The 72,089-nt window shown below is 36.3% G+C and overlaps 1 protein-coding gene across 2 annotated transcripts; it reads right to left on the reverse strand.

Annotated features, from left to right (window-relative positions):
- Positions 1–8,066: 8,066 nt before the first annotated feature.
- On the reverse strand, positions 8,067–56,636 carry LOC131048818 (UPF0235 protein At5g63440). Of its 2 annotated transcripts, none has more exons than XM_057982891.2 (7): positions 56,387–56,636; positions 54,056–54,170; positions 49,245–49,398; positions 19,438–19,534; positions 9,050–9,138; positions 8,890–8,958; positions 8,067–8,702 (listed from the first exon to the last, which is right to left on the reverse strand). In XM_057982891.2, the coding sequence occupies exons 1-7, from the start codon at positions 56,499–56,501 to the stop codon at positions 8,652–8,654; spliced, it is 690 nt and encodes a 229-aa protein (XP_057838874.1). In that variant the 5' UTR covers positions 56,502–56,636; the 3' UTR covers positions 8,067–8,651. The 2 variants fall into 2 exon arrangements, with proteins under 2 accessions (XP_057838874.1, XP_057838873.1); XM_057982890.2 differs by having other exon boundaries at positions 8,067–8,683; positions 56,387–56,635.
- Between the last annotated feature and the right edge of the window lie 15,453 nt (positions 56,637–72,089).

Consider the following 72,089-nt stretch of genomic DNA (forward strand, 5'->3'; position numbering starts at 1 on the left):
AAAATTGTGCCCTATTCATAGAGGATGTTGATTCTAAACTCGCAGAACACGAACACATAGGTCGTGGGTTTTTTTTTTAAACACCAAAAAAAGCGAGCCAATAAAAAATGTGATCTTGGAAATCGCAAAAAAAATTGTGTGCTAAAACAAAACCTGGCTGCAATCAGAAGAGAGCAAAAATTTGTCGGAAAACAGAGAAATGCATTGCAAAACCCTAGGTCGTTGGCAAAAATATACAAATCGTGAAGAAATCAAACACAAAACCACAAATAGACACGAAAAAAATTGTGGCAACACTGTCACGGATGAAGACAAAAGTTCTGCGGACAGGGTCACACAAGTTTGGACGAGGTCGTGTGGGAAGACGAACTTTGATCCTCATGAAAAAAAGAAAAAAAATAAGTGATCTACAAAACGCAGGAAGACCCATGCTAGTTACCCTTGACTAGAAAATTCGTCTTTAAAAAAAAACTTTAAAATTCCTTTCGAAATTTTAGAAAAACAAATTTCACTTTGTTGGCTCTGATGCCATGTTTTGGTAATTTCATAATTTATTAAATGAATGAAGATGTACATATAGCAATTAAAAAGACGATGTTTCTCTTATTAAACAATCGTAAATTGAAGAAAAGAGAAACTATCTAATACGTACAATAAATTACATTTTTTACCATTAACTAAATAATTATTAAGATATTATTCCAATATAGATTGTGTTCACACTTGTAAAGAAGCCATTTGTCTTAAGAGATTGTGTTCAAATATTGGAATAAAACAAAGTGCAATGATAGTTTATTGTGACAGTCAGAGTCTGATTTGTCTAGCTAAGAACCCAACTTTTCATGTCAAGACCAAGCACATTGATATTCTATATCATTTTGTCAGAGATATGGTTGAAAATGGCATGGTGAAGCTGGTTAAGGTATAGATTTTGATGAATGTTGTAGATTTTTTTAACTAAGGCTATGTGTACAAAGAATTCTAAATTGTGTTCAAAGTTTGAGTCTCATTGCCCCTATCAATTAAATATGGTGTAGATACTTTCTTTTCTCTTGCAAGGTGTTTGACAAGTGGGAGAATGTTAAGAAAATGATGTCTCAACCTGACATTTATATAATGTTACTATTTATAGTAAGTTTACATTTAAATACGAATTGTTCCAAAATTTTCTCCAAAACTATGGATTGGCTAAATAAGCAATGTTGATAAGTTTTTGTTGCAAGATCAAGTCTAAATTTGAAGATATTAAAGTTTTTATTTTTGAAGATTGTGAATGAAAGTTTCAAAGTCACTTTTGAAGGCCTTAGAGGCTTTGAATTAGCTTTAAAGTGGTTGTAGCCGACAAAATGGGTTATAGCTTGATACAACATTTCACTAACTTGTTGGCTCTTAAAATGATTTGTCAATCAAACACCTAATTCAATAGTTATGTCCTCCACAAGTTAGGTCCCTAAGAAATATAAAAAAGTGTTGGACACATGAATGAACTGTAAAAGGGTGTTGCACATGTTGATGTGTGTTTTGACACATCATGGGGCATCTTAGATCAAAGATAAATTGGGCACCACTTTTTAGGTGGTTTTTAGCTCTTGCTTTTGTAATACCATTTGACGGTTTCATGTATCGTATCTCCTATATATTAGGTATGTAAAATGGAAGTTGTGTGTATGAGTCTTATAGCTATTGAGTTACCTCTAGATTTGTGGTTGATGATACTTCTACGAGAAGCTTTCTCTGCAAGTCTATTGTATTATGTTGTTGATTTTTTAATAATATATTGGACAACTTTTTGAGAGTGATTTTTCTCTCAAAAACATTTTTCCCACATGAATCATTGTGTTATGATATGGATGTTATTTGTGTTATTTTTGTAACTAATGTAAATATCTATAAAAAAAAATTGCATTACCCTCATCTCAAGATTAGTGTAAGAAATTGTTTTGCGACCTTAACTTCCTTATAGTCAACACAAAAGGAAATCGAAGCAAGTATACAATCAACTCTGAATAAGAATATATGAACAAGGAGAACATGTCGCTCTCCTCGAGTGTAATGAGGATCCTCTCTTAGAATGTTAAGGGTTGAAATGCCCCTAAGAAAAGACAAATAATAAAGCGTCAAATTGACAATTGTGGTTCTAAAATTGTCGTCCTGCAAGAAACAAAAATTTTGAAGGAGAAAAGAAAGGATATTTTTATAATTGGCAAAACTAGAAAAAAACTTCTTCTCATATTTTAGATGCTTTAGGAGGATTGGCTATTCTTTGGAATAGTACCAAGGTTTCGATAGTGTAGAGACTTGAAATTGTCCCAATGCTTGCAACGCAACATTTTAGTAGCTTTCCTCTTAATTAATTAAATAGTCTTAATTATTTAATTAAACTAATGGAATTCTTCTATTTCAAACTCAAAAATCAAATTTCACTCCTTATAATTAAATAATTAATTTTTAATTATTCTTAACATTCTTGTAAACATTAATTAAATAATTTTTATCATTTGATTAACTTTTTTTTCGATCTTATAATTAAATAATAATTTACATTATTTGATTAAATTCATCACTTATCTCCTACACACATTAATTAAGTAATTTTTATTATTTAATTGATTCCTTTCTATTAATTCCCTACAATTAAATAGTTATCTCAATTATTTAATTAACTACTTATGCTTCCACAATTAAATACATTCTTTAATTTATTAAGTTACCATCACATGTCGAAATTAAACTCCTCTAAAATAAATAAAATATTCATTTTATTTATTCTATCTATGCACATTTTTAAATAATTTTAATTATTTAAATAGATAATTGCGTCCTCTTAACTGTCACTCACTCCAAGTTCCACTCAATCACTTTTTCTAACTACGTCAATCACTCCAGTTCTCTCATCAATTCTCTTAACAAATGAATTAATTCTCCTAACAAATCAATCAAGTCAGTTAACTAATCAATCAATTCCAATCACAGAAGCAATTAACTCTCAATCAATCTCTTTTGTCAATTCTCAACCATCAAACACCAAACTTTCTCAAATTGACTAAAAGCAAAATGAGGACAACCTTACATTGAAAGATGGAGAGATTGATTAACATGAGAATATTGATCAAGTTGAGCAAGTAAGAACATGTATTCCAAGGCAAAGAAAACTTTGAAGAAGACATGTTTTCAAATGAATTAGAAGCATTTTGTTTAAACGTAGATACCAATAGCACCTCCAAAATTAGAAAATCATGAGCAACATGAACAAGACGAGAAAGCAACATTGTTTCCATCAAATGAATCAAATCATTCCAATTAGCAAGGTGACAAAACAACAATCCTCGAGCAAGAGACCAATCATGGTTTGAGCTTTACCTTGTGTCATATTCAACATCTAGCCAAGATAGGAGCCAATAAAGTGCCACAAGTCATGCTTACACCCAAGCATGAAGTTGCAACTAAAGAGGAAGTTGAATATGAATTTGCAACTAAAGAAGAGTGCATAAGTGCATAAGTGAGTGTGTTTTCTTTCCTTAGAAGGCATTGCAATAGTCAGTTAAACATTTGTTATTTCTTTATTTCTTTTGGTTGCACATGAATATGACAAGTATCGCAAATTGAAGAGAAAAGGCAACTATTTCAAAGAATCAATCAATGGTTTTGTTTAAACAATTCTTTCACTTGGCTAGTGTAGACTAGGATAGTTTTCTTCAAGTTAATAAGTGTTTTTGCATAATTATTTAAGTTGTTTTTTCTTCCAAGTGTTAATGCACAATTTGCTTTTACATTAGGGAATTGCAATTTTTGGCTTGTTTTAGTATTTGATTTTCTATTTTTAGGTATTAACAGTTGTTGTCAAGTGCCTCTTTTAAGTTTGTTTTAGATCTTTCTTTTGACTCATATGCTTAGTGGATGCTCAAGGCTACTAGTCTTAGATGTTTAGCAAGCAAGCATCTTATAGAGGTCATCAAAGATGTTAATATTTTTACCTTGCCTTACTCCAAATAACCATAGAGAAGTCTTATGGAGAGTAAAATTTCTTCGAGATGAAGGGTTAGCGAGTTAGCGGGTGCAGAAGGTTTTGGCATTATGGAGAATGGAGATTTGGTTGATGGCAATGACTAGGGTTTTGGGCTTGGCGAGGAGTGGTTCCCAAATGACTACCGACTCCCTAGGGAGAAGGCAGAATTGGCGTCTCACTCGACCTGTGGCACTGAATGCCCTATAATCTTGGATGCAGCTCGTGCTCCTGTGGATGATGACTTTGAAGACTCCCATTGATTCCAGTTGTCACCTCTCTAGTTTCTTTGTTTCCTAGTTATTGTTTTTTTGTTTAGAAGCCTCTGTTATCTACTTCCAGCGGTTGTAGACTGGTGTTTTGTACTTGTCCAACCTCCACTGTTGGTTTTTTGTATAGGAATAGAGCTATGGTAAGGGCTTTTCTCCCTGATTCTTTTCCCCCTAGCGCTCTCACTGAACCAGGCCTTATATTCTCCTATTTTGATTAATACAAGGGTGTTGCCCCTCTGCAACTATTTACTTATTAAAAAAAAAAAACCATAGAGAAGTCTTACAGAGTTTTATAAGGTTAAAATTTTAAGTAAAAATCAAAATGGAGCCTTGGGTACTAATAAAGCAAAAAACGAAAATTAAATAAGATTTTTTTTTGTTTCCCACTAAGTCCTAATGTAAAAGGGGGAAAAAGTATTAACTTTATCTGCTTTAGAAAGTTTCAAACTCTATGCACATTCAATGAGAGAGTTCAGAGTTTGTTGGTTGTTGCAATAAAGAATCCTCCATTTTTTATATTAGAAAAAGCAATTATTGCTCTAGCTTGGAATGTTGTAGAAGCAACTAGATAGCAAGGCATCACATAGTAAAGGGGGCAAAAAGGTAAGACGTGTTTTAGAAGTAACAAGAAAATATGACAGCACATTGTAGAAGCAACAGAAAGGTAGAGAATGTTTCAAAAGGCGAAAAAGCAAGGAAGCTATTAAAAATAAAAAAGAGAGATACCTAGATTATTTATTTCAAACAATTCTTACTTTTTTTGGACTTAGTATGATAAATCTTTGAGAGTTTTTTTTTCAATTTCAAGGATTATAACTCTCAAGTAGTTATTTTTAGTGTATATTGTGCATTTTATCTGAAGAAGCAATTCTTTCTAGTTTCACCATGTATCATACCTCAAAATATGAGCTCTTTTTAATTGAAAATTTAGCCATGTAACTCAACAACTTAGTCTTTTGAGAAACATTGTAAAAACAAACTTGTACTCAATGTTCTTGTACCTTTTGATCAATAAAGATAATATGTTTTAGCTTCTCATTGCTATTTAGTGTGCAATTATCTCAAAATAGTTGAGTAATCTTGTGTTTATTCATTATGTAGAAAATATGTACTTTCACAAGTCATGTCTTGTTTAAAATGCTAAAGGTAAATTTTAAGTTGAGTACATTTCCAACTCTTTATAAACATTATCCTAGATTAACTAAATTTGGTTATGAAATACTTATACAAAGACATGAAATTTTGAGTTGAGTATATTGTAGTTTAAGAAGTTCATCATATTGTGTGCATTTTAAGCAAGCACAAGTCACAATTATTTTGCATCACCTTATTAAGATTTAGGTCTTATTTCCATGCCATTTTCTTTCCTTTTACTTAGAAAACAACAATATTTTAAATCAATTTAGGTGAAGTACCAAAGAAAACAACCCTCTCTAGAGATTGATTTCTAGTTATCAATGCCAACACTTTGAGAGATCTTCCCATGTTTCACTAGATAACTAAGTTTGGTGCTTACCAAGGGTGCAAATCCAAGTGACAACAATCCCTCAATTCTTAAAGGTGTGTGTTCAAGGTATATGAAAAATTGCTTGGAATATAATGTTTAGAAAATGAAATAGTGTGTTCAAGGTATATGAAAAATTGCTTGGAATATAATGTTTAGAAAATGAAATAGGATAATTCTTGAAAAGGTAAAAGCTATAGACTTATTCCCCATCATAAAACTATGAAATGAATCTAATAAAAAATTTAACAAATTGTTTTTGTAAGAATATTTATCCCATTTTTGTTAAAAAGAGAGAACACATCCCTAAGATGCTCATGAAGGAACAAGCCATACAATGGGTTGAATAATTAAGTAGTAAAACATGGACCTATATTGGCTCGTCCTAACTATTATTCGTCATTCCACTATTTCCCTTTCATTCTTTCACATTGTAGTTGTAATGATTTTATTAAAAAATTGATGATGGTTCCAAGCAACCGATAGCATTCTATACTAATCTTTGTTAAAATACAATGGTCAAATATTATATTATGAAAAAACAAGCTTATAGTCTAATAAAAAATATAAAAATTTGTAATCCACATCTAACTAGGGATAAAATTATGGAATATTGCCTACATTAAGGCATAAAGGATTTTTTCTTCACGAGGAAGCCTTTGATAAAAGATAGATGTGGATCAAAATAAAATGAAGATTCAAGCTACAAACCTAATTAGAAGGAAAGGGGTTTTCCAATTTATGAATGAATAAAAAGAAAATTATACATGCTAAGAATAAAGATGACAATTATGCATCAATTTCTTTTGCATTGAAAAAGGAAATTTTTATACCACCTACTAAACATGTCTATCCAACTTTAGACATGAATAAAGTGGACATTCTAACATGTTTAAAATAGTATTTTGGTTAAGGATTAATTAATGTGAAACAAATCATTCAAGGGAGTAGTGTGTTAATGTAATAAATTCCTAGACAGTATGTGGCCGCTATTTTATGGTCTAGTACCCAGAGATTTTTAGAGTGGGGTAATCTCTATTTAGAGATGTAGCCAAAATGGTCAAGAAATATGATGCTTGCAAGATATTTAATGGGAAGTTTAAATTTATTGGGAACCTACACTATAGGAAAGTATAGAGGGTCCATTCCAATAATAAAAAAATATATATCATTAGAAAACTGTCTTAAAGAACTAGCAATAAAATATATATCATTAGAAAACTGTCTTAAAGAACTAGCAATGGTTTTAGATGAATAATAGTGAAAAACAAATAGGTTGAATCATTTAGATGAATAATAGTAAAAAACAAATAGGTTGAATCATTTAGATGAATAATAGCAAAAAACAAACACTGCTAATATTATTATAGTTTTCTTGTTTAATAACACCATTATTAGGTTTAGACCCATAATCAAAGAAAATGAATTCATGAACATGTGAAAAAAAAATATGGGATGCATACAAACAATCAATTGCGTTTCGTGAATGTGATTTCGACAAAGCTATTAGCACGGATTCCACTATGCAAAAAGCTGTGCAGAACTATACCAACATAACTTTTTTTGCCCGCTAACGTACTTATTCCCTCAACCTATTATTCTTTATTAACCAATTGGAACTAAAGAAACTCTAGAAAATAAGCTATCGCTGTTTCTCATATGTTAACTGGTCAACGTTACCAGGAGCAAATAAGCACTTCTGCGAGTGGTTGGGCAGTTGCCAATACTGGTGCCTGTAAATAATCTAAATCTCCCACCGTTCATAATGCATAGAGCTAAAGAATGGGAAAAGACACTTGTAGGAGGGATTTGTTTGGTATGACTTAATCCAAATGGAACTTGTTTCTCTACTTTTGAAAGCATCTCCTTGGAAAAATGCTACATTAACCAGGTTAAATTTCTAATAAAGAAGCACCAATTGCAACATGAACTACAACCACAGTACAAATAACCATACGTGAATCACTAGAAATGACAAAGCATGCAAACCTATTTCACAATGACTCAAAGAAAAAGCACCTTCACCTCCTGTGACCATTTTTTTTATTAATCATCAAAACCTAACCTTCAGAATAATCTATGCAAATGACCGCTAACACTAGATATTTGAATGCTTTCTAATATACATATCTATCCCCGAACTTCAAAAAGTCTATAAAGTTATATATGCTTAATAATGCACAACATAATGAATTTCAGGTTAATTTCTTCCCATAGAGAGGATATGGGAATTGTTAAATATACCTAAAATTAGTGCAAACTAAGTCATTGTTTAATAAAACATATATTTGAATACACAAAAGAGTAAACTAGGGAAATTTTATAAATTGTTAATAAATGTAACTTAGAAACTAAATATTTATGGAATTCCATATATAATTATAAAATTTCCTTTCGTACTCTTAATTCTTGCCCTGACTAAGGATAGGATGTTGGGATCGTGATGAGCATTGTACATGCTACATTTAAACGCCACATATCTTTTCTAAAATTGCCTCTCGTGTTACTGCAACTTGAGTTGACAACCTTCCATTCACCAGGCAGCTAACTTGCAGCCAAATCATTTGCGGTTGAGTTTAATGAGAAGTCATGCGGGATACTCCTGATATTGCAAAACTGAAGCTCCTTTGTAAAGAGGGCAATAATTGAAAAAAAACTTCCACCATGCACATCCAAATGATCCATCTCATATAAAGCTGGATGAGCATTTTTTGCAGAGGAGACTAATTAAAAATGTAGTGCATAGTTTTGTGGTTAACAAAATATTGATAGGCACAATAAGAAGTCATAAAATAAGTAATGAAGTGAGATGCAAAACAAATTCAAATGAAATACAATAACTTCCTATGGTTGCACGGCAAGTAAAAGCTTTTCATACACTTCCCGAGCAGATAAATCTTCCACCTGATTGAGACATCGCGTGCTCCAACCATAACACAAGATAGGAAAGAGAAATAGAGATGAAGCATCAGATTTTGACTCAGGATGTAAGATGAAGACCATATAAAACAAGGATGAGATAAGAAAACAAAATAGAACCATCAAATCATAGAAACCATATACAGTAAAGTTCAAGCAAGACAGCCGATGTCTTTCATTTCAAGTCTTACCACCAACAGCTTTGACTTGTTGTTCCATCCCCTTTGTAAGGTCATCTGCGTTAATCTCAAACCCAATACCTGTACCATATCACATTAACATCAAGCCAACAGTTGCAACTGATTTGCTCAAAAAAAAAATCAGATAAATCATAAATGTGAAATGACATACTTTGCCCATGTATTCTAACAGCTCATTGTTAGCTTCCCCACGAGCTGCAGGTGCTGCTACTGTCACGCGAACATCGTCCGCATTTACTCCTGCCAACAAAGCCATGACCAGATGAATAATAGTTATTTTACAGTGTTACATTCTAAAATCCTTACCATATCAGATCTAGCGGCATGAATTGCTTAAACTCGAAGATGTAGAATACTTGAGATGTTGCCAGGTTTGGGTGATACGTTGGCACTAGCAGGCTAAGAAAGTCACTTTTCCAATCCAGGTTTACCAACTTAAGTGTGGGAAAATCGGATGTAAATACAAAAAAGATGGGAACACAAAAGGAACAGAAGAAAAGCAGAAGTATTATGATAACATACACAAAAAGATAAATAAAACAATAAATCAAGAACCTTCTAAATGCATTTCTCAAATTTAGAACTTTTAGGCAATTCTTCAAGATTAAAATTCTATTGCAAGCCAAATTCAGATGTGATGGATCATAATTCAAGAACTCGGTGAGCTACTCAACATCTCTTGGATACTCGCAAGTCATTAAGATCCAGCAAGGCACTTGCCATAAATCTCGCTGATGAGTTTTAGCCAAGTACTCACCTGGTAATTCACCTGAAAACTCACAAGTACTTGGAAGTCCATACCAAAAACTACCATATATCAATTGCATCAAACAAGCAAAACTGCAATATATGCAAACCTGGAACAGACTTGGCAGCAGTACTAAAAATTACATACGATCAGAAATAAGGTGTTTAAGTGTGAAAATTTGGTCTATTGGAAAAGGGGACATTTCTTTTTCTTACATCAAAAGGGGACATCCCCGAGGCGTCCCCCGTCCCTAGGACATCCTGGAAACAGGGATGCCTGAAAAAACCCCAAGGATGATCGCCAGGTAACCTTATACTACATGGAAAGTGCGCCCTTATTATATTTAGCCTACATTGCAAGTTTGGGTTCGAGAACCCAGTTTGCTAGTTTGGCAAAATTTGAAAATGGGTTTTAGATTTGTTAGTACAAAAACAATGTAAAAATTAAATATATATATATGTGCGTGTGTGTGTGTGTGCAGCCTAAGCATGAATTAAGATTAGAATATCACATAGCGTCATTTAAACAACAAAACCACCATAAACTTGTAATCATACTATCATAGCATTATATACTTCAAGTTCAATATCAAAATGATAATATCAAATTCAAGTTTCATTATTTCAACAATTGGAACTTTTAACTTTTAAGTTTTAATGATCAAATGGATTCTCTAAATCATCAACATCATCATCATCATTGACATTAGATGAACCGCAAGCAATGCCAATGCCAATGCCACTTGCACTTGCACTAATACTGTTCTCACTTTTCGAGTCCTCAAATACAACACGCTGAGAAGTGGAAGCATCCAAGTTAGTATGCTCTGGCTCTATATCCCACATCTTCGTCTCCCCTTGCATGTAGTCATGTTGCTTGTGTGAAAGGAGATACAAGTTGGAATGCACATGTACTAAGTTCTCCGCTCTTTTTGATTGCAATCTAGTGTTCTTTACTGAGTGGATGAAAAAATATGTGCTCCGATTTCTTTCTAATGCATATGAGCTAGTGATCTATGAAGACAACGTAAACAATTAAAGTTATACATTTATAATTTTATTAATAGAATTTTCAATTTATAAAATATACATATATATATATATATAAATAAAACTTTAAATACTAAAAAATAAATGTTCATTAATTGTTCAACTTGTGATAAAGTTTTGATTGTTATTAAAATAATGTAATGTTTCTTTAATGGAAATCTGAGTTGCTTTAAGAAGTTTCCTTTTCTATCTTCAGTTCACGATTGTTTCATTCAAAAACATCATCTTTGTAAATCTATTTAAGGAGCCTTTGTCTCCTTTATTCAATACATCGATTTACCATAACATGGTATCAGAATGGGTCGATGGGGTTTCATAAAATTTGGTGAATTTTTTAAACAAAAAATTGTAGCCTCTTAAGACTTCTCTGGAATTTTTATAGAAATTTATTTTTCGATTTTTTATGAGAATAAAAATCGTTGGAGGCTTTGTTGAAATCGTTGGAGAATTTGTGTGTTTCTATGAGCAAATTTGCAGGTGTTTTTCTCCTGTTTTTTGTCGAGGGTTTTACGGACCTGTCAACATTTTTTGTTTGTGTTTTTGAGAGTTTGTGGGTTTTCCGTGATCGTAGGAGCTCATGGGTTTTTTATGCGAATCCTGTAGAGTTTGTGGTTCTTCTCCAAATCACGGCATCTTCTCTTTATGCCAACGCGCGATATTTTTTTCACGTTTGTTGACCTCTACACACGATCTATGTTCGTGCCATTTTTTTAGGCTCTCTCAGCCCGTGGTCAGCCCTAGTTCTTCTGCCCAGCCCACACGGCTTTGTGTTCACGTCTCTATTGATGGGATTTTGTTATGCACTTTGTCTAAGTAGACCTGCAACCTTGACTTCCATGGTCATGATTTTTGTTTTCCTGAGCCGACATTTTCAGAATCTGCGCAACCCTTTGCTTGAGCAGTTCTACAATTTGTGGGCGTTTTGTAATCTGGCATCAAGAGTTTTCTGATTTTTTTGCCAGGGAAAAAAATCATTGGACAAGTTCCATAATTTTTTCCATAAAAAATTATTTTTGGGTTTTGTACGATTTTTTGTCCACAAAAATCATTTTGTACAAGGGTTTTACCATTTTTTTCTCAAAACCAAAGTTTTATATTTTATGCCAACTACTTGCTGATGTTTCAGTGTGTGGGTTTTGATCGATTTTTCTCCTCAAAAATTGTGTCTAGTTTTTTTAAAAATCGTTTGTGGGTTTTTTTTCTCCCTTAACAATAAGCTTTTATATTTTTTTCCTGAAAAAAATACTGTTTCGTGGGTGATCTCTGCATCACATCAAGGGTTTGGCAATTTTTTCCACAAAAATCATGGTTTGTTGTAGTTTGTTTTGGGTTGCACCTAGAGTTGTTAGGGTGAACATCTGCAACAGTGGTTTCTTGCAATCTGTTTTTAAGTTGCTAGAGCGAACAGTGCTCAAAGCTCAGTGCTCATCTGCAAAAGCTTTTGCAGTTTTTGCTAAAATCGTGTTTGTAGCTCTTTGGAGGGTTTGCCAATTTTTCCTCAAAATCGTGGTTTCAATTTAACTAGCTATTCTCAATATCTCTAGCTATAGGGAGGGACAATTTTGTTTCCCAACATCAGGTTGGAAGGATTTTGGTACTCTTGATCATTAACATTCTGCAAATCCAAGGAGGGTCTCAGTAGCAGTAGAGTAATCTGAAGAGAAGGGGCAGCCTTCTTTGTGTTTGTGATCAAAAGACAATCAGTTTTTGTCCCTTGCCCCTATCCCTTGTTCTTGCCCCTCGTCCCTTTGTCCCTTCCATGGTCATCTTACTTGCTTTAGGAAGTTTCCTTTTCTATCTTCAGTTCACAATTGTTTCATTTAGAAACATCGTCTTTGTAAATCTATTTAAGGAGCCTTTGTCTCCTTTGTTTAATATATCGATTTACCATAACAATTGTGAGGGTCTATAGGTTTTGGAAGTACTGGCCATGGAAGTACCACTAGCTATGAGCATCCTTCTTATACCAAGCATAGAGAGCCTCAACACTTTGACCATTTGCATGCACAAAATCTATGAACTTATTTGTAATTAAATCTCGCACATCATCTTCAAGGAAGACTCTAAGCAATGTTACCTTGGTACCCTTTAGACACTTCAAAATCTCTGTATGGGGCAAGCATTCCTAGCATATCAAGGTATTGATTGATTGTTGTAATTTGGAGTCAATGCATTGGCAAGAAGATGTAATGGAGTGGTCATCTTGTTCCACCTTTTTTCAACAATTGCATGCAACTGTTTGAAGAAAGTCTCCTCAGGGTCTTGCTCTTTTGCACTTATGATGCATTTCATCTTCTCAAGCATTGAGTCAATGCCATCATGCACCTCTCCAATGCAAGACCTATCCATGTCAATATAGGAATCATGCTCATGATAGGTTCTGTGAAACTAAGGAGATACTCCACACGATCCTGTTAATGTTTTAGCAACATAGAAATCTGAAACAAAATACACAAAATTTGTCCTGGGAAAACCCTCCACTGCAGGGTGAAAAACCCAGCCCACTCAAAAATGAACTTTATTATATCTCTGAAAATGAATACAACTGTTGATAGTTTCAGATTACTATCAATCTCAATAAGATAAGTTTGATTCTCCACAAATCAATCTTGACAATGAAGTCAAATGATATATCTCTAATACATTCTATAAACCTTCATAAGTCTGAAAATTCAGAACACAGAAAACATATAATATATCTGATCTGACAGACTACATACACAATATTCTCAACTTGCTACAGACAAACGAGAGAAGCCAGCAATATATCTCTATCCATCTGCCGAAGAAGAAGAGCAATGAATATAAAGAATCGGAATTGCAAGTGAAGAGACACCAAGAAGGAAGAAGAAAAGACACCAACAGTTACATCTTCACCAACAGCTATATGGACATGAAGAGTCACCGACAGCCACAACTACACCGTCAACCACATAGAAATGAAGAGTCACCGGCAGAGAAGTTAAGAGACTCCATGGTGGAGAGGAAGAGTCACCGACAGGAAAGTGAAGAGACTCCACGGTGGAGAGGAGTTAGATATTATCTTAGATCTCTATCGCAGCTATAAATCTTCAACAGATCCCACCATGAGTCATCTAATATCCTTTGCTTAATTTTTGAGTCATCTAATATTACAAAGTGCCTCTTGAACTTTCACAAGTTGTCTCAAGACAATTGTGTTAGAGGCGAAATGGGTCTTTGCAACCTATAATAGAAATTAAAACCAGAATTATTTAAAATTAAAGACAAAACTTTAAAGAAGAATACACATTACAAAATCAAATTATGAAAATCAAAAAATTAAAAAATGTAAAATTTTATACTACTTCACTTACCTTCAATAGCTCTAATTTTAAAAATGATCTAAAAAATTCCTTGAGACATGTGGCGGTTGGTGATGAACATCTGGATGTCCTCAGCCTCTACATACACCTCTTTGATCCACTCAATTTTATTTCCACTCTTTTGTAGCATAAGAATTAGTGAGTGGACAACACAAGGTGTCCAAAAGATATGTTGATATCGTTCCTGAACCAACAAACCAGCAGCTCAACAATTCTTTGCATTGTCCATTATGACATGAATAGCATTGGGGGGTCCCACTATCTCAATGGCAAAGATGAGAATATCAACAAGCAATTGTCCATCTTTTACCTGCCCCTCACAATCCACAGCGTTCAAAAACATTGCCCCTTTAGGGGACATTGCTATAACATTGATTAGGGGGCGATTTCTTAAATTGTTTCACCCATCTAAAACAATGGAACACCTATCTCAATTCATGAATCCCTTATTGGCTTCAATGCATCTTCAACCCCCTTGACCTCTTTTCCAACAAGGTTCCACGTACCTTCTCATAACGCGGGCCCTTATACCCTCTTGGAGCTTCATTAACACTTTTCAACATCTTTTACCAATATGGGGAACGAACAAAATGGAAAGCCAACCCATTTGCATATATACATCTTGCTACATCTTGGTCAGTAATGTCTCGACTTTGAACTCTCATTTTGAAATGCACTTTCCAAAGGTCCCTTTGATCTTTTGCGTACAATGGATTCTTCACTTTCAACATCAGCCATAGTAAAAAAATGGGCGGTCTTCTACCACAATATCGGAATTCGATGAGCGTTGCATTCCCTTTGTCTTGTGATATAGGTACATCATTTTTTCCAAGAGAACTTTTGATACCTCTTCCTGGTATTCCATACGAATGGCCTTTCACCCGAAAATATGAACAAGAACGTTGTACATAACATTCCCTGCATTTTCAAAGGAATCCCCCACCTCCTAGAAGCAATTGTATAATATCAACGTTCCATAAAGGAGAATTTGAATCCGTTTTGTATTTTTGTTGTTCATGTGTGGAGCTAGAGCTAGTTGCCATTGTAGTTCCTATGGCAAGAAATTTTATGAACACATTCAAAACGAGAAAAAAAAATAAAGGAAAAAGATAGAGGAAAACAAAAATGGAGGAAAAGAAAATGAAAAATATCTTACCTCTTACAGTCAATGGAAGTTTGTAAATGTTTAGGAATGATAGTGCAACACTTGATTAAGCTTCAATCTCCGATCTTCAACTCTCTACTTGATGCAACAAGCAAAAATATAAGGCAGCCTATAGGAATGAAATTGTTCTTTGCAACTGAAATGAGCAAAAATGATGTTTTTGGTGTTTAAGTGTTTTGGAGGCAGCTTTTAGGGTTTGGGTCAGTCATAAGGTGAATTGGACCTCAAAATTAAGAAATTGCAAATATTTTTGTCCCATGCTAGGAACCCGGGTTCACCTAGGGTCAAACCGGTGCAGTTTGTGGTGGCCCCTAGTCAAAACAGGAGGTGTACTGGAACCAAATCCGAACCGGGTCCTAGATCCGACACCCCTGCCAACTTAAACTGTAACATTTAGCACAAGAAGATCATGTTAAGTATCATGGCCGTGGTTTGCTATATTAATTTCAAGTTGTTTGCTGTCACAATTTTTTCTCTCCAATTTCCTGGAAAGTGGTTGATGCAATGCAGTAAAATCGTGAAAAAATGCTAATGAAGTCACCACGCAAAACGCAACCATCAATTTTATGCATGAAAACCCTCCAGGGTTCTACCCTAATCAGATTTTTTTCTTCGTGATGTGCCATGTAAACTCTAAAGTTACTGGTTTATTTTGAGATTGGCACACATTTTCAAAAATCTGATATTATGACTCTATTTAGGACTCCATTTTACAAATTAGCCATAATTAGAAGTTAATTTATCTGTTGTATTGATGAAAATAAAATCACATAAAAAATTCTAATTTTCAGTGTTTTAGATTTTTATTTTAAACAAATGTGCATATGTGAAAAAAAAACAATTTAAAAAGTAAAATAAATGCATTTTGGTCAAACTCAGCCCAAATTCCTTGAAAGATGACAAAATTCTCCCTGGGTTCATCTAGGTTCGGCAGGGCAGAACCCATAGGCTGTGGGCAAGACCCTAGCTGAACCCACAAAGGACCACACCAATACCAAAACCCAGTAAGAACTGGACCAGGACCCGCGGGGTGCAAGGAAAGACTTGGTAACATAGGTATGATACTTCATCATTGATCAATACCAAATACCAAATGCCAAAATGGTAGTGATAAAATAAATATTAAATGCCAATTGATAGTTAAATATGTAATATTTATGTTTATCAATTGGCATTTAATAGCAATAATTTTAGTTGTCTAAGTTCTTGATTCTGGTTACCACTCCTAGAACCCCTCATTGTAATCAAATTTCTTACATGACAAGAGGTCCCACTAACTAGTGGGGGTTTGGGAGTGGAGACCCTAATGGGTTTTGAGGGGCAGCAATGATAAGCTGCACAAGGTGTTAGATGTGAGAAAAAACCACTTTGTATTGGGCAAAATGATGCTTTCAGTGACATTTTAGGGTTTTTGGAAGCAAAAAATAAATAAAAAATGTATGTTTTTGTTATTTTTTGGTGCTCAAAGCCTTTGGGTACGCCTAGGTACGTTCGGGTACATACCTAGGTGTACCCCCGAGCTAACCCATACCCAGTACAAGTGTATTGGAATATTGTAATGTTTCTTTAATGTTCATCTTAGTCATCTCAGTCATCTTTAACTAGTTTCTAATTTAGTCTCTATTTCATTTAGAACCTTCATGTGTGTAATCTCTTTATAAGAGCTTTCTTCATTAATGTTAATTCATACGATTACCATAACATGGTATCAGAGCAGGTTGATGGGGTTCTTTAAGATTTGGCAAATTTTTTAATAAAAATTCGTAAGCAATTCTCCTTGGAATTTTTTCCAAAAAAATTTTAATCAATTTTTGTGAAAAAAACGACACTGCAAATTTGAAGGTTTTGGTCTAAGGCGGATTTTGGTGTCTGAAATTTTCGAGGGTTTTTTTGGCATCATATTTTTCCCTTCAATTGCGTCGGTTTATGTCGACGCTTTCTTTGTTCGACACGTCTTTGTTTCATGGAGTTTTTTTGTGATGCAACTCTCTTCTGCCATCTTCAGTACCTGCGCGATGGATCTGCTTTTTGCCTTCTCGTGCGACGATGAAAGGGTTTGCATTTTTTTTGTGTCGCACGACTGTATTTTTTACATCTCACGACGGGCTTTTCTTTTCTCCTGCGACGGCCCTCTATGATTTTCAGTGTGTCGCAATTCCATAGTTGGCTTTTTCTGGGCATATTTTTCCGTTGCTTTTGGTGTTTTTTTCGCACGTGTCTGGTGGTTTTTGGTGATGGCTTTGCATCTTTTCTGCAACAGCTTCAAGTTCTGTGTTCCCACGATGGCTTGCAGGTCAAGAAGGGACTGCAATCCGGTGATCTGGTGTGTTTTAAATCGCGACGGGAACGTGTTTTCTGCAACTCTCGACTTAGGGTTTCTACCTTTGACCTAAGGTTTTTTGCTTTCGTGGCTCTAATATTTGGGCATGTTTTGGATAGCAATGCCTAGGTTCTTAGATTTATGGGTTTTTAATAATTTTTTGTGCTTAAAAAATTATTTTGTGGGTTTTATTAATTTTTTCCACATTATTTTTTTGGGTTTTTGCCATAAAAATTTGACGGGTTTTAGTAAATTTTTCCCCTTAAAAATTTCTTATGGATTTTAATAATTTTTTCCCTTAAAAAATTTCTAGGAGGGTTTTAATAATTGTTATTCTTAAAAAATTATGTTGGATTTTACCGTTTTTCCTCAAAAATGAAGTTTTATATTTTGATCTGTGTCTCGAATTCTGTGTCTTGGGTTTTGATTGATTTTTCACCTCAAAAGTCATGTCGGATTTTGATCGATTTTTCTCCTCAAAAATAATGTCTGGTCATTTGTAATTCGCGATGTTTGCGTGGGATTCTGGGTTTTGCTTGATTTTTCCCTCAAAAATCATGGGTGCAAATGTTTCATCTTAGGGTTTTTACTGTTTTTTCTGAAAAAAAAACGATGCTTTGTAAACTTTAGTTTCTAAGTTTGGCGATTTTTTCCTCAAAAATCTTGCCTTCTTGCAATCTGTTTTGGGGCATCATGCTCATCTACAAAAGTTTGTGGACGATTTGTGTTCTCCAGAAGTTCTCCAAATTCTGGAAGGGTCAGTGGCAGGCTCATCTCAATGACAGGGTTAGTGGTAGGCTCATGTCGCAAAACATTCTGAGAAGAAGGGGGCAGCCTTCTCTATTTTTCTCTGGGTAGTTAGACCGATGACCATTAAGGGAGGGTATTGGAATATTGTAATATTTCTTTAATGGTCATCTTAGTCATCTTAGTTATCTTAGTCGTCTTTAGCTAGTTTCTAATTTAGTTTTTCTGTTTCATTTAGAAACTTCATGTGTGTAATCTCTTTATAAGAGTTTTCTTCATTTATGTTAATTCATACAATTATCATAACAGGGTGTGGGACACCTTAACGGTGTACCCCGTAACATAGGTTATTATCTAGTTCAGCATGGAAAACGTTGTTTGATTGTACCTATGGATTAAAAAGGTGAGCATCGAGCTAGTTTTCTGAAAATCTATTTTTTGCAATGGTTCATCTTGATTCTTGAGGATGCATGATGAATTGCCATATAAAAAAGAAAAATTGTATAGCAAGTAACGGAAGTGAAACAAGAAAAAATACAACTAGGGTCAAACTTGTAATATAAAACAAAAATCCACCAAGAGGATGAGACCTAAGCAAATGTGGGTCCAGCAATGCCAAAATGACATTATGACTAAACAAAATGCAAGACAAAATTCTCAAATGCATGCTGCACCTGTTCAAAAAAATATTTGTGGTAGCTTAAACACACAAATTTATCAATGCCTTAAAACATTCGGTAAAAATTTTGTAATTCCTCATTAAATACTCAATAAAAAGTTGTTTCATGTTAGTTCTGCAATTGTGTAGCATCTATAGTTTGAGATTATAAACAACAACCATTATTCATGGAGCTTTTGCATATCACAAAAGTGACCATAGAAATCAACTGCCAGATGTAGATCAACAGACAGTAATAAAGGAGTGTCTAGAGCAGCGTTCAGCATTGCTTGCCTTGCTAGGAAATAATATAAGAACTAAAGACATTTATAGGAAAAATATGTAATAAACCGAACATTATCCATTGTAGTATTGAGAGTATATGGCATCTAGTGTATTATTTTTATGTTAGTAATATACAGTACCTACTGTCTTTTTAATGGAATTACAAATGCTAGGTCATGATTAAGAATAACTTAGACCAAACATCAAAGATATAAAGCTTTACTTGTAATTGCCGAGCGTTGTGCACGATCTTCAACTTCTATTGCCACTTGAACAAGTCCACCTTCTAATTGCGAGATGCAAGGTGGCACAGGGGCATCCTGCAATAAATAAAACCATAGGCATAAATGTGTATTTATGAAAGACATTCTTATAACCAATAATAAAAATATTAGCAATGTTAGAACAGAAAAATTATAAATAATATTTAGTATATTACAGGCAATTCCATCAATTTGTTAAGAAAAAAACACCAGTATTAACATAGATGAGTTTTACAGAGTCATATCAATTATCCAGCCTAATTCTGCAAAAATGTGGTCGCCAATCTTCCAAAAAGTAGAAAAAAAATAAGGCAAATGCTAAGGATGTCAAGCCAGTTTATAGAAAATAGTTGTTATAAAGAGACCATATGCCTACTTATGGACAACAGTCAAATCAAATAACTATGTATCTGCTAGCTTCAATCAACACTGGAACTATCTTTTAATTAAACTTGCCAAAATAACCTCTAATAAAAATCTCTAATTCTTCATCTTTTAACTTGAGAATCCTTTTATAGAAATGCCCACTACTGTGGAAACAATGCATTGGCATTCAATGTGTAAGCGTTTGGCCAAAGCCTTAACTTCTGTTGATTCAAGTTGAGATGATTTAGTGCAAAACTTGCTGTCAGTTGCAGCTCCTAAAGACATGATATGATGATAGATATCCTATGAACAACTCTCTGATGCTGGTGATTCTTGCGAACCTTGCCAGCAACATCAGTGCTAGATTTGTTTTGATTATTATAGATGACTACAGTAGGATATTGTGTGCCTATATCTTGAAAAATGAAAATTGAGTTCAAAGAAATTTAGAACTTGTCAAATAGTTATATATTGTGCAATTCAACCACTTAGAACAGATAATGGAGCATGAATATGTTGGTAGAGGCTTTTTTTTTTTTGTAGAAGCAATATATTTTATATATAATATAATAAAGAGTTTACATAAAATGTAAGCCAAAATTGGGCCGATAGTCGTCAAAAACCGCCCACATCCTGCAACTACCACCCACTAGTCAATTAACGACACCCCTTACAGACACCACCTGAGACCCAAAGCCGAAGCACCATTATACTAACCATCAATAATTTGCAAAAAAAACCCTCCCCCCAAACGCCAAAACACCATGACCACAGAACGTGTCGACATCAAAACCATCCCAGCCCTAAACCATATACATCAAAACAAAAGCCCCTGTACACGGACTGTGTAAACCCATAACATCATCGCCAAACAGGGGAATATCAAAAAACTGCCCTGTATTTGTCACATACCACGCCCACTTCCCTCAAGCTGTCCGCCAAGCCTTCTTATGTGTCATTATCACATTGCCACCTCGGGACCTCCGCACCCGCATGGAGCACCTTCGACACCAAAGTTTGCCTCCTCGTCCGTTAACGCCACCGCACACGCCCTCTAAGCCTCCTTGTTCCGAACGAAAGTCTTGATTGTGTCCCATCCAATGAGAGCCTCCGCCCTCCTCTCGTCCTTGTCACACTCTGGTGGCCACCACATGAACGGAATGGGCTCATACCCATTCTCAGCCCGCAAATTTTCAAGGCCCTCACTCATATCAAAGCCCTCCCCAGGCACTAGCCATTCCAGAATAGAGTCCAATCCCTCCAACCAGTCCTCAAGAATTGAGTTCATAACCCATTTAATGGTGTCAATGGGCTCACCCAAGTCTAAACCACAGGCAATTACCATGCATACAATATCCATATTAGTCTTATACCTATGCTTAAGCTGCATAAAGATATCACATACCAAAATCTCCACCCCCTAAATAAACTCTGCATCCCCAAATAGAAACAACCACCGAGTCGTTACCTTCCCATGGAAGGCAACCTGCAAGCGAGAGGTGATGAGAGTGAAATTCGCCTCCATCCTTCACTCCACCTCAAAGATCACTGTCGCACTCAACGGCAAATGCTACCACCCAGCATCTTTGGCTTCCTTATAACGCCACCTCGCACATTCCCCGTCCCATCACTCTAACTCCCTTGCCATACCATTAATAGTCGCATGCTTCAAAGGACAACGTCACTTATTATCCGGCTATGCAATCTCTCTGAAATCCTCGAATCGTACCTCTCCCACTTCAGTGAATGATGACGCCCATTTGGATAGTACATCCGCCTCATGATTGCCCATTCGTTTGGCGTGGCTCACCTCATAGCTTGGTAAGGCCTCCAACTCAACTTTGATGGCCGCAATATACTTTTGCAAATGCCATGCCTAGATTTCACCACTAACAATGGCATTAACAATAATCATTGAATCTCCTTCCAAATGGATAGTTTGCAATCCTAATTGTTTCCCCAATTTGATCCTGAAGAGAGCTGCTTCTGCTTCCACCACATTATTTGTTCCATCTTCAATTCTTTTTCCTCCAATTGCCACAATGTTACCCTCCCAATCCCTCACCACACACCCAATACCTAAGGGTCCAAGGTTCCCTTTCGAAGCCTCGTTGAAAATAATTTTATACCATCCCTCCCTTGGTCTTTTCCACTTCACCTCCTTTTGAGATTCCTCTCCCGAATGCACTCGGGCCTGCACCTTTACAAGCCATGTTGGTAGAGGCTTTTGATGTTGGAGTTAGAAAATCAAGGAAATAATAATTAGGCAAACATATGATTCATTTCAAAATCTTACCTCTAAAACTTTTGTCTAGACGTATAAGTTGTTTTGCATATCTTTTGAAAAAAACTCAACTAAAATACTCAAAATGTTATACCAGAAAAAACATGATGTGATGGAAAGTCCACAGTAAAGCATTTCAGAACATTTGGTTGTTTTTCTAATGCACGTATTGTCATTGAAGAAAGACAAACTACACAGAAAATGTGTTCCATACATGTTTGTGGGATACTATGAGCACTCAAAATCCTATGGTCATAGTTCAAAAAGAGTCGACTGTGCCTAAAGCTCAATATCTCTCTCATCCTTTGCCATTTTTTTTTTCCATAGACAAAGTAGTGATGACGATGACTCTTGTGACATATGAGAGGTTTTAGATGGGTTCACATGAGCCACTGATAAGATGTATCCAGAGGAGTAGGCTTCAATACTTCGCACATAATTCCTTGAACTTTGCAAATCTTCATGGCCCAACATTGAGTAAACCACAGGCGAGGTTGGATAGAGCTATATTAGCTCAAACTGACCCTATTGGATGATGGACATGCCACGAGAGAGATACATCACAATTGAAGTTGCTTGGCACACACCTCCTTGCACAAGTTGTCAATTCCTCTACTATAGAGAGGAATTGGTCCACATATGGCTTTATCCACTCCATCAAGAGGAATAGACTTACCTCTAAACGAGAAGAGAAGCTAGTGGTTGTGCATAGTGTTCTTTGACTTCAGTATTGGCAGACTACAAAGTATTGGTAGAGTTCAACTTTATGGTGGGATGTTGATCCCCAAGACGTCACCCCGATTGATGAGGAGACACCAAGGGGAATGGTTGGGATTCCATTGGATGAGGTGGACAATGACAGTGGCAATGACTCTGAAGAGGACTCTGATTTTGATGTAGTGTTGGGAGATGCATATTAGGGGCATCAGTACTTTGTTTTTTTGTATTTTCGTATAGTAATTGAAAATAAGACCATATGGCAGTAGTGTAACCTTTGGGCATTTTGTATGTTATTTTTTTATATCACATGCATATTGACAATGAATTATGAATTATGAATGCATATTTAGTATTGACAAGGAATTTTGAACACAAATGTTATATGTTAAGATTCTATAATGTATATATGCATGCTTTACCCATGTTTTCATATGATAATTTTAAATTTCCCTATATATTTTTAATTTTCTCTATATTTTATATAGTTGTCCCCTTTGCCTCCCCTAGCCATCTCCAAAATTGGCTTGAAAAATTGTGTCTCAAAAACACGTCCCCCCGTCCTGGAAACTCGAGGTAACCATGGTATTATGCCAATTGCATGTAGTGGGGCCCAACTACCACTTTCAAGGAAGAGTTGAGAGTTGATGAAATTCTATTTGTCTTTTGGGGATCCTCCACTAGCTGTTAAGGAATTAGAGACCAAAGCTAAACTAGGTTCCATTATTACCTAAGTTTTCTTTATATTTAAAATATTTCTTTCAATCAATATGCCTTGAATACTATGTTATCAATATTCTTTCAATAAAAGAAGATATAAATTAGTATGCATTTGTTTTTAAAATTGCATTAAAAAATAAAAAATAAAAAGATTCAAACAATTGGAAAAACCAAAAGAAAATTATCAAGCAAAAGTTTTTGGAAAATTTTAAAAGGGAATATTTCATCTACAACATCTCGCAATCAATGTATTATTGCAAGTAAGTTTTATAGTTTTTTAATCTAAAATAGAAAGACAAAATTTATCAACTTTGAAGTTCCATATTTTATTTTGAATTTTTTAACTCTAGCTCTCTTTGTCTTGATGGATTGCTAGTTTGTTTGCATCTAAGCAAAATTGCAGCACATACTCCTCCATCCACTAAGTAAAGGCCCTATGCTCCCTAAGTTTCAGGAATGGGGACAGCAAGGGATGATAGGATGTGTTTCCAATATAGGGGTACGTTTTGGAACGACTATAAAAATAGGGAAATATTTAAAAATATAAGAAATTTTAAATATTCCTATCATAACATTGATAAATCATTTATCATAGACATTATAGAAGCTTAATACATAACATTAGAATTGAATTTAGATTTCACATGAGAATTGACAAACAAATTAACAAACTTTAAATGCTTTCATTGTCAATGTGCATACATATTATATAAGAATTATAAAAAGATGCCCAAAGTCTGCAAATTTCAACTATAAAATGACAAACATAGCAAATATATGGTTGTCCCTAATCTACATTGCCAGATGCAACTAGCAGGTTTAAAACGTAAAAAATACGGGAGTAAAAAGGGTAAATTAAAAGATGCCAAAATACTCATTAAAACCATAAGAAAAGGTCCTAGCACAACTTAAGAATCCAAACCATATTCACATTATCCATACATGGAAATGGTACAACAAACCAAAAGTACAAATGGAATTCAATTATACAAGTTTAAAACGTAAAAAATACGGGAGTAAAAAGGGTAAATTAAAAGATGCCAAAATACTCATTAAAACACGAGGAAAAAATTGCAAATGCTAAAAGGGCTTTATAGACAAAACCATGGGCTGACTAAAAAAATGGTGTTTTATTGAACTACACACTTAAAAACAGATTTATTTCACTTACCCATTTCTAAAACATGTTTTCTTCAATTGCCATTGGTTAATTCACTATTTGACCTACATTCACACAATTTCAACCAGTTTTTTGAATAAGCAAGCATGGAAAGTTTGAACCATGTGGATTTGGTGCCAATTAAGTATTAAGTATGGTTATATGCATTTTTTGGCATTTTCTATTACTATGTTTACAACCATGGAAAATTGATGACCTTAGGAAGACAAGTGAATGAATGTCATTCATGACAAGCTATGGGGCAAGATTTGCTACATGCCAATTGATATCTCATTCCCTGCAATGTCCCCACTTTGAAATAGAATTTAATAATAAATAATAATAATAAATTTAAATATTAAAAATTAAATAAAAAATATAACAGAATATAATTAAATGTAATTAATTAAAATTTAATTAAGTTAATGAATGGTCAAAAGACATGGAAGGAAAAGTTGTGTCTCCCTCAACAATGAGATATAAAAGGGAGAAGAGAACCTCATTTGGGAGGGGGGTAATTTGGAAATCAGAAGTGCAGATCTGATTTAAATAAGAAGTTCAGATCTGATTTTGAAAGGTTGTGTCCCTTCCAAAGGGCAGAAATAATGAAGAGTTGCACTCTTTTAAAGGGTGCTAATGGTGAAAGCATGTGTCTCTTGCCAAAGGGCATACATGATGAAGTGGTGTGAACTGTGACCTCTCCCTCACATTGGAAGATATAAAGGAAAGGAATCAAAAGCATATAGGGAGAACACAGTCAATCAGATCAGATCAGAACTGTTACTAAGTTACAGACAGTAACATCCTTGTTCTTGGTGGTATGCATGGGGATGCGCTTAATATGTATGCTTAATATATGAAGCCTGATAATGTTTTTATGCAGAATTTAATAGTAATATTAATATAGAGTTTACGGGTCTGGAGAAATCAGAATCAAAGCTTTGAAGTCTGCTCATGTCAACATAATAATACTAGGGGAAAGGGCATCTTTCTGGTAAGGACTTTCTGAGCAATAATATTACATATATATACTTATATAACTGGTTGTACATAACAAAATTGGTGAATATTTGAGATAGATATTAAAATTTTGTATATTAATATTCTGAATATATGTGTATATAAGTCTGGTTTTGGCATAATACTGAACATCCTGAGAAGTAGGGGGAACTGCTGTATAAGGCACCCTACATGATTATATTAGGTAGGGGAACTGCTGTATAAGGCACCCTACATGATCATATTAAGTAGGGGAACTGTTACATAAGATACCCTACGTGATCATAACAAGTAGGGGAACTGTTACATAAGACACCCTACATGACCTTAATGAGTAGGAGAACTATTGTATAGGACACATGTTGTGACCTTTTCACACATCGCCCTATTGCAAATGGGGACCCTCCCTTTTTCCTACTTTCTAGTGTTTTTGTTAGGGTTTTTTTGACCTTCCGGCATCAGTATTGCCAAGTTTGTCAGTTTTGAATGGTCCGAGTTTTGAAGTCGTGAGTCAGTTTGTGCAAACCATGGTCAGAACAGAGTCTGCACACCGTCAAAGTCCCTAGAAAGGCCAAAGGACGAAGATTGCAATTGATTTGAGCTAATTTGGACAACTTTCTATTTTTGGAAAGTTTGCTTTTTTTGCTTTTTCCTATTTTTTAGGAAGTTTCATTTTTGGCACTTTAAGCATGATCCCCAAAATGGCTATTTTTAGAAAAAAAAATTCCTATTTTTTTAGGGATGCTTTCTTTTTCTATTTTTGGAAAGGGGATCTAGGGTTTGCACTATTGGCACTGAGATGCACTGAAAACAATCATCAAATTCCTTCAAAATTCAAGTTTTATCCGGAAAAGCTAAATTCCTAAATTTTAGGGATCATGAAATTCAAGGGATGATTGAAGTATGGTTTTCAAATTTCAAGGCAATCCGAGGAGTATTGTTCAAGTTTTGAAGATTTGAAGTTTTGATCTCATGGTGCGTGGATTTCTTGAAGTCCGCCATCCTTGGTTCTTGAAATTCATGAAGTCCGCCTTGGAGATGATAGCAATGGATCATGAAGTTAATGAACTCCGCCCTCACCATGGTGCAAGGAAGTGATAAAGTCCACCCAAGGGTATGAAGGTAGCATGAGAAAGGTTCCTTAACATCATGAAGTCTGCCTTAGGGTATGAAGCAATGGTGCATGGATCAAGCAAAGTCCACCCTCCTTCAAATCAAGGTGCATGACTTCAATGAAGTCCGCCCTAGGGAAATAATAAGTGGTGCACATTCTTCACCAAGTCCGCCCTGCTACAGATGAAAGGTTCTCAAAGATGACAAACGCCCTCAAGCAATGAGCCATAAAGATGACGAAGTCCGCCCTGCACTAATGTGAAAGGTGCACAACTTTGATAAAGTCCGCCCAAGAATGTAAGAAGTAACTTGTGAATGGTGCAAGGAAATGATGAAATCTGCCTAAGATATGAGCATGAAATTCACCAAGTCCGCCCTCCTTGGTGCCTAAGATGGATGAAGTCCGCCCTCCTTGGTGCCTAAGATGGATGAAGTCCGCCCTTGGTTGAATGTAAGGTGCATGAAGTTAATGAACTCAGCCCTTACCTTGGTTCTTGACTATCACAAAGTCCGCCTTGGGGTGTGAAGAAATAACAAGAATGGTGCACAAGTCTCCTCAACCCCGCCCAAAGAGAAGGGTCATGAATGTGGCAAAGTCCGCCATGGAGGTGATAAGAAGTCATGAAATCAATAAAGTCTGCCCAACCTGGAAAGTTTCAAAATTCGAGCTGAGGGAAATAAGAATTTTTTTAGAAAGTTTAAAATGTGGAAGGAGAAAGAAAGATAGAGTTTGATTCATGAACTCAAACTGAAAATAGAAACTTTCTTAAAAGACTAAACTCAACAAAGAAACAAGACATGTTAGGTTCGATGAATGGAAGAAAAATAGAAACAAATCTAGTTCGAATTTGGAAGGACTAGGGTTTCCAATTGCAAAGTTCGAACTTGGAAGAGCAAGACACAAGAGGAGGAGAAGATTTTAAGAGTTTTTGTACAGATTTCAAGAGGATTTCGAAGGTTTTCAAGAGCATTTCAAAGACATTCCAAGCGCAGATTCAAAATTTTCTGAGATTCTGAAGGTGACGGGTATTCAAGGCAGATTTATTGAGTTTTCAATCTACTTTTCAAAGCTTTGAAAGAGATTTTCAGGGACTTAGTCTGATTTTCACAGATTTTGAGACTAAGTTATTCATTTTTTTAATTAATCAAAGACAAATTTCACTCCCAAACCTTCAAATCAGATTGAGTTTTCAAGGGTTTCTAAAATTTCTAAGTGTTTGCAGCTTGTTGAAAAGGGTTTCTAAAATTTCTAAGTGTTTGCAGCTTGTTGAAAGCTAAAAGTGTTGAGGAAGTGGAGAATCAGAGCACACTTTGCCATCAAACCTTCAAAATTCACGCTCAAAATGTGGATTCTAACTTAATTTCTTTTGGTTTTGCAGGCTTTGGATGAGAACTAAGGCAGAATCATCGCAGAAAACACAAATGCAGTTTCAAGCCAAATTCAGAATTGAAGACAAATCCACGAACAAGGTTCGTCTGAGCGTAAAGATGGCCAAAATTTGGCTAAGTATGGGAAGAGCTATTATGACGAAGGCCTAGAGGAATTTTTCTCAGAATTCAAGGCACTTGAAAGAATCTCAAGGCATCAAGAAAGAAAAGTTTTTAGACTTGGTGGAAATATAGAAAAGAATTTCAGACTTCCTGGGGAATTTCATCTACAATCCCAAACCTATGGGAGCAATCATGACAAACTTCTTGAAGGATTTCATTTCCTTAAGACTTAAAGACAAGCTCTCAATCAGAATCAGATGGTGACAAGAAGAATCAAATTTCCATACTTCGACAATTTCTTGACACAAATTGGAGTATTCAGAAGGACATCCAACACGCTGAGGTGGTGCCTCGTCATCTTCCAACCAATCAGATTGTTCCAAGTCAGCATGTCCAGGTTCAATGAACCTGACTTATCCACAGAAGCTTCTAGAGGGCACACTTCACAATGCAACAACCTTCTATTTTCATTGTTGGTTCATATTTAGCAAGAAGGACAAGTGTCCCCAAATGTAATTCTCTCATTGGTCGAGGGGTAGTTAGTTTTAGGAAACCCTAATTAGGGTTTTATCTTTTAATCTAAGCCCTTGATCATTGTTCGATCTCGGCTGTTCAAAATTTTTGGACTCCTACATAAGGTTGCCTCCTCTCATTTGGAGTGTGAGGTTTTTGAAATATTGTTGCATGGTCATTTCCAGATAATATATTACATGTGTGTTTTCTCTTAAGGCTTTGTAATCCCTATTGTTTGAGTGATTAAGCAAGGTTTTCAATTTCTTCAACACATTAGTTAGAATTTATTTCATGTTATTAGATTGAATGAAAGATCTGATAAGTATTGGTTTATGGTGTATCTCCGCTCATACTTTTGGTGAATGGATGATTTTCATTCATTGTGCAAAGTTAGTCCGAGCTTTCCTTTGTGCATGTTTAACTTCCAAATCATAAGCACGTCCTTTGAAGATTGCACCCACTTTGTGTAGTTGTCATGAATGAGGCGAAGAAAAGTGTGGTTTATTAAGGTCATCGAACCAATACCGTCTCTTGAATTCCTAGGAATATATTAGAACTTCTAAACCCTTCTCTCCTTTTCAGTTTTTTTTCATGATCCAAGTCCCAAATGATAGAGCTTCATTGTTTAAACCTTCATTGTGAATTGAACAATCCAAGCGTAAGTCCCTTTGTGTATTACCAACAAATCACAATGCCCATTGAGCTTATCCACATGTCAAGACTTGACTAAAGAAACCTTGGAATCGCCATATGATCTTCTAGCAATCTTAGCATACACGGTGATTTTTCAAGAGAGGATAAATTCTCTTTGGGCACTTCATTCTAATGTTTGGTAGATGATAAAACAGACACCAACAACACCCTACATGATCATGCTTGAATAATTAAACAAGGCACGCTATCAACCCTGTATGATAGCATATAGTATTGAGGTTGTGTTGTGACGTATTCACACATCGCCCCATTGCAAATGGAGACCCCTACTTTTTTGCTTTCTGGGGTTTGCTTTCTAGGTTTTTAGGGTTTGTCTGTTAGGCTTTGCATGCTGAGTGTTGCCAGAGGGATCAATAGGATGGCAGGCTCTGCTTGAGCCAGGGGAGTCAGCGGGGCCCCAGAATTAGGGTTTCTTTGAGAGTCTTCCTTAGGGCTTGGTTTTGCTCTTGTTGCTAATTGTGTCTTGCTTGGTGAGTGAGTATCATCCTTGAAGGTCTGAGTTAGGTCAAATTGGTGAGTGATGAAGTCTGGAATGTCATCCTGATCTTCAAATACCCTGAAATTTGGCTAAGTCTGGAATGTCTTCCTGATCCTGAAATTTGACTACGTCTGGAAAACTGAAGAATCCTCCAAAAACCAGATTTTTGCATTATAACTCCTGGAGGTCCGAAACCACTCTCAAACATCCTGACAGTATATATGGAATATAACTTAAAGTATAAAAAAGAAGAAAGATATAAGGAAATGTCACTTACACTAAAATGTTATATTCTTGTTGATGTGTCTTTTGTACACGACCAAACACAAAATAAAATACCTAAAGGCACCTTATCCTCTCTTGAACAAAGTTTCCCGACTGCTGAAGATTTCGCCGAAGGATCAATCGAGGAAACTCCAAGGTTCTTGTATGTAGGTTCTCTACGTGTGGATAAGCTCTTTGCGGTACGATGTGATTTTACTGGAATCACAAGGGGACTTACATTCGATGACCTGAACGTTTGATTTGCTTTGGATATTGCTGGAACGTGAGATTTTACTGGTCCTACATTTTGAAAAAAAAGAAAAAGGAGAAGGGTTGAAACAGGATCTATTTCTAATACTAAGAATGTAAGAGCAATGAATGACCTTTGATGAAATTCTAACTAAGTCTTGCTTTGACATCCCAGGACCATCTCCACAAGGTTAGTGCGATCTTCTGAGGAAAGCTTTATGATGTTTAGATCACCGCTACAGGCATGGACACCATCAAGCTGATACATATCAATGAAGAAGCGACAATTGAAGTTAAGCTTAAGCTGAATGATTCCAGTTGACTACACAAGGCAAGTTTGCAATCAACAAACTGCTAGTAGTATGGATATACAAATTTCACCATCGATCATACACATTTCTTCCACTCATCTATTAACATGAAATCAAATTTGAGAAGTATAGAGACCATGCAAATTGTTGAATCAACCCATAGAATTCACCATTTCTTCAATGAAGTTTACAAGTCCTTTACAACAACATCTTGGCAACAATCTTTGCCTTCTCTTTCTATTCTACTCTAACTATTTCCTACTCTCAGACTATTCACTACTATCTATTCTCTATTAACCAACCATTAACTATCAACCAACTATTAACCTTTACAAATGAGGAGCCAAGGCTTTATATAGGGAAACCCTTTACAAATAGACAGCTCTGATTGATTTAGAATCAATGGCTAGGATTACAAGATAGAAACCCTAATTAGTGTTTGTTACAACAAACTTCCTCTAGCCAATGAGAAAATTACATTCCAAGGGTGAGGACCAATAAGAAGCCGGGGTAGGTACATCAAAGTTTGTGCCGCCTCCAGTAAATTAGGTACATTGAATCTGGTCATGTTGAGGTGGACCAATCCGACTGGAGGAATCATGACTGGGATGCCACCTTGTCTAGTACTTGCTCGTTCCTCTTTTAATATTCAATTTGATGATGCTGAAAAGTTAACTTTGATTAACTCTTATGAAACTATCTGCTTCTTCAATGTACCCTTGCATTGACCTTGGTTGATCCTCCTTTGTCTTCAATGTGCTTGATGAACGGTGTGCCTCTCTTTGACTCCCATGTGTCTGATGAGGTTTCCTGACTATCAAGTCGTCCTTCTCCGGAAGTACACCTCGCCTTGAAGTGCTGGCAAAGCCTTTCTTTGTTATCTTGTGGTAGAATTTGGTCTTGAGGCTAACTTGAACTCCTTGAACACTCCTAGTCATCCAATGCCTCAAAGCACCTTGAGTCATCCCCTTTCCTTGTGGAACGTCCTTGAAGATGATGGACTGGAAGTGGTCGTCCTAGTCCTAGCCTGGTCTTCTTTCATCTGCAAAACAAACCATAAGATGATTAAGGACACATAATAAATTCATTCTAACATAGCATTTTCTACCTTAAATCATCAACAAGAAGACATCAAAATGAAGTTTGCTCAAGATTCTCCCCAAGGACAGGCCCTATAAGAATTTTGCTCTGGACCCTTTGGAAGGGTCAGGAGCGAAATTCATTCTTAAGCTCAAAATCCTTACCTCTTGGACTTATAACCTCTTCAAACACATGCCTATGGCCATCTTTAAGTCCAATTTACCTTGATCATTGTCCTGGCCTAGCACAAACTTTAAGGAAAAATGACATTTTGAGAATTTCGCTCTGGACCCTTTGGAAGGGTCAAGAGCGAAATTCAAGTTTTTCACTTGATATTTCATTTCCTTCACTCCAATCTATCTTGCAAGGCGAGAATACGTCACTTTTCTTCCAATCATGCCATAGGGATCAAAGTTTTGGCTTCATCCAAGGGAAAAAATAGGTGATTTGAAGAATTTCGCTCTGGACCCTTTGGAAGGGTCGAGAGCGAATTTCTCTATTTGCTTGTTTTCACTCACTCAACTCCATTTCTTTCACTTTGTTATTACTTGATTCTCCAATTGAATCCTTCTCTCAACTTGACAACACTTGCTTGACCTCAAAATGGCTAAAAAGGAGATTTTCGCTAAAAACCATGGCCAGGGACAAGACCTATAAGGGATTTCGCCCTGGACCCTTTGGAAGGGTCAGGAGCGAAATTCTAGTCTAAGCTCAAAAATCTTCATCATTGGCGACCACATGCCATTCAAAGGCATGCCTAGGGGTATCTCCAAGCCCATTTCACGTTGATCAAGGTTTGTCTTGACACAAATCTGGAGGATAGGATGAGTTTTAGGATTTTCACTCTGGACCCTTTGGAAGGGTCAGGAGCGAAAATCTTGTTTTGAGCTTATTTCCTCATTCTTTCAACCTCAATCAACTTCAAAAGGCAAGGACACACCTTCTCACTTCCATCCATGCCATAAAAAAACCAAAAACTTGACTTGATTTGCAAGGAAAATAGGTGTTTTTAGGAATTTCGCTCTGGACCCTTTGGAAGGGTCAAGAGCGAAATTCATGATTTGGCTCAATTCCTTCAACTTTGAGAATCACTGGCAAGTCAAAGTCACACCTAACGACACTCCCAATCCTAATTCACCTTGAACCACCCTAGACTTGGCATAAAATTGGGGGAAAAGAGTGGTTTTGGGGAATTTCGCTCTAGACCCTTTAGAAGGGTCAGGAGCGAAATTCACACTCTAGACTTGACATCTCAACTCCAACCTTCTTTGTAAGGCAAAAATACATCATTCTCCACCCAAGGAACAAGGTTTGAAGCCCAAACAAGGGAGCAAATGAGGTTTATAATGAATTTCGCTCTGGACCCTTTGGAAGGGTCAAGAGCGAAATTCACACTCTGGACAAAATCTTCATCTTTCAAAGTGTCCAACTCCCTCTCAAGGCAAGAACATACCAATCCACCTTCCAACATGCCTTAGAGACCAACACTTAGCCAAAATTAGGAAGGAAATGAGGGTTATGACGATTTTCGCTCTGGACCCTTAGGAAGGGTTAGGAGCGAAAATCTTGATTTATCCAATTCTCTCTCAAACTTGATCAATTTCAAGGTCCTTTCAAACTCTATTCATCATTTTAGGCAAGATAGAAGGTCAAATGGAAGATTTCGCTCTGGACCCTTTGGAAGGGTCAGGAGCGGAATTCCTCCTCTAGGCTAATTTCCATCACTTTGTAGTCTTAAACCTCCTCTCCAAGGCAAACATGCATCCAAGTCTCCTCAACTATGCCTCAAAAATCCAAAACTTGGCCATATGAAGGAGCAAAATAGAGGAAAAGGTGAATTTCACTCTGGACCCTTTGGAAGGGTCAGGAGCGAAATTCATGCTTTAGACAAAATCCACAATTTCAAACATCTCAAATCACTTCCTAAGGCAAGAATATGTCAATTTGCCCTTACCATGCCCAAGGAATCAAGGTTTCCAGTGCAAACAAGGAGAAAAAAGATGTCTAGGGAGAATTTCGCTCTGGACCCTTTGGAAGGGTAAGGAGCGAAAATCTTATTTAGGCTCAAATCTTGATTTCATTTCTTCATCCAAACAAGTGTTTTGCCCTCAATAATGCCTGGGAATGAGTTAAATTTAAGTATAAGTGATACTTTAAGTTATATTCCATATATACTGTCAGGATGTTTGAGAGTGGTTTTGGACCTCCAAGACTTATAATGCAAAATCTAGTTTTTGGAGGATTCTTCAATTTTCCAGACTAAGTCAAATTTCAGGATCAGGAAGACATTCCATACTTAGCCAAATTTCAGGGTATTTGAAGATCAGGATGACATTCCAAACTTCATCACTCACCAATTTGACCTAACTCAGACCTTCAAGGATAATACTCACTCACCAAGCAAGACACAATTAGCAACAAGAGCAAAACCAGGCCCTAAGAAAGACTCTCAAAGAAACCCTAATTCTGGGGCCCTGTGGACTCACCCTGGCTCAAGCAGAGCATGCCATCCTAGTGATCCCTCTGGCAACACTCAAAATGCAAAGGCTAACAAACAAACCCTAAAAACCTAGAAAGCAAACCCAAGAAAGCAAAAAAGTAGGGGTCCCCATTTGCAATGGGGCGATGTGTGAATACGTCACAACAATTCCATACATGAATCCTGACGGAGAGACCAAAATGTCAAATTTTGCTCCTAACCCTTCCAAAGTGTCTAGAGCGAAATTCTCCATAAGACATTCTACTTTGATCCAAGCTTAGAACTAACTCGTTCCCAGGCATTTTTGAGGGCAAAACACTTGTTTGGATGGAGAAATGTGAGGAATGAAGTCAAGATTTGAGCCTGAATGTGAATTTCGCTCCTGACCCTTCTAAAGGGTCCAGAGCGAAATTCTCCCTAGACACTATTTTCTTCCTTGTTTGCACTGGAAGTCTTGTTCCTTAGACATGTGGTGAAGGTTTTGATATATTCTTGCCTAAGAAGTGATTGAAAGCATTAAAGGATGAGGATTATGACCCAAGACATGGATTTCGCTCCTGACCCTTCCAAAGGGTCCAGAGCGAAATTCACCTTTTCCTCTATTTTGCTCTTTCATATGGCCAAGTTTTGGATTAGGCATAGTTGAGGAGTTTAAGACTCCAAAATGATGAAAATTAGCCTAAAGTAGGAATTTCGCTCCCGACCCTTCCAAAGGGTCCAAAGCGAAATCCTCCATTTAGCCTTCTTTTGGCCTTAAAAACCTAGTTTAACCTTGCCTAGTGCCAGTTGGGTGGTGGATTGTCTTGATTGCGAAAGGAGGAAGTTGATTTGATCAAGTTTGAAAGGGAATGAGATGAAAGAAAGTGAGAAACTAGCCAAGAGTGAGGATTTCACTCCTGACCCTTCCAAAGGGTCCAGAGCGAAAATCCTTATGCACCTCAATTTCTTCTTTGTCCAAACCAATTTCCTAGTTTCTAAGACATGTTTGGAGGTTTTTTTGAATGTTCTAGCCTTAGGGAGTGATTAAAGGTGGAAAAGATGAAGGATTCTAGCCTAAAAGGTGAATTTCACTTCTGACCCTTCCAAAGGGTCCAGAGCGAAATTCTTGAAAACACTCATTTTTCCCTTAGCCAAAGTCAGGGTCTTGGTGGAGATGCAAGAAGAATGATCTATGTTTGCCTCCCAAAGAGGATTGGAGTTGGAAAAATCAAGAATCAAGCTCAAAACATGATTTTCGCTCGTAACCCTTCCAAAGGGTCCAGAGCGAAAATCCTTATAGCTCTTATTTTCTTCCTTGTTTTGGCTAGGCGTTGGCATGTTGGAGGGTGAATTGGTATGTTCTTACCTTGAGAGGGAGTTGGACGCTTTGAAAGATGAAGATTTTGCCCAAATTATGAATTTCGCTCCTGACCCTTCCAAAGGGTCCAGAGCGAAATTCATTATAACCTCATTTGCTCCCTTGTTTGGGCTTCAAACCTTGTTCCTTAGGTGGAGAATGATCTATGTTTGGCTCCCAGAGAAGATTGAAGTTGGAAAAATGAACAATCAAGCCTAGAACATGATTTTCGCTCTTGACCCTTCCAAAGGGTCCAGAGCGAAAAATCTACCTAGAACTCATTTTCCTTCTTTGTTTGACCAAATTTTGACATCCAAGGCATGTTGAAAGGAAAAATGGACATGTTGTTGCCTTTAGGAATGTTTGAAAGCGATGAAAGGTAGAGATTTTGTCCTAGAAAAGGAAATTCACTCCTGACCCTTCCAAAGGGTCCAGGGCGAAATTTCACTAAAACCACCTTTTTTCCCAATTTTATGCCAAGGCAATTGCAGACTAAAGTGAATTGAGATGGGAGGGGTCCTTAGGAGTGACTTCAAGTTGTTAGTGATCCATGAATTTGAAGGAATTAAGCTAAACCAAGATTTTTGCTCCTGACCCTTCCAAAGGGTCCAGAGCGAAAATTCTACAATCACCTACTTTCCTTGCAAGACAAGTCAAACTTCGGGTTTTTTGTAGCTTGGATGAGTGTGAAGAAGTGTCTTCTTGCCTTTTGGAGTTCATTCTAGTTGAAAGGATGGAGGAAGAAGCCTAAAACAAGATTTTCGCTCTTGACCCTTCCAAAGGGTCCAGAGCGAAAACCCTAAAAACCATCTTTTTCTCCAAAATTTGAGTGAAGTCAGGCCTAGACCTAGGTGAGATAAGCTCTTTTGATTGCCTATGAAGGATTTTTTATCACCAAAAGTGTGGATTTTGAGCTAAATCAAGAATTTCGCTCCTGACCCTTCCAAAGGGTCCAGGGCGAAATTCTTATAGGGCCTGTCCCTGGGAATGATTTTGAACAAACTTTATTTTGAAGTCTTCTTGTTGATGATTTAAGGTGGAAAATGCTTTGTTGAAATGAACATGTCATAAGTACTTAATCACCTTTTGGTTTATTTTGCAGATGGAGAAAACCAGGCTAGGGCAACGACGACCTCTTCCAGTCCAGCATCATCAAGGACGACCTCTTCCAGTCCACCATCATCAAGGACAACCAATTCCAATCCATCATCGTCAAGGACGTTCCACAGGCAAAAGGGAAGATTCAAGGTGTTCAAGGAATTGCCAGCTACCTCCAGAACCTTCACTTTGCCACACTAAGGAACCACAAGATGACAATGAAAGGTGTTGCCAGCATTTCAAGGAAAGGTACACCACCCATCCATCTAGCTCATCAAAGACAAAGGAGGTCAAAGCAAAGGTCAGCTGAAGAAGCAGATAGTTTCAGAAGAGTTAATTAAAGTTAGCTTCTCAGCCTCATCAAATTGAACATCAACCAAGTTACAAGTGTCAGACAAGGTGGCATCCCAATCATCATTCCTCCAGTCGGATTGGTCCACCTCAGCATGTTCAAATTCAATGTACCTGACTCATCGGGGACGGCACAAACTTCAAGGTACCTACCCTTCCTTCTTATTGGTCCTCGCTCCTGGAATGTAATTTTCTAATTGGCTAAGGAAGTTTGTTGTAACAAACCCTAATTAGGGTTTTTATCTTGTAATCCTAGCCATTGATTCAAAATCAATCAGAGTCGTTTGTTTGTAAAGGGCTCCCTATATAAAGCCTTGGCTCCTCATTTGTAAAGGTTAATAGTGGATAGTGAGTTAATAGTTAATAGTTAGCTAATAGTGAATAGTCAGAGAGTAGGAAATAGTTAGAGTAGAGTAGAGAGAGAAGGCAAAGATTGTTGCCAAGGTATTGTTGCAAAAGACTTGTAAACTTCATTGAAGAAATCGTGAATTCTATGGGTCGATTCAACAATTTGCATGGTCTCTATACTTCTCAAATTTGATTTCATGTTATTAGATGAGTGGAAGAAATGTGTATGATCGATGGTGAAATTTGTATATCCATACTACTAGCAGTTTGTTGATTGCAGACTTGCCTTGTGTAGTCAACTGGAATCACTCAGCTTAAGCTTAACTTCAATTGTCGCTTCTTCATTGATATGCATCAGCTTGATGGTGTCCATGCCTGTAGCGGTGATCTGAACATCATAAAGCTTTCCTCAGAAGATCGCACTAACCTTGTGGAGATGGTCCTGGGATGTCAAAGCAAGACTTAGTTAGAATTTCATCAAAGGTCATTCATTGCTCTTACATTCTTAGTATTAGAAATAGATCCCATTTCAACCCTTCTCCTTTTTCCTTTTTTTCAAAATCTAGGACCAGTAAAATCTCACGTTCCAGCAATATCCAAATCAAATCAAACGTTCAGGTCGTCGAATGTAAGTCCCCTTGTGATTCCAGCAAAATCACATCATACCACGAGAAGCTTATCCACACGTAGAGATACCTACATACAAGAACCTTGGAGTTGCCTCGACTGATCCTTCAGCGATATCTTCAGCAGTCGTGAAACTTTGTTCAAGAGAGGATAAGGTACCTTTAGGTATTTTATTCTGTGTTTGGTCGTGTACAAAAGACACATCAACGGGTCCCCATTCGCAATGGGGCGATGTGTGAAAACGTCACAGCAAGACTTACATAATCTGATTATCAACAACCTTCAGATGTACTGCGTAATGCTGCTTTTCTGAACAACTGAAACCTGCAAACAAAACTCCTCCAGATAGAATACTGTTAACTGTCACAAGACCTACAAATCTGAACTGCAAGCTGCAATTGTTTGGAGATGAGTTAAGCATATGAATTTAAGAGAATGTACTGTCAAAATAATGGTGTGTCAAACTGTGTTGTACCAGATCTGAAATTTATCACCAACAAACTAAATCTGCAAACAGTGTTATACCTGATCTAAAACCTCACACATACTTCTTGTATTCTCACGCACCACAAAGACTGCTTTCAACATACCTCTCAACACAAACAAAGGATTTATACTGCATATATTGTTTGAAAGACTTAGAAAACTCTTCTTCCTATCTTGTGTATCAAAGTCATCACCCACACACCATTCCACTCTTTGAAATAGACATCAGCATAAATAGAAATGCATTTGCAACTGATCATAACTAAATCAGTTAGCAGTTTAAGGTTTAGTTGTTAACAGTTTTCTCACGGTTGTAACTGTTTTGAGAACTGTCCTTATTCTCATCGATGCACAACATAATGAAGTCTTTTTAAACAAAGACTAATGAAAATGACTCTTGAACTGTCTAAGATGGTTAGAACCGATATGCACCAACCTTTAACTATCTTCCTCACAAACTGTCATGATCTGCATTTACAAATATTGTAGACTTGTTTGAACTGAAACCAACGTCAATATTCTATTATCATTATGATCAATGATGTTATCAACACTTTCAATTCTGTACCTGATTCAAATGATAGACTGATTATGAAAAGACTTGTCCACGATTACAAGCATAGCGTGATCAACATACAGATTTATTCTTACATCAATCGAAACAGAATGGTACCAATCTAAACCTTGTGGCATATGTAGTATAGACTGTCGTATCATATAGTTTGTTCGTCATATTGACATTATTTTTCTGTGTATGTTCTCTTAGCAGACCCAAGATGTAACGCTAACAAGTTCACAATATCAGACCGGCAGACTGAAGACAAGATGCAACATGAACCATCTACAATCTGATGTATGTACCTTCTGCAAATACATTACTAGAAACAAATCATACTTCAAGTGACATCAATGACAAACAATGCTGCTAACACCATTGTCAGTGTTTACTGCTTCTATGTTGGGGTGTTTGGAGGCTGGAAAGGTTTTCAAACATGGAGGCCTATGTCTTCTAAAGAAAAAGAAGTTTTCAGTGCCTACTAAAGAAAAAGAAGTTTTCAGTGCCTACATCAGAAATATCTTCAACATCTTTCCTAGAGCTATGTATATTCCTTCATAATTACTTTCCTTAAATAATATCTATTTCTGAATTATTCACTCCCAAAGCTGAAAAGAATTAATCTAGTTTGATTTATGTTTTATGAGTATGAAATTTAGGGTTTGACTTCTTTCTCATTCTGTAATATTATGAATAGGAAGGCTGGTGTCATATGAATTATAGAGTTTGACTTCTTTCCAATGGCCTTTGACACATATCTGACCATCCATAACTATATTAATCAATGGCCTTTGACACATATCTGACCATCCATCACTCAATATAGTGCAACCTGTTTCCTTCCAAGTGGCTTTGACATCAGCTAATTTTTCAGTCACTCTATCTTTTGACCTCTGCAAAAGAGTTGTCCTGATAGCCTCTGAACCTGGGGTGTGTACCCTTTGCCAAACTCTACAATTTTCTTAACTGCATTACGGAAATGAGGATTTCTCGCAACATTGAATGGAATAGCACTTGTGTAAAACAAATCAGCAACTGCATCATCCACCTGTTGTTTCTCTACTGGTTTCCAAAAGTTGTTCAGTGTTCCACTCTGTTTTGATACACTCACCGCTTCGGATTGCACAGAAGAGGAAGACATGACAGATGTGAATCTAGATATATCTCCTTCAATTCTCTGTTTCTTTTGTGCCTTCTTCATTTTGCCTACCGTTGAAGCAGCCAACTCTTTCTCTAGAATAGCTTTAAGTTCTGGAGTCACACCTATGCATGCTTGAACACCTCCACCTGGACCCCCTATGTTAGCAAGGAAGTGGTCCCTAAGCCTTGTTAAAGTTCCAATAATATTTGCCTGACATGGGTTACATTTGATGTGAGTTCCATTTCGGGTCACATGCTTCCATGCCTCAGAAGTTGATTTGGGAGGAGCCATTAAATGAAAATCTGCATGTTTGAAAAGAAAAATTAAAAAACACACTACATTTATTTCAACCTTTCAAAATAGAAATACTTTTTAAGTTTTAACAATTTCACAAATGACCTCTTAAAAATATATAATAAAAATATATAATATTAAACAATATAATAAAAAACCATTCATATAAAATTATAAATTATATAATAATAATATTAAACAACATTATAAAAAATAAACATTATAAATTTATAAATAAACATTATAAAGTATAAACTATTAATTAACCTAAAAAAATATTAAATAAACAACATTATTAAAGAATAAACCTAAAAAAATATTAAATAAACAACATTATAAACATTAAATAAATTATAAACAACATTATAAACATTATAAATTAATAATAAACCTAAAAAAATATTAAATAAACAACATTATTAAATAAATAATAATAAATTTATAAAAAACATTATTAAATTGTTTATAAAAATATTAAACCTAAAAAAAATTAAAAAAATATAAAAATATATAATATAAAATTACAAACTATTAATATAAAATTATAAATTTTTAAACTATATAAACATTATAAACATTATAAAATTATAAATAAATAAAGAAATAATAAACCTAAAAAAAATGGCGGCCTACCTGTGCAAGTCACGGACTGGTCCCGGACAGGTCGAAGAATGGTGGCGTCGCGGACTGGTGGTGGCGTCGCGGACTGGTGGTGGCGTCGCGAACTGGTGGCGTCGCGAACTGGTGGCGACGCAGACTGGTGGCGTCGCAGACTGGTGGCGTCGCGGACTGGTCGTGGCGTCGCCGACTGGTGGCGGTCGGGCGGGCTGGTCGTGACTGGTGCGACTCCCGTGGGCGTTTGCAACTCGCATGGCGGCCGGCCGAACTGGGCAACTCGTGTGGGCGTGACTGCAACTCCTACGGCCACAGTATTTATAAAATCCGCGACGAAACCCTAAAACACAAGCCAAAAAAAAAATTATCGCAAACCCTAAACTTTCATTCGAATTTAATCGAATTTTTGCATATTTTTTCAAGTTCGGCGAATTTCGAACTTCAAGGTTCAAATTCGGCCGAACCTGGCGACTTAGCCCTCAAGTACAAAGAGATAAAAAGGGGAGATCGACTCAATTGTGAAGGCATCCATCAAGGATAGAAATTCAAGAATCATTGGAGAAAAATATTGAGCAGCAGAGCCTCAATTCAGGGCAAAAAATAAGAAATACAAACAGTTGTAGATATATTTTAATTTAATTTAAGAAGAAATCTATTAATAAGCTTTCAAGTCTTATTTACATATTAAATTGCCAATCCATCAAGAAATATAAAATTAGTAAAAATCTAGCAAATTCCTCGAAAAATCAAGTCTTGAATTTGTGAAGTGCCTTCCAAATAGGAAGGACGGCCAACCTTCTAAGTTCACTAGAGATGAAGGACGACTCACCTATTATGCTCTTATCAAGTTAAACCAGAGGTGGAATGGACGGCCAGCCTTACATGCTCTTGGGTTTGCTAAGGACAGCCAGCCTCCAAGGTGAACTAAGAGGTGAAAGGACGACCAACCTTCCATGCTCTCGTCAAGTCAAGGACGGTGAACCTTGAGAATTGCCAATTTGTAAGCACTTCCAAGAAATATACAATTTGATTTTGCTATGAGGAATATGCTAATATTTTTTGCTTTTTTTTCAATTGCTCCGATATTGGCATTTGAACAGGCAATCTTAGGGTTTTTGGCTGCTCTGGATCCAATAATAATATCTATTTTACTCCAGAATGAACTGATTTTTCTCCTCAAGGTTAGATCTATTAGAAAATGGACATGAAGTCACAAATCTAGTGCTTTGATACCATGATGGAGTTGATAGCTAACACCACAATTCCTAAAAATCACCTCCAACCAAAACACCTATCACCTTTGAAGAGAAGAAATCGCAATTGATGTTATGCAATCTTGAGAGAGAGATTGATTCAGAAAGCATGAAAGATATGTCTATACTGAATTGATTACATAAACCTGGATAAATTACAATGAATGCTTAGATCTAGGAAAAGATTAAAAGAGAGTTTGACAAGTGTCCACATCATAATGAATGAGACGTGTTAAAAATAGCTCAATCTAATTAAAAAAAAAACTCCTAGTTTAGCTAAGTCTTATAAAATAATAAAGGACCTACTTAAATAATTAATTAAATGATTATCCTAATTACTCCAACACCCCCCCCCCTTAAGATTAACTTGTGGAGAAGCTAAAAACCTAATGATGAATGAATAAATGCAAGAATAGATTCATGGATGGGTCCCAACTACAATGCCTAATTAGGTACGCATGTACAAATAAATGCAATCTCTCATAAACGGAGAAAAAGAGAAAACCACATGGGAAATAATCTCTCCAAAAGAGAAACAAAAAATTATACAAGTGAAAGAAGGAAAGGACTCAATGTGAACCCCCAAGGACTGCTATCACACAAGTACAATAGATGTTCCCCCTGTAGGAGAGAGAAAATGAGGATAGGAATCCCTCCCATAAAGAAGTAGCTCCACTGCCTACTTGCAGACAACATTTCTCCTCCTGGGAAGAAATAGATTCATAGGTGACATGAGAAGCCATTCCCATAAATACAAAGAATTGAGAACCCAAATCCAAATGATGTGTGCCTTTGAAAACTGCTCAAATGTCCTCGTGTCCGAATGAAATGATGTCAATCCTAAAACCTGTGAAGATTGATGTAGAACAAGCTCCATGGGTGATAAAGATAGGCTAAGAACACTGATGTGTTGAACCCAAGGCAGGACTAAGAGGGGGATGAATCGGTCCACATTTTCAAAACAAATGAATTATAAACAACATTTAACCATTCCACAACAATATTGAAAACACATCAACCATCAACACAAGAACACCAGATTTACGTGGAAAACCCAAACAAGGAAAAACCACGGTGAGAATCTAACTCACAATTTGAATTTGAATGATTAAAATGTTTTAGGCTCACTGCCAAGGAGCAACAGCACCTGAAGGACTTGCAGGCTAAGGCACAGTAACTTAGGGCAAGATACATGGACTTGCATAGTTGAGGCACACTGCTTCAAGGCAAGATACATGGACTTGCATAGCTGAGGCACACTGCTTCAGGGCAAGATACAAAATGTTGCTAAAGGACCCATTGTCATTCAACAATAGAAGAAATAGCAAAACTAATATGAGAAGGATCTCTTGAACATGAAATTGCCCTTGAACATCAAGATCAAGCGACCAATATCATGGCAAACATCTTTGAACTCTTATCATTGTCTCTACACACTATCTTCTTGAATATATCTTCTTCAAAGCTCTTAACAAATTGACTTTCGCACATTCACAAACTCAAAGTCTGCTTGCATATCATTCGCATACACTTCTCATCCATTCACACACATTTCCACAAACAACTCATACAACCTTATTCCTTAAATATAAGATAGATCATCAAAAAAACTTTACTTAAGAGTTGGCCACAATCGAAATAAGCAATATTACATAAAATAAGTCACCCGGACCAAAAATACTCAAAGCGGTCCACTCCAGGAGAAAGAGGGAACCCAAATACATCATAACACATCTTTTCAAGACGAATCCAATGATCCGCACACGCTAACTCATCCTCCAAAGTCACCATCAAACATAAAATGTAGATAGACAATAGAACTCATCAAACTGTCGGCAAAAAAACATCTTCCAATGCATATTATGCCATGCGGATCTCCACACGCCATGGTGAGACCCATAACAATACTCTAACTCATTCTCCAATGCATATCCAGACTAAAAAACATGATCCAATCAAGATAGCCCAATTAGACACACCGAACTATAACACAACTGAATATCCCAAACACAAATCAGCATAGCTCTCTTGCGGAACGGAGAATCCACCAAAGAAACACACTGAAAGTACTATAGGAGCCATAAGATCACATCTAATAAACCGCAACACAAACTATAGCATATCCAGAGGCCACCAAAGACTTTTCAAACCAATCTGACAGACACTCTTACTGCTAGAAAATAGAAACAACCAACTTCTGTAAGCTAGAAACAAAATACCACAACCAACACCAAAATATCAAACGCAATCTACAACTCAAAATACCACTGTAACAATCAAGACCATATCCAAATGAGAATCCATTTGAACAACCAAGTTTGACATCAATGACAACCATACAAACTCATATTTCCAACATGATGTGGCTATCTGCAAAGAGGAGATGAATGTACTCAAGATAACCCTCCAAATCTGCAACTTGAGACTCCACAAACGAGGATGATATGTCTACAGATACGAATCCCAAATAGTTGTGTCTGGAAGATGAATGTCTTGCAATATTGAATCAATGGGAGCTATGCATGTGCCAATGAGAAGTTGATCAAGAACAACAAAAGATGTAGATGGGGTCTCAATATGAGTAAAAACATGAAGACAAACCTCAATTCCATCAGGGCCTACAAGATTTGTGATATACTCTAGCTCCTCTAAAGTATCATAAGTATCATCATTCAAAGGGTACACAATCTATATGTGCAAGGGGGATGAGACAATCTATTGCAAGCTCATCGGGAAATGGAGAGATATGAGGGTCTCTATAGATATCTCAAGGTTGAGTCCAAAGTGCGCAAGGGCAATCAAGGCCCGACATAGCACACAGTGTCAGGATCCATACTAGAACAAATCAATCCTGCAACATGGTCTATGATAATACCCCAAACTGATCTACCCTAGATGGTTTAGGTATGAGCCTATACAAATAAGGCAAAGGATCTATCCACCTGAGATGTGTTAGGATGCCATTTCGCCAAGACTTATATTTACCCATGACAACAGAATGAACAGAAAAACCCATGACAACTCCAAATAAAAATATCAAACCCCAATAACCTCAGTGCATATAAATCAAATCAAATAAAGTCACCTCCCACAAACAAATCCCTTCCGAATGCCAAAATGTCCAGGCAATTAACTAGAAAGTGAAAACACAAAAATCTTAATAAAATGTACCTGTGGCAGATTCTAGAAAAAGTGCATGAATGGATTTGATGAGCTTTGAATCATCTTTCCAATGCTGCAAGAATTGCGAAAATTGGGGATATTGGCGAAAATATATGAACTCGAAAGAAAAAAATGATGATCTGAGTTTGACTGAGAATGTAATGTCCCCTCCTCGTTGATATCTTTCTAGTGGTCCATTAGCCTATTCCTGAGACCCGTAGGCTAGGTGGAATGAAGAATGAGGGTCAGCATTGATGAGGCGAGAACTTACTATTTTTTATTAAGTCAGGGGTTGGCCGTTTTGGTGATACTGTCCTACTGAGCTCTCCATGCTCTGTCATTGGGTGCGAAGATCATGCTTTTCGGAGTAGTAGTTCATGACTTACTATTTTTAGTAAGTGGCAGTATGGCATATTTCTATTTTTGGCAGTGGACAGGGTCCTGATCCTGCAGCAGTTCAGTGGTCTTCCTGGCTCAACTTCATCCTGGTTTTGGCAATAATCAGTATGGGAGTCATAAGTGATATAATTAAATATTATTTCCTTATCCTAAGGTTTAATATTTAATTAATTTGATTTACTGATTAATGACTATGGAAATTGCGCATAATTATCTCCTAAGTGCTAGGCGAATTTTATGTCTAGAAAGGGACGCCAATTTGATGTGGGAGATATTATTTTATTCACCACAAATGTTTGCTAAGTCAAAATCGTGGTATTATGCTTCTTGGCGTGATTCCTTGACTTTGGGTTGGGCGCCATCCTTGGGTCTGGGCGGTAAAGTAAATGCAAATGAAGAAGTTGAATTTGGGCGAATTTGTCAGCATTTGCATTTGGTTTGGGGGAGTTAGAAGTTATAAATAAGAGCCTTGGGCTCCCATTTTGGTCATCATGTGAATTTGCATCGTTATGTTGCTGAATTGGCGATTGAAAATCTGAGCTTCGAAGTGTGGCTTCCTAGCTAAGTCTCAGTTTCGTACTTGCAAGATAGTACCTAGCTATGTCCATGTAATTCCAGTGTTGTTGGTGAGTAAGTTGCAGATTATGGAGTGTTTTGTGTGAGATTGGAGTGTTTTCTGGTTGCTGGTCGCGGAACTGCTGAAAGTGTTTTTTGCTCATACCTCTTGGCCAGGCGATTCCATCATTCTGGGTACCGGCTCATCCTTCCTTCCTACCACTGGCAATGCATCTTGTAAGTTTTTAGCATCTTATTTTGAGTGTGGAATTTTATATTGAAAATTGAACTTCCCAGGTTAGGCGATTGGGTTTAGTGAGTGCATTGGGAAGCGTGCAAAATAAATATGGATGTTTTGATAGCTTTCTTTGGGTTTGTTTTCATTGTGGCTGGTGTAGCATTAGTTTAGAACTGATTTTGGGTGAACTGGGTGAGTAATGAGAGAGTTATGAGCGTTTTAGTGAATCCATAGGCTACTGGTTTTGCATTTCCAGCCTACAGATTTTGATGTTAGCAGAAATTTCATGCTTATTATTTGGATGTTCAACATTACTCTTCTTCTCTCACTATCTTGATTATTGTAAGGTTAAGTAGTAGTACTACTAACCAATTATGGCATGTAACTCTCATCCCGCTGAAAAGTGGAAGAGGTTGGCTTGCCGCCTATTTCAATTGAATTGTAATTCAATCCTCCCGCTGCATAAGCGGTCGAGTGATGATTGATTGTAATGGTCCTCCTGCTGTATAAGCTGTTGAGTTGAGCTTGTTTGTAATTCCAGTCCTCCCGCTGAAATATCGCGGTCGAGTGATTTGTGCCTTTGTGTGTTTCTCTTGGCTGGTTCACCGCCAAGTTTCTTGCATTCCCGCTGGATAAGCGGAAGGGGCTGGCTTGCCACCCAGTATTGTATTCCACTTCATCTTTCAACAGATTTGAGATCTAACGATCCCCTATTCACCGTATGCTCTCAACTTCCCACATTGGGCACTTGGTGATCAGAAAGTGGAAGGGTTGCATTTTTCAGCAAGTTTTCAGTTTATGCTTTCTAACCTTAAGGGGTTATTTGTTTGTGGATGATTATTATTGACCTAAAAACAAAAAAAAAATAACTGGGATATTACAGAGAATAACAAAAACCAACAGCAAAATCTGAAGATGAAACCCCACCACCGGAAAAAGCTCGAAAACAACTTTTCAACAATATCTCGTTTTTCGTATGCAAAAGTTATGGCCAAAAAAAAAGACCTTTTAGGCATGATAAAGGGGTCAAGAGGCCAAATTAGAAGATGGCACTATTGACATCACGCTAACTAGAAGCAATATGCTAATAGCTAACTGGAATATTCTCTTTAACCACTACAATATTCTCATGAGCAACAAAATATTCTCTAGAGGAGATGGAGACGGGATATGCTTGAGGAAATCGGAATATGAGAGGGATGTTTATGATGCACATTACAGAGCCTCTAATTCCCTAAAAGGGATAGATAGGCAGATCCATTTGAAATGAACCCCCCATGGAAAAGGTTTCGATCTAGGAATATGACCTAAAATAGAGAGCTTACCCTATTTAATGTAAAAGTTTCTAGCATAGACTTGTTGCCACTGTTATGGTTTGGTAAAGTTAAGAAGCTCACATTTCTAAATTGTTAAGTAATATAAACACATAAAGTGAACAATACATTAATGGGAAAGTTGAAAACTAGAACATAATAATTAGTCTGATCATTCATTTCACATTCTAAGAAGTAAGCAATTAACCAAGTTATGTGAGGTTTTATGTTTAATAATCAAACAATAATTTGTAGAAAAAAAAGGTAGCAACCAAGAGTGATTATTACATATTTTCAATGAAAAGCCACTTATCTTCACCATAACTAATCCTAATGGAGCTTCATTTCAAATTCAGAACCTTCCACCCTTCTTGGCTTGGCCAACATTGTAACTGGCATTGCTAAAATGGCATCAAGCCTTCAGAGATTGTAAAGCATGATGAAGTTAAACACTCTAACAGTTTAAGGTCTAATTAGTACTAGAAAGAATAAATCAAGAAACAGAACCTTGCTTCTAAATTGAAAGTTTATCATCAAAATATTCGGCCATAGTATTGCTAAGATTAAAAGATTAATTAGCATTGTCAGATGGTGAAGAGCCAATTATACTGAAAGACAAATTGAATAATGTTATGTTTGAACATAGCCTACATGTATTTAACACAGCATATATGCTGTTGGCTAACAAGGGGATGCACCCTAGAGACAAAGAAAAAAAGAAATTACAATAATGTCCACAAGAGACAAATGTAGGTCAACTGGACTCAGCAAGTGTCACTTGGCATTGACCCAGAAACTACATTTATAACAGCATGGGGAAGCCCAAACGTTAAAAATATACAATACTGAGATAGAAATCCCAGTTATGAAACTGCACTTCCAATTGCATTATCAAGCAAAGATCGGAGAGAAAATTTAATGTTTTGTTGTCATACTTGTCAACAATGTTTGCAGAGACCTCAGAATTTTCAAGCAAAAAAAATTAACAAAAAGTTTCAAATAGAAGTAGCCATGATTGCATGTGTTAATCCATAAGAAAAGTTATCACACATATGAACCTGAGGATTTGTTTCTGCTGCAACTGAGCTAAGAGCGCCATCTGTAACATAGATGTAAGGAGCAGCTTCCAAATCCTCCTCAGAACGATAGCAAACGAATAGTCCACAACCAACACAAGTCATACGAAATTGCTTTTCCACCTTTCCTTCACCCCTGCATGAGATAGATTAACAATTACAATCTCAAACAAGTCTTATATATTATACAATTATATTTAAAAAGTTCAAGAACTTCAAAAAATACTAAATAAGAAAGACAAAACTAAAAAAAGGCCATCCACATACACAAATTCCTACCAGATCCTCTTTCAGCTCACTGGCATTGTTCTTAATAGTTCATGCCACTCAAATGCAAAATCAAACTAGATAAGATTACAATCACGATACCTGCCCTCTCAACCCTCTCCAGAGGCACAGATTTTAAAAAATAAATTGAATCACAATACAAGCCTATAGAAACTCTTACATGTAAAAGCCACCTACTTTTGAATATCCAAAATTATCAGGTCTTGTTTCTTGATTTCTTAGTCAGAAAAATAAAAAATGGTACAATAAAATACCTTACTAGATTCCAAAATGGGAACCAGCAATGGCATTTTTTAAATTTTAGGAAACAAAATAATCAAAAACATGAAATCTTATCTGGTGAAAGCTCAGGAAAAGAAAGCTACATTCATGCAGACCACATTTAAAATGGAGAATAAGATGTCTCTAAACTTGTAATAAACCACCATGAAAAAGAGTAAAATGAGTTCCCACAAAATGTGCTGAGTGTCGTGTCAGCTGATTACATTAAGTTTAAATAACAAAGCTTCAAATATCTGATAGTGATGGACTGATGCCATATCAATCATGCACAAGCACATAATAAAAGAAAGCTTGCTTGAGGATAACATCAAGGCATTTGAGGCTGGGTATGTGATTGGATCTTGCTACGTAATCCAAGGAATTTATCTATAACTGGCCCTTACAATGATACCTCCCCAACAATTCAAGGATCTAGAGCAGCCAAGCAGATAGTAAATTATACACTAAACCAGTCAAGTCTCCAGGCTATGCATCTCACGACAATGACAGTTTCAACTAAAAACTCAGGTGACGCACAACTTATATGCAATAAAGCATAAGATGCCAACATTTATACAAATTCCTTATATCAATTTCTAAAAATTATAAAAATCATCATTACCAAAACATAATTTGTTTTTCCCACCAACCAAGGACACCTCGAACGTCAATTGCAAAATGAGTGCCTCTAGTTGAGTCCACTTTCAATATTCCCTAGACAAGAAGAGCTACCTCTCATTCCCATTGAAATGTAGCACATACTGCCACAAGCACTAACATGTCCTGCTTCCAATTAAGGATCCTTTTCTTGGAATAATATAAAATAAATGGTAAACGTTGTCTTATAGGCCACAGCCAAGCTAGACTCCGATTTGATGTACGAGACCTCCTTTGTGGAGACCCACCAGGGAAAACATTTGCATTAACCTTATATTTTGTTCAAATTGTATTCCTAGCATTTGAACCCCTGACTAGGCACAAAAGTATCCAAACCTTGCCAATAAGTGAATAAGTAGTATCCGATGACATTTAGAGCTTATGTAGTCATGGACGGAAGATCAAATGAAGGATTATCCAACCATGCCACCAAATGAACAAACACACAATGGAACCCAATGAAATAGAAAGAACAACAATACAATATTTTATCGATTCACAATTTTCCCTAATCAAATATTTCTTCAACGATTCTTGCACTTGCCAATTTTAGTTCTTTATTTTCTGCCAATGTAATTCTATACATTGTTTTGTTTGGAAAACTTGCTCTTGAAACTACTGAAAGAAAAGGTGTCAAAACAAATGATCCTCAATGACGATTAGTGGTCTGCTATGAGGTAAGAGAATTCTGATTTTTTAGTAAATTATTAAATTATTTCTTAATTAATGTCTGTAATTTGATAATCTTATCGCATTTTTACTAGCATTCGCTCTTTCATTTGAGTCTCAGTCTTGTTTGAAATTTTTGTTTGGAAATATGTTTACTACTCCATCTCACCTGTTGCAGATGTCATTAGATATGTTGATATGAGACATTTGACAACATGCTTGATCGAATGAAGCAAGCAATTGTGATAGGGATCCTAATTTGGGATTATATAAGCAGCATATCAAGCCCATTATGATGCAGGAATGAAACATTATGAACAACCTACTTCATACGGCAGCCTTCACTCTAAATCTCAAATGATATGCACCAGAGGATGAGAGGCTGCCTCCTTATGATGATGACGAGGTGAAAAAATGGTTAATGAAAACCCCTTTGAAAGATGTATTAAACTGTTTACTTCACACTCAGTGGATTGCCTATACTAATTTTCATGGTCCAACATTTAGCAAAGCAAACACAAAGATAAAGCTACGTTAGCTTTAGCCAACCCTACTGGATGGTGGATATGGTATGGCAAGGATACACCAAACTTGAGGATGCCTTGTCATTTGCCTCTTTCCACAATTGTCAATTCCTCTATTGCAACGAGGAAATGATCCGCATACAACTTCATCCACTCTATCAAGAAGAACAGGCTTACCTTTAGTCAAATTGAGAAGTTAGTGGTTAGCGTTGTGTGAATTCAAGATCGTCAAACTCCAAAGTTTTGATACACTCCAGCTTTACAATGCATGTTGATCCTAAGAGTGCCACCAAGAGTGATGAAAAGGCATGAGAGGGATTGTTTGGAATTCGACTGGATGAAATGATCCCTCATAAAAGCAGTGACTCAAACTCAAACTTTGATTTTGATGTGCTGCTAGCAAATGCCAATTAGAGGCAACAATATATTTTCTCTGTTTCAATTTTTGTCACTTGTAGTTGAAACTTGCAGCCTTTGGGCATTTTGTTGTATTTTTTTAATTTTATATAATATAGATGCATGTTGTTCATCAACTCTCATGTGAACTCTTAATTCAACCCTAATACTAATGATGTATTTGATTAATGCCTTATAAATGTTATCATATGAATATTTGAAATTTCCCTCTTTTTTTTGTAGGTATCCCCTAAACTGGCCTCCAAAAGAATTAACAAAATTGAGAACACAGCTGATAACTGATAATCCAAAGTCAATTGTCAAACTCAAAACATAGATGTTGAAATAATAAATCAAAGATGGTTTACACCATAGTAGCATTACTCATAAACAAACCAGAGTATAATAATAACTAAGGATTTAACCAAGAAAAAATGTTGGTTTCCATTCAATGCAGCAGCATAAAACAAACTTTACTTTTTGCTATTAGCCTTTTCAGAACCAAAGCAAAGGTTTGGGAGGAACAGCCTCCTATGTGGTTGAGAAGCAGCACCTCGCACAGTGTCTGGGGGCAATGCCCGAACACAGATTAAGGCCTTCGAGACCACAAGAACCTTCATTGCACATTCCATTTGCCTGCTTGCAAAAGTAATTTGCAACCATGCAAATGGAAAATGACAAAAACATAAAAATTGATAGGGTTTTGGCTATGAAATAATAGCTTTCAATGTCCCTAAAGGATTAGATTTTTAAAATTTAACTGTTTTTCTTAGTTTGAAAAACGTGGTATCAGGCCATCCCCCAATAATCTTGCAAAGGGGGAACAGGAGAGATCCCCCACTTTTGAGGAAACATTCTTCACCTTCAGTAGACATCCTTAGGACATTCGCCAAAAAAAAAAAATCGGGGATGGGAAGAGAATATTCCATACCCATACCCCATCCCTCAAATGTCCCCGAATGGAGGAATGTGAGCAAATTCAACTTCCTTAGTATACATTGATATAGCATAATTATTAACAATAGTCATCTAGATTATAGCCACTACAAAGGCCTTCAAATTCCGATAGCGAGACTGAGAAGAATTATGGCTGTCTTCCATTTTTTTAATTCTGAAACTGTTATAAACAAAATCATTTAGATTTTCACTGAATAAATTATAAACCTTTCAAATGTACTCCCCAAAAAACCATCTCTCTAGAAATATTACAAACAATGTTTTCAGATTGAAGGTAATCCATCACCTCCTGAAGCGTTTATTGTCATCCAAGAAATATGATTTTGTCTTTTTTTTTTAAGTTTTTTAATTAGATTCAATATCTTCTTAAGAAAATTACTTAATATTTTATAAATGGACCAACAATCAACACATATAAATAAAACTGGCAAACATATCTCTTATACATCTAGCTAAAAAACGCCTCGAGTTTTGTTTGTTTTTTTGTTTTTTTTCATTGAACATACTTCAGAGTTATATTATTTTAATTTAGAGCTATTTTATTCACTACATAAATATATGAACGCACAATTTTTTTATTTTATTTAAGAATTATTTTTTTTAATATATAGAGTTTAATTTTTTGGTAATACACTTGCATATAACTTTTAATTTTACTTTTGGAAATGTTACCATTGATTATTTCAGTAAAATTCCTTCGTTTTCTTTTTCACTTTGAAAAGTGCAGTAAATATTATATACTTATCTATATTTTGATAGTTTCAGTTGTAGGCATTTAATATATATTTTAAAATATAAGTGTCGACTCAAAATAGTTTTTCTTTCGCAATCACATCATCAGATGCTGCTCCCCCTGCTGCCACTGTAGGTAACGTCTCTTGCCATACTTAGCTTCAACAGAGAGAAATAAGAAACAAAACATGCCATCACATAAGCTCAAACAAGCTACCCTACTTGATTCAACTTCTTGGATATGATTAGAACTTGGAGGAAGTGTTTCCAATTCAGTATTCTAAAGGAGAAGATAGAGAAACTGCATACCGTTTCAAAAGAAATTTGCCTGATTCGGCAATATTAAGTCTTGCCAGATGTTGCTTTTTGTCCAGTACATATGCTTTATCTGTCTTTCTTTTTGGCATTTTCTGTAGTTGAGTGTCTGAAAATATGAAAAACAAATGCCCACCTCCATAAGAAGATGAGAAATATTTCACGTAATATTATAGAATCATCAAATGTAAAGAAGTTTCAAATCTTCAAATATATAGAAATGAAATACCCATTACAACCCAAGCTAGAATACTAAGCCTATAATTCACATGAATCAAAAAAGAGGGTAAAAAATTAAGAAACCAAAGATTTGCTTAAATGCGTAAGCATCAAATTTGCTACGTTATAGATACTTATCTCTTTTGCAACTGCAAAATAGATATCTTAATAGACCTTTGGAACTAGTCTGGCTCTCACAATAGCATTGGATCATTTTAAAACTAGCACTAAATACATGCACTAGAAAGTAGCATTTTCCACTTGGATCATTAAGCTGACCATTCTAAAGAAAAGCTAAACCATTTTACTTCTCAATCTTCTAGCAGAAATTACTTCATAATTGACATAACAAATGCAGAGAAGTGTTCACAGCATATGTTGAAAATCTGTTTCAGCTTTAGTAGTGAAAGTAAACCTGCTGACTTTATCATCCCAATTTGCATATTTGGATAAGGGAATTCAGTTTATCTAATTAGATCTGGAACATTTGCACTTCCAACGATAGCTTGATTTTGTCCCTCATTCTCCCATACTCACTGTTAATGAAGAATCATCCTTAGCAACTACCAATACATTCATTCAACTGCATTTATGTTGATCCCACGTGCATTACTTCTCTTCAAAAAATTATGACACTTTCCTACTTTTATACAAGATGAATTCATTTCTTCTTCTGCTTGAGGAGCTGCCCTTCCCTTTTTGAGTCCTCCTGTTGCCTATAAATCCTAGATAAATACATCTGATAATCTGACACAGTTTAATCAATTGTCATCACTAGTGATAATTCAATTTCAACTTGTAAACTCCAGTTTCAGAACTGCATTGGCATTTCCATGCAGCGTTGGCTTACAACTTGTGGAACTCCATTTAAATGTCAACGTCAAACTCCAAGCTGATCTTAAGAACAACAGCAATTAAAGTAAAGCTAATACTCTTATTCTTTGGTATTTTGATTGAAAGAAGGATAGAATCTGTTCACCGAGCTATCCCACCAGAGATGAGTTTCTTCGCTGGTCTCAATTTTCCATTCACTAGTTCGTCTTCCTTCCTTTCAGATGGGGCCAGAATTACTTTCAAACATCTCCGTGATGGTACTCCCCCTGGAAATTTAATAATGAACGAGGCCATGGGCATCTGTGCTTTAGGGTGTCTGATTAGTGCCCATATGAGCATGTTAGTCTAGTAATGAATCAGAATGTATGGACCTTCATGCATTGTGGTAGATCTGAGAATTGTTCATGTGAGCATGCCAGTTCACTTATGAAAAGGGGGATATAGGTTTCCATACACTGGGATGGATCCACGGATTGCCCACGTGGGAATGCTAGTTTAGTTATGAAGAAAGTAGTATAGGCGTTCGCAGTCTGAGGTGTGTCAATATCAGCAACCCAATTTCCTTATCAATTAGAGAACGATTGGGTCTTCAAGCATTGTGGCAAGTCTGAGGAATGTCCACGTTCGAAGTTATGCAAACACATTGTTTCTACTTTGTCGAATGATATTTCCAATTCCGTAATATGTCGAAGGTTAGTTCCAATTATGGATGCTTCGCTGGCTGGAGACCCTGAAAGACTCTCTCATTCACTTCCATTGTCCCTATTGCTTCGGCATCCCATGAGTGGTAGGCGAATGTGGATATCTTGATTTCTAACAAAATTAAATTTGAATACATCTCCTCAATCAATCAACACCTTCAAAACCTATGTTCGACATCTTTCTCCGCAAATAACCATCAAACATATTCTTTCACTACAACTAAAACCTGGACTAAAATCCACATTACAACCCCAGGAAAATATTCGAGTCGGTCCATAACAAATTTACTTACTAAATTCAAATACCAAATTACATAACCCAGGCAAGTGTGAATAGCCAAGGGAATCCACTAATACTATTTGGTTGGAAAAGACTCCAAAATCTCAAAAAGACGATTCCCAAACGTCTAAGACTTTTAACAAAATTTTGCAACTGGGGTTTCACATCCATTAAACATGAGCGCAAATACTGGTTTAGAAGATGAGTTGATACCCACAACTTCAAAACTGCTGTGGTATAAAATACTGATTATGTGTAGTTAGTAGAACAAAATTTTATACAGAAAAAGACCTGTAATGAGTACATGAGAACCGCAGTGCTTGCAGTAATAGACATAGAGATCCGAGTCGGGGCCATCTGGAGCAGCATCCTCGCTGGAATAAGTGTGTGTTGTTCTCTTGGGCATTTTTACGCTTTGCTTTCTTTCTTTTCTGGACAGGAAATCGAGGGCAATTAACAGAAGCAATCTGTTTTGTTTTCACAACAGAGCTAAGAGGACTCGATATCCAAGCCTTACTGTATTGAAGTATATACATTTGTGTATAAACAAATACTTACCCATTAATTCGTCTTCAAGGGGAACTTTTACACGGGCACTTTTTTTATAACATTTCACGACCACTGAAAATTTTACTTATGGGTTGTTTTAGTCACATTGTACATACGTAGACTCGTCATTAAAATCCATGTTATTTTTTTTAATTTTATAAGATAGTGGCACTTGCATTTCAATGAGGTGCAATGGTTACGCGGTTACGCGGATAAGATATATTTTGAGTAATATATTAAAGGGCAGGTAAAAGTTGGAAGAAATGAATATTGTCTTTTGGTAAATCAATGTATAGTGATTAAGTTAAAAATTGCATTGAGATCATGTAAGTTACGCATTTTATTAATATTTATCACTTTTTTATAATATAAAGAAACAATTAACTTATGAAATAGATTACAATAAATAGATTTGCTGTTTAAGGAGCTTGCCACAAATGGTTGTCAACAGATAAACATCCTTTCATAGAATTCGCAGAATTTACAGTGTTTAAGAATTTGAATGGGTGTTTCGAGAAAATGTTCTTCTTTATTGAAATTCGTGTCCCTTAACATGAAGGATGTAAAATTATGTATTTTGGTATATGAAATCGATTAAGAATGTTACCATTGTAAAATAGCTAAAATAAGAAATTTAATTGTGGATTTCAAGCTTAGTTCCATTTGAAATCTAGTGCTTCATGAAATGTCATTGCAAGAAGCTACAAAATTATTACAAATATCAAAGTGTTTGGAAATCCCATACCAAAAGAAGTATGCATTGGCTTGTCAATTAATAAGAGTGAAAAAATCACCAACCTTAGAAGCTTTGTTTATTGAGTGATTTCATGTTGTTAAGTGGAGATGGACTTTGAACAATAGTTACAATGATGGAGAGAAATTGTTTTCAGTCTGCGACATAGTTGAGACCACAAAGATTACATGAACCTTCCAGATAAGATCTCAATTAGTAAAGAGCATTGTCCCAACCTTGAATCTTCCCACCCACCTTGAGCACATGAAAAATGTAGTTGAAGTGTTTTTAGCAATAGTAATAACATTGAATTGTCTTCAGTTGAGGTCTTGTCAAAAATAAAAATCAGTATCATGGGACTATAATATGGAAAATCTTATGAATTTGGATGTTCTCATGTGTCCAGGGATTGAAGAGATGGAAAGTTTTGCACGTCTGAGTCATTTAAAGAGGATTACTATTCATGTCAAAAATTATAGATTGCAATAGGTGTTGGCAATTTGGAGGAATTGATTATGTGTTGCATTGATGTTTGTCATTGATGTCAACACTCGCTTGTTTGGTTGTCTACCGGGCTCCGGTAGAGTGGTTGGACTTTGATGATGATCAGGAGATTTGTCTCTAGTATGCTCTGATTGGTGAAATTGGTTTGGTTCGGTCATTCATATTATTCATATGCATATCACATTCAGTTGGTTCGGGATTTGGTGATCCCGAAGCTATCATATGTTCTAGTAAGCCTTTTGGTTATCGGTAAGGGTTCTACCGACAGAGCTTCGTTGAAGATCTTTTGATGGATTCGATAATTGGTGTTGGTGCAGCTTCTAGAAGGTTTTCAGGATGTTGATGGTTATCATGTTTGTGTTCCAATTGATTGGTGGTATTTCAACTGGTTTATGGCGACATATTTTAGGTCTGGTCTTATTCTGCTAGGTTATGGATCGGTGTATGTAACGTGTTGGTGGATGCTCACGATGCGTTAGTGGTTGGATTTATTGTTTGGTTTATGTTGTTTCGGTCTTAGGCCAACTTGGATTATCATTGATTTGCAGGTTTATGTAATGGGTTTATTGTATTATCTTTTAGGTGGCTGACCTAATTGTTTAGGTCCTGGGTTGGTATAAATATGATGTAAGATCTCTTTGTAGATTGTGGTATCGGTCGAGGTTATGGGATTATCTGTGTGCGAATAAAATTGTAATCATATGCAAGAAGGTTTGGTCAATCATAGGTGATCGAATTGGGTTTATGTAAGAGGTTTAAGACCTCTGACATTGAGCTTAACCGGAATTGTATTCAAGCATAGGAGATGTTATTCTTGCAGTTTATTCTTATTTCTGGATTGTAGTCTGGATATCTTTTGTAGTCAGTGAGGCTCCTTTTGTGATGAGCAGTGTGCTCTAGGTTGTTGGCCTTCCTGCATGTGTAGGCCCCTTATTGTAATCACATACTTACTACAGAAGTATCATCTGACTGTGGGTAGGCTTCCCACCATAGTTTTTTCCTTTACCGGGTTTTCCACGTACAAATCTTGGTGTTATGTGTTGTGGATGCATGGTATTTGGTTTATGATTTATGTTTGTACTTAATTGATATATCTGTTATTCCGATATTTGGTTTATGCATTTCAGTAAAAAGGTTTTGTGTGCTTAAAGTTAAAGTTTCATAATCTGTTAACAACGGATTCACCCCCCCCCCTCCCCCTCTCAGTTGTTCGCTAGTTATCCTAACAATTGGTATCAAAGCTTGGTCCTCTCTGCAGAAGCTTAACCGCTTAAGGAAGATCTCATGACGAGTAATCATTCAACTTCAATTGCTTACCGGAAGGACAACCCTAGGCTTGAAGGAACAATTTACAGAGTATGGAAGCTACAGATGGAGACTCATCTAACATGTCTTAGCAAGGAGATTTGGGAGATCACTGAGAAAGGCTATACTCCTTATGATCCGGCATCTGGCAACCCTCCTTCAACAGACTTGGATAAGAACATTGAAAATGACTGTAGAGTGAGAGAAGCCCTTTTGAGCGCCCTTTCAGATCAGCAAGTAATGGGATTAACGAACAAATCATCTGCAAAAGCTATATGGGATAAGTTGGAGACTCTGAATGAAGGTGAACCTACTGTTAAAATTGCTAAACTTGATGGTTATCAGGTAAGGTATGAGAACCTGAGAATGGAGGAAGATGAAAGAATCACTGATTTTATGGAAAGAGTTAATGAAATTATTTTGGGAATTCAATGTTGTGGTGGATCTCTGAGCGAAGATGAGATTGTTTCTAAAGTATTGAGAGCTTTACCATCTGCTTACAAGATGAAGGCTACTACAATTAATGAGCTGAGAACAATGTCTAACACTGTTGTTAATGGGGGTACTTTGGTTGAAAATTTATCTGCTTTTGAGCTTGAAGAATTCGGTCCTTAAGGAGCTGCAAAGATAGATTCTGCATTCAAGGCATCTACATCATCAACCGGCAAGAGTGATTGGAAAGCATTATATGTGAAGGAACTGGAGGATATGAGGAATAAGATGAAGAGCTTGAGAAACTTGAAGCCCTATTTGCTAGAAGAGTACCGAAAGGTCCAACAGGAAGTAAGTATGAAGGAAAATCACCTTTCAAATGTTTTGCTTGTAATAAGATAGGTCATTTTGAATCTAGATGTCCTGAGAAGAATTCAAGATTTGAGGAGAAAGCTAGAAGATCTTTTAAGCCTAACCATGAATATCAGAACAAGCATAAGTACAGAAGGGACAAAGAAAAATCATGCTACTATGTTGATGAGGAGGGTGTAACTGATAATTCTAATGATGAATCGACAAAAGATTCAACTAGTGGATCTGGCAATGGAAAGGAATGGGTATTATTGGTTATCAAGGAAGATGCTCTGGAACCTGTCATTCATAATGAAGAGAAGGCCCTTGCTACTAAAGTTGAAGACAAGGATGAATGGGTAATAAACAGTGGATGTTCACATCATATGACTTGAGATAAAAGGAAGTTTCTATCTTTGCAAGAATTTGATGGTGGTCTGGTCAAATTTGGAGATGACAAAGCATGCATGATCAGAGGAAGGGGAACTATATTATTGGATGGTAAGCATAACACTGATAATGTTTATTAAGTTGAAGGTTTAAGGCAAAATATTTTGAGTGTAGGACAGTTGGTGGATAAGGGATTTCAATTACAGTTCAAGGATGGAAAATGCAAAATCATCAACAGATCTAGATTGGAGATTGCAACCGGTACTCAGACTAGAGGTAACATCTTTCATTTGAACTTCGGTGAGAAGACATGTTTGATTGCACATATTGATGAGAGTTGGCTATGGCATAAGAGGTTGTGTCATGTGAATTTTGATTGCATTGTAAAGATCAGTTTAACTAAGGCAATTAGAGATATACCTAAGATTGTGAAGCCTCATAATCTGGTATGTAAGGAATGTCAAATGGGAAAGCAAGTCAGAACTTCTTTTAAGATTATTCAAGATAAATCTAATGATGTTCTTGATCTTATTCATACTGATTTATGTGGTCCTGCTAGAATAAGAAGTTTTTCAGGGTGATAGATATTTCATTCTAACCATTGATGACTATTCTAGAATGATGTGAGTTACTTTTCTAAGGGAGAAGTCTGAAGCCTTTGAAAAATTTAAGAACTTTAAAGCTTTGGTTGAGATAGAGACATGATTGAAAATCAAATGCTTAAGATTTGATTAGGGTGGTGAATTCACATCCAGTGAATTTAACAGTTATTGTGAGAAACATGGGATAAGGAGACAGTTATCTGCACCCTAGACACCTCAGCAGAATGGTGTTGTGGAAAGAAAGAGCATAACTATCCTGGATGCAGCTAGATCTATGATGATGGAAGCTAATTTGCCACATATCTATTGGAGAGAAGTTGTGAGCACGACAGTGTATACATTCAACAGAGTTCATATCAAAGGAGACATCGGTAAGATACCTTGTGAGTTATGGTTTTGTCATACACCTATAGTTAAGTATTTCAGAATCTTTGGTAGTAAATGCTATATCAAAAGAGATAATTCCATTGGAAAGTTTGATCCTAGATGTGATGAAGGAATATTTCTTGGTTATTCTAATGAAAGAAAAGCATATAGATGTTATAACAAGAGATTGTAGAGAATTGTGGAAAGCGCTAATGTCAAAGTGGATGAGCAGTACAGAGGTCAAATAAGAACTTATGAGAGAGAACCGGAAGTGGAAATGATCATAACTAAACCGGTAACACCTATACCGGAACAAAATATTGAACCAGTTACTCCGGCAATATCAGAAAATTCAACAGTAATTGAAGATCAGAGTAGAGAAACAAAAAGCCGGAAGACTCCTCGATATGTAAGGTTGAATCATTCAGAAAATCAAATCATTGGAGACAAGAGCAAAGGAGTGATGACAAGGAGAAGGTTGGCAGCTGAAGAGGTATGTTTAATTTCTCAAATTGAACTGACATCAGTAGATGAAGCATGTAAGGATGAATGTTGGATGAAATCTATGGAAGAGGAATTGGATCAGATAGAAAAGAACAACACATAGACTTTAGTTCCCCAACCTAAAAATAAGAATGTTATTGGAACTAAATGGGTTTTTAGGAATAAATTGAATGAAGATGGAAAAGTTGTGAGGAACAAGGCTAGATTGGTATGTAAAGGATATTCTCAGAAGGAAGGAATTGATTATGATGAAACTTTTTCTCTGGTAGCTAGGATTGAAGCTGTGAGATTATTTCTTGCTTATGTTGCCCATAAGAAATATAAGGTTTATCAGATGGATGTTAAGTGTGCATTTCTAAATTGGAGATCTTGAAGAGGAAGTCTACATTGAGCAACCTGATGGATTTTCACTTTCAGATGACAATAACATATTTTGCAGGTTGAGGAAAGCTTTATATGGATTGAAGCAAGCACCTAGAGCTTGGTATGCTAGATTGGACAAATATCTTTTGAAGCTTGGTTTCACTAAAGGTAATGCTGACAGTAACTTATATTATAAGAACACTAATGATGACATATTGATTGTTGAGGTTTTTGTGGATGATATCATTTTTAGAAAATTTATTTATGGAATTCTCTGATAATATGAAGAATGAATTTGATATGTCTATGATTGGAGAAATGAGATTTTTCTTAGGTTTGCAAATGAATCAAATTGATAAGGTTATTTTCATCTGTCAAACTAAGTATGCTAGAGAGTTGAAGAAATTTGGTATGGAAAATTCTAAACCAGTTGGTACTCCTATGGTTACAAGTGAGAAATTGACAAAGAAAGGTGTATCAGTTCCGATAAATCCTACAAGGTATAAATCTATGATTGGAGGTTTGTTATATTTGACTCAGAATAGACCAGATATAATGAATGTTGTTTGTATCGTATCAAGATATCAGAGTGATCCTAGAGAGAATCATGAGAGTGCAGCACGAAAAGGATTTTCAAATATTTACAAGGAACAACTAAATATGGTTTGTGGTATCCTAAAGATGATGACTTTACACTATGTGCATACACAGATGCAGATTGGGCTAGAGATATAGATGACTGGAAAAGCACATCTGATGGAGCTTTCTTTCATGGAAAGAAACTTGTTTTATGGATCAACAAGAAACAATCATGAACTTCTTTATCTACTGTTGAAGCTGAGTATGTTGTTGTTGCTACTAGTTGTACACAAGTTCTATGGATGAAGCAAATGCTAAAGGATATAAGGGTAGATTGTAATGAGTCGGTAGCTATTCACTGTGATAACTCTGCTGCTATTGACATATCAAAGAATTTGGTATTTCATTCTAAGACAAAGCACATATCAATCAAGTATAACTTTTTGAAGGAAAAGGTGGAAGAAAATGAAGTCAAATTGGTTTATATGAACACTAAAGAGCAGATTGCAAATATCTTCACTAAACCTTTGCCCAATGAATCATTTGAGTACTTTAGAGATAGATTGGGGGTCTCTGCCCCTCTAGTTGAGACTTGAGTGATGCCGATTGGCATCAGTCTGGTATGCATTATTAGAACTATCATTCATTCTGGATTGATGAGAAGGTGCTACTACTCAGGGGGAGTAGTCAATTGTGTGGTTCAAAGGTTCTATGATTTTTCTTTGATGTTCATGTCAGATTTATGGCATTGATGTCAAAGGGGGAGAGATATACATGTGAAAAACAGAGCTTAACAGAGATATCTGTCATAGGGGGAGTTTGGTCTATGGTTTGCTTATTTGGTTTAGAACTTCATTATTATATCATTTGATTGGATGTCTTCCATTGGGGGAGACTTGTTTGGCATTTCTTGGCACTTGGATGTTTTTCACATATAGTGTTATCATCAATGCCAAAGGGGTAAATTGTTGGAAATTTGGAGGAATTGATTTTGTGTTGCATTGATGTTTGTCATTGATGTCAATACTAGCTTCTTTGGTTGTCTACCGGGTTTCGGTAGAGTGGTTGGACTTTGAAGATGATCAGGACATTTGTCTTCGGTATATTTTGATTGGTGAAATTGGTTTGGTTCGGTCATTCATATTATTCAGATGTGTATCACATTCAGTTGGTTTGGGATTTGGTGATCTGGAAGCTATCATATGTTCTAGTAAGCCTTTTGGTTACTGGTAAGGGTTCTACCGACAGAGCTTCGTTGAAGATCTTTTGATGGATTCGATAAGTGGTGTTGGTGCGCCTTCTAGAAGGTTTTCAAGATGTTGATGGTTATCGTTTTCATGTTCCAATCGATTGGTGGTATTTCATCTGGTTTATGGCAACCTATTTTAGGTCTGATCTTATTCTGCTAGATTATGGACCGGTGTATGTAACGTGTTGGTGGATGCTCTCGATGCGTTACCGGTTGGATTTATTGTTTGGTTTATGTTGTTTCGGTCTTAGGCCAACTTGGATTATCATTGCGGGTTTATGTAATGGATTTATTATATTATATTTTAGGTGGCTGACCTAATTGTTTAGGTCTTAGGTTGGTATAATTATGATGTAAGATCTCTTTGTAGATTGTGGTATCGATCGAGGTTATGGGATTATCTGTGTGCGAATAAAGTTGTAATCATGTGTTGAAGGTTTGGTTGATCATCTATGGGATTATCTGTATGCGAATAAAGTTGTAATCATATGCTGAAGGTTTGGTCGATCATAGATGATCGAATTGGGTTTGTGTAAGAGTTTTAAGACCTTCGACGTTGAGCTTAACTAGAACTGTACTCAAGCATAGGAGATGTTATTCTTGTAGTTCATTCTTATTTCCGGATTGTAGTCTGGATATCTTTTGTAGTCAGTGAGGCTCCTTTTGTGATGAGTAGTGCGCTCTAGGCTGTTGGCCTTCCTGCATGTGCATGCCCCTTATTGTAATCACATACTTACTGCAGAAGTATCATCTAACTGTAGGTAGGCTTCCCGCTGTGGTTTTTCCCTTTACCGGGTTTTCCACGTACAAATCTTGGTGTTATGTGTTGTGGATGCATGGTATTTGGTTTATGATTTATGTTTGTGCTTAATTGATATATCTGCTATTCCAGCATTTGGTTTATGCATTATGGTAAAAGGTTTTGTGTGCTTAAAGTTTCATAATCTGTTAGCAATTGATTCACCCCCCCCCCCTCTTAGTTGTTCACCAGTTATCCTAACAATAGGTAGTACATAGTTGAAACAATTTTAATATATGCATTCTTTGGAACTAGAAAATTTTGGATTCATAGGTTGGTTATATAAATGCCCTAAAATTGTATTTGTAATATTGAGTGAATAACATTTTTTTCTTTATTGATATTGAGCTTATTTATCTTCCTTTGCTTGAATTTCATATAGACTAACTATATTTTGTATTTTAAGTAGTCTACTCTTTATAATTATTTTGCTTTAATGTTCCTATCAAATTTTATTTTCTCAGTTCAAAGGTTGTTGTTAGAGGTTATAACTGTAATGATTGTAGACACAGACCAAAAAGATCAATGTTGCTTAATACATGAAACTTCTTCAAGGAGTCTAGTATTCTTGGTGGAAGTTGAAACATCTTTTCAATATCTTTCTATTACTGTAAGTAATAGTTTTTAACGTATGTCACAAATATGTAGATATTAAGGTGGATCTAAAACTCTAAATCTTGGAGAAAGGATCAACAAAGAAATAGGGGTTATAGTTTGTTGGATGGGACTTTCATTTGTTTTTGAACAGTTCAACGTGGGTTCCATAAACTGTCTGATCACATGAATGCCATCGAAACTTTCAAACATTTACTCAATCATTTAAAACAAGCTTAAATTATTGAGAATTTATGCATTTGTAATTATCACAAGTCAAAGGGACCCACAAGCCACATAAAAGCTAGTCTAAATAGCAAACGAGCGAAAAGAGGAGCAGAAAATTTTCTAGTTTAGAGATGGAAGGAAATGAATAGAAAATGTTGCAAGATAGCAAGTTGAGGAAGAAAGGCAAGGAAAAGAAAGATATAATAAAATCTTCTTACTTAATCAATTAAAATGAATTGAAAAAGGAGATGGAAGATGGTAATGAATTGAAAAGTAAGATAGAAGATGGTCTTCACAGTAATCAGCTTGGTCATAAGGCTCAAAAGTAATTTGCATTCAATAATGTACAAAGAAAAAAATATTTTCTCTAAACGCATGTCAAGTGCCCACATCTTCTTTAACCTTAGGAAAATCTAAAGAAAACATATCAATGAGTGTTTATTAAACACAAGAACTTATGATGTTTGACTACTGAATATGATTTACAAGAATAAAGATTAGCATCATCAAGCATACCAACTATTTTTATATAAAAATATATATATGTTAAGAAGATCTTTGACTTCACAATTTATTTAATTATATATTTTTTTATTTAAGAACTTTATTTATCCTCCCAATGATAAAAAAATGCTAGAAAAAAAGAGAACCCAAACTTTGCATACATGACTACCAAGGCACTTGCAACTACAACATCTAATAAAAATCCCCCTTCCATGATGCTTTCATGAATGTCAAATACCTTGTCCCAAAGTTCCCATTTTGGCATAGCCTAGGAGCATGCTGACAAAGTTTGTGGAATTTGGCTTTACACCTGCCAATTGCATTCGCTTGAAAGTTTCTAAAGCCTTTTTCTACATCATTGCAGTCCATGAGATGACATCTCTTTGTTGCATTCGGTTAAACAATTCACTTGCCTTATGCATGCTTCCACACTTTGCATTTGGTTAAATAGTGTGGTTGCCTCGTGAATATACCCACGTCTTCAATATGTTGTGATAATCGTATTCTAGGAAGCAATGTCTTGTTCTTTCATGTGATCAAACACTTTAAAAGCATGTGTCGAACTCTCACCCTTGACATACATGATAATTATAAAAAAATAATTAGCTTGAAAGTTTCAATTTTTTAATAAATCCATTTTCTCCATATCCCGCAATCATGTGATTCCACGAGATAATCTCTTTTGAGGAATGTTGTCAAACAATTCATGTGCCTTGTCTATTCTTCCACATTTTTTATGTGTGTTTCATGGATATCCATACCTTGTTCTTAAGTTCCCCATTTGGCATAGGCAGGGGGATGCTGGCAAAGGTTGTGGAATTTGGCTTTGCACCTGTAATTTCATTTTCTTGAAAGTTTCTAAAGCCTTTTCAGCAAATCCATTGCGTGCATATCTTGCAAATATTGCAACCCATAGACCAGATTTCTTAGAGGCATGTTGTCGAACAGTCCAAGTGCCTTCTCTATCCTTCCACGTTTTGCATATTTGTCCACTAGGCAGTTGCAACTACAACATCTAACATTTTTTTTAGATCCTTTATGCTTTGATAGATGTCCATACCCTCTTCCAAAGCTCTCATTTTGGCACACGTAGGGAGGATTCTGCTAAGGTTGTGGAATTTGGTTTTGCACCTACCAATTGTGTTTGCTTCAAAGTTTCTAAAAACTTTTCAACAAATCCAGTTTGTGCATATCATGCAGTCAATTCCATCAAAACACATTTCTTTGCAGCATTATTTCAAACACTTAATGTGCCTTATCTATGCTTGTTGTCACACACAGTAAATGCGCAACAAGGGATCAACAGGGAATCCATCTGATCGATTTCTGTTTGGAATCCAGAATGTAAGCATGCGTGCAATTTTCTGCTAGATTCTTGAGGTCAAGATATATTTTTGCAGTGTTTTAAATAAAAAATATTAGCTTGTAAGTTAAAATTTGTTTTCAGGCATGGGGTGAGGAATGCTTCTTCTGCCTAAAAGTTGTTCTTTGTGGTCTAAGACTACTTTGCGGATGAAAGATGCTACAGATTATAGCCTATTAGCTAATTAAGGTAATGCAATTTTGTGCAAATATGACCCTAAATCTAGTATCACTCTATCTAAAATTGCTTGGTCAGAGATGGAATTTTAGTGACCTTCCCACGCGCAGGAAGACATGAAGCACTGGCCTTTCAAGGTTGTTTTGCACCTCAAAATCACCCATCTGGCTTCTGGAGGCGCATCTCCGCTCGAGTGAAGTATCTTGCAGCTACCAGGTCTCACGATTTGACAATGGATATCCATACCCTATTACAAAGCTCTTGTTTTCATGTGGCTGACCTTATGTTACCATGTGACTGCTTAACTCTATTTTCTGCTTGCAGTTAAGTGTTCTCATGCATATTTAAAATTGTGAAAAAAGGATAATTTAGAATCTTTCCCTATTTTGGTGGAGCAACTATTGTTTAGGAATTGAAAATAAGTTTTGAAAGAAAAGGGAGGGCTGGAAATAAGCAACGACTGCTTATTAACAAAAATGCCACGTGGCTTCATAATTTACTTTCCCTCTTTTTTAAAGATTTTATTTCAATTTTTTTTTTTTCAAATTTTAAGTGTACAAATTAGTATTAATACTATTAATACAAATTTAAGATGTTTTGTTTAAAAATAAGCAGCAAAGATAAATAGTCATGGGGCCAGCTGCTTCACAAATAATTCCTAAAAATATTGAGCAGCAACTACTAGCCAAAACAAGCTAAGCTATGGCACGAGAACATGCCTTGAAAGAATAGATAAAAAAAAAATAGAAAAATATTTTGCTATAGCAGTGAATAATTTACCTTTTATTGATTGCAAAACTCACATTACATTGTCTTCATTTAAAATAAACTTGACACCACTGATTAGGGGACAACTATCTTTTACGGTGGATCATTGATCTAACTAGAGCTAACTATCTACTAACCTATGCATGAGTGTCTTGAACACAATGTACCACTGAGAGGGGGGTTAATCAGTGGTTCTTGAAAACTTTTGTTTTTAAACCAACCTTGGAATACTGATTATCAACCTAAACACTAAATAATCAAACCGGTAAGATAAGAGTAGATATCAAAAGAGGCAAACACACAAATGCATAACCCACAACACCAGATATACGAGGAAAACCCAATATGGGAAAAACCTTGGTGAGAAATGTTGTTGGAGTCTACTACTCCAATCCAGCCTCACAATAAAACAATCATATTACAATAATTTAGGGCACCAACCCAAGGAGCACCAACCCCTACTGATTTAGGGCACCAACCCAAGGAGCACTGACCCCTACACTAAGCACCAACTTGGTATAATATAATGCAATACAATTTTAATGTAATGATAGCACCTATTTATGGTAAAAATGGAAACAACAACATTGAAAGACTAAATAGATTCAACCACAAAACTCTAGCCTAACAACAACAAAGATCCACCATAACATATGAAGATTACCTAAGACAATGCAAATCAAATAAAATCACAACGATTATACCATAACATGTCCAGTAGGGTTTGGATCTCCATTCTTCCCATCTCCATTGATCTTGCTTGATATATTTGCTCTCAGATTTTATGTGTGCACAAGAGCTCAACAAAGAACGGAAATGTGGTTGCAAGTAGGCTTGATCGCATGTGAAAATTCGAAAGCGTAGTTGAATAGAATGATTCAAAGGATAGATAATGAAGGAAGCATCTCCTTATATAGAAGACACTATAAGAAATGGAGAGATAAGATTAAGAGGTGTAAAAGATAAATGGTCGGCTAGGATTAGAGGGTAGGTAGTGAAATAATAAAATAATAAGAGGGTAGGTAGTGTAGGAATTAAGAGATGAATGACATGTGTCATAGGTAGAAAAGGCTAATGAATTAACTAAATAAATAAAGATTTATTTAATTAATAGAGGAAGTGTGATCAATTAAATAAATAAGATATTTAATTTAGGAAAAAAGACAATTTAAATAAATAAATGTATTTATTTAAATGAGAAAAGACTTAGAAGAGGATTAATGAATTAATTAAATAAATAAAGATTTATTCAATTAATACAAGAATTAGGCTTAAATAATTAAATAAATAAAAATATTTATTTAATTAGACAGGACAATTTTAGGTGTCTACATTTTGCCCCTCTTTGAGACATTGCAGCTTGCCGCGTTGTTTCAAAGAAGATAAGATGAACTGATACAAAGTTGCCCCAAGATGGGAACAATATGCCCCCTCGAGAGATTGGATGAAAATGTCTGAAAAGATCTTAGACAATTTCTCGATAAGAAAGAAAGGCTAGAAAGGATTGACCGAATAGGATAGAGTGATAGAGTCACGGGATAAAGAAGATTGACACAAGAGACTAGGGCTAGGGTAGTCTATAAGATAAACTACAAGGGAAAACATCCTCATTGTCATCCACACACCTAAGAGATCAGAGTGCAGAGAGTGCAATTAGCAGCAATGGCATTGGTGCATAGATTCGATTGCGTTCGCCAATATCAGAGGCCAGCAGATGCAGGAGAGCCAGTAATTACCGCAAAACCTCCTTGTACTTTATTGCATTAATTATCATAATAAATGCATGCTAGGTAGTGTAATAAATGCACTTTAGGTAGATTGCAAAAAATGTCAAGTGGACCAAAAGATGGAAAGGCGCATCTACGCTGGTGTTAGGCATGTCTATGTCAAGTTTAAGCGTGTCTATGGTTTTAATAACGTCTGTGTCCAATGCGAGCACATTTGTGAAATGCAGGCATGTCTATGTAGGGCAGGCACGTCTGTGCAGGACATGCACGTCTGTGAAATGCAAAAACGTCTGTGAAGTATGTAAGCGCATTTGTGTCATGAATGCACATTTATGTCTTCAAGGTCAAATCGACAGTTCTGTGATGAACATACGTTGTCGATTGGATAAGCTGCCGAGAGGATACACTCAAGCAGGTCCTCTATGGAAGACTAGGGTAATAGATAGGGCTAGGATTGACAATTCTATGATAGAACATACATTGCTAATCATGAAACTACTCAAGAGGATACACTCAAGCAGAGGCCCTAAAATAGGATAGATCGAGGCACTTTGTGATGAACAGGGAGTACCAAAGAAATTGACAATTTTGTGATAGAACATACGTTGCTAATTGGATTAGGCTGAAATTGACAATTATGTGATAGAACATATGTTGTCAATTGGATAAGCTACTCAAGAGGATACACTCAAGTAGGTGCCCTAAAATAGGATCAAAGCAGCACTTTGTGATGAACAGGGAATGCTACTAGGATAGAAAGAAGCACTTTGTGATGAACAGGGAATGCTACTAGGATAGAAAGCAACACTTTGTGATGAACAGGGAGTACCACTAGGATAAAAAGCAACACTTTGTGATGAACAGGGAGTACCACTAGGATAAAAAGCAACACTTTGTGATGAACAGGGAATACCACTAGGATAAAAAGAAGCACTTTATGATGAACAGGGAATGCCACTAGGATTGACACAGGTGATTTTCTTGACTGCAGGAGAACCTACCTATGCTAGAGTCACGTGAGAGATTCCCTTCGACTCAGAGTTTATGACCAGAGCTAACATTCAAGGATAGAGCAGCAGTTGAGGCTATGGGCCTACGATATATTATGTATGTGCCTAAGTTTCGGGCGAACATGGGATTGCTGACTGCATTAGCTGAGAGATGGCACTTAGAGACATGCACTTTTCATTTGTCGATGGGTGAGATGATTGTCACCTTTGAGGATGTGTACAGGATACTGAGGATACCGATCGTTGGGGAGTTAGTTCCTTACGATAAAGAGGGAAACAAGGATGCACTGAGACGAGTATTTCAGGATCCAAGACTAGAGATGAGAGCAGGACATGTGGCTTGGGACACCATGACATAGACAGGGTTGGCACTACCAACAGTGCTGGCAGGAGTGATCATTGGGTTTCTTTGTTCGGATAGGGCAACACGAGGTTTGGCTGTGGGATGGGGAAGGACTCTGGAGACATTGGTGACTGAGCACACCAGGTTTGCATGGGGGTCGGATATTCCTATGTTATATGGGTAGGGGAGGAGATAGCTTACTAGAGAGATTTGTATTATGGAGTTGTGCCACCAGATCAGTGGGCTAGGATCTTCCGAAGACCATCGTAGACTACGACGGCCACTGGAGGGAGAGACAGGAGACAAGCGTCTAGTGGTGGGGTCATGGGTCCTCCACCACCACTAGATAGAGGGGGCATGAGAGATGATCCTGGGGAAGGGACTTCCAAGGATCAAACTTTGTCTAGGCCAACTGGCTCTGAGGGAGGGAGGTCATCATAGCCTTAGAGGGCTCCCTATGTATCAGTGTTGTACCATTTTTGTATGATTACACCTTCAGGTGATTGTAGCCATATAATTTTTGACATATATATATGTGAGATGATTCATCCTTC

The sequence above is a fragment of the Cryptomeria japonica genome, chromosome 10, assembly GCF_030272615.1.
Source record: "Cryptomeria japonica chromosome 10, Sugi_1.0, whole genome shotgun sequence".
Lineage (NCBI taxonomy): Eukaryota > Viridiplantae > Streptophyta > Pinopsida > Cupressales > Cupressaceae > Cryptomeria > Cryptomeria japonica.

What these genes read in the sequence shown, in the direction of transcription:
- LOC131048818 (XM_057982890.2), bottom strand. Translation starts at nt 56,501, where the DNA reads ATGCCCAAGAGAACAACACACACTTATTCCAGCGAGGATGCTGCTCCA. An exon ending in GGCAAATTTCTTTTGAAACG is followed by an intron (nt 49,399 to 54,055) that starts GTATGCAGTTTC and finishes TATCTCATGCAG; the next exon opens with GGGTGAAGGAAAGGTGGAAA. An exon ending in CAGCAGAAACAAATCCTCAG is followed by an intron (nt 19,535 to 49,244) that starts GTTCATATGTGT and finishes TATTTATTGCAG; the next exon opens with GATGCCCCTGTGCCACCTTG.